Below are 72,089 nucleotides of genomic sequence, written 5' to 3'. Positions count from 1 at the left end.
TCTTGCTGCAGGTCATATAAGACCCTCTAAATCCCCTGTGGCTGTGGTTTTTTTTTTATAAATAAAAAGATGGGGGTCTTAAGGCCCCTTCACACATAGCGACGCTTGAGCGATTCCGACAACGATACGACCTGTCAGGGATCGCTCAAGCGTCGCTATGTGGTCGCTGGTGAGATGTCACACAGTGCGATCTCCCCAACGACGCAGCAGCGATGCGGCGAACTGTAGCGACCTGTAGCGACCTGTAGAACGATGCTATTTCATGATGATTCAATGGGACGTCCTGTCAGCGAGGTCGTTGGTAAGGTGTCAAACACAGCGATGTGTGCTACCCAGCGGGACCTCAACGATCAAAAAATGGCCCAGGCCATTCCGACACGACCAGCGATCTCACAGTAGGGGCCTGGTCGCTGCTACGTGTCACACATAGCGAGATCGCTACTGAGATCGCTGTTGCGTCACAAAACTTGTGACTCAGCAGCGATATCGCTAGCGATCTCGCTGTGTGTGACGGGGCCTTTAGGCCGTGTCTGGATTTCAGGGAGATTAATAAGATCACTGTGCTCAATCCTTACCCCTTGCCGCTAATTCCGGATTTGTTTAACCAATTAGTTGGAGCCAAGTGGTTCTCTAAGATCGATCTCCATGGGGCATATAATTTTCTGTGGGTTAAAGAAGGAGATGAATGGAAGACAGCCTTTAATACTCCGGAAGGTAATTTTGGGTGTCTAGTTATGCCTTTCGGCCTCACAAATGCTGCGGCGTTCTTTCAAAATTTCATTAATGACATCCTGGTGCCGTTGATTGGTAGGAGTGTGATTGTTTATTTGGATGATATTTTGATCTATTCGCCCGATCTGGAGTCACATTGGCAGAGAGTCCGTGAGGTTCTGCAGATTCTGAGAAAAAACACACTCTTTGCTATACTGGAGAAATGCGAGTTTGCAGTACAGAAAATTTGTTTTTGGGGTACTTTGTTTCCAGTGATGGCTTTGAGATGGACCCGGTGAAGGTTCAGGCGGTTTTGGAGTGGCCTAGACGTGAAAATTAAAGTTGATTCAGAGATTTTTGGGGTTTGCTGATTATTATAGAAAATTCATTAAGAATTTTTCTGTTATTGCAAAACACCTTACTGATCTTACTAAGAAGGGTTCCAATACTGTCCAATGGTCCCCTGAGGCTGTTGAGGCTTTTGAGTATCTCAAGGAGAGGTTTAGCTCTGCTCCTGTTTTGATCCAGACAGATGAGACTAAGCCCTTTCTGGTAGAGGTAGATGTCTCATCAGTAGGAGTGGGGGCTGCCAAGGAGGGAGAGGATGGAGTGCTTGCCTGTTAGGGCTAGCGGAATGCACCAAGTAAATATAGATGTTTTATTATCATTGATGCGTTCACAGTCCGGGGTCCACTGTGCAGGAGAACCTGCTGCTAGCAATGGCGGCACTATAAGGCGGTATGAACTATCTCTGTTATTTCACAGAGTAGCCGTGAAAGCAAAGCACTGCGCCCTGTTAGACTTCACAGAGGCACAGGCTAACTGCCCAACAGAGAGCAGTCAGTGGTCATGCATGCACACAAATCTACTCGCCGGAGGTGCCAGCATTCTAGGGGCTTATTTCAGCCAGGTCCCTGAATATATACAAACACACAATCTCCTCGCCGGAGGTGCCAGAATTCTAGGGGCTTATTTCAGCCGGGTTCCTGAACACAAACTTACATGGCCACACTGGCGCAAAGCGCATAACTTAGAAAGATACTAGCGCATGGCCATGCAGCCATGCAAGGGTTAAATAGTTGCAGCACGTACAGAACCTTCCTAGAAAGACAAATGAGAGGCTGCTACAGAGCCTGAGCACCTACAGGACCTTCCTGGAGGACCAATGGATTTAGCTGCAGTATCTGAACATGTGACCCTCGATCTCCACTGAGAGATCTTACTCTGGGCATGCTCAGAATGAGAAAAGCAGGACTTAGTCCTAGAAGTGTCTGCTCACCGCTGCCCAGCACTGGCTTCAATGGCAGAAGCAGGAAAAGCAGCAGTAACTCTCTGTACAGAGTGGGACCGAGCAAGATGCTGGGACCGACGTCTCCACCGAGCAGGCTCCACTGTGGCAGGTGAAGAATGGGAGGCCGCAGCGGAGATGGCCCGAGATTCCCCCTGTGCAGAGGCGGGAACTCGACCCCTAACATTACCCCCCCTCCTTGGGCCTCGCTACGCTCGAAGGCAGCAATGAGTTGTGGAGCCTGAATGTGCTCAGCAGGCTCCCAGGACCTGTCGTCAGGACCATAACCCTTCCAGTCCACCAAATAAAATTTTTTGCCACGTACCACCTTGCACCCCAGAATAGCGTTCACCTCGTAATCGTCCGTAGACAAACCCGAGGTCCCAGCAGATGACTCAGAAAACCGGGACATGTATACGGGCTTAAGGAGGGACACATGAAAGGTGTTGGTGATACCTAGGCGTGGAGGAAAGGCCAGATGGTAGACCACAGGATTAACCTGTTCGAGGACCCTGAAGGGAGCCAAGTAGCGAGGTGCAAACTTAGTAGACTCAACACACAGTCTGATGTTACAGGCGGAGGGCCACAGTAAGTCGCCAGGAGCAAAGGTCGGGGCAGGGCGACGATGTGCATTGGCGGAGGACCTCATTTTCTCCTTGGAGGCCCGGATGGCATCCTGAGTGTGGTCCCAAATGTCCCGTGCCTCCACTGCCCAGTCTGCCACCCTGGAGTCAGCAGAAGACACGGGCATAGGCACAGGAACCCGTGGATGCTGGCTGTAATTAAGGAGGAAAGGAGTCTGACCGATGGAGTCAGCTACAGTGTTGTTAAGCGCAAACTCTGCCCACGGTAACAAGGATGCCCAGTCATCCTGCCTGGCAGAAACAAAATGTTGTAAATATGTGACCAGGGTCTGATTGGCCCTCTCAACCAAACCATTCTTCTCGGGATGATAAGCCAAGAAGAGATTCAACTCAATACTGAGTAGACGACAAAGCTCTCTTCAGAATCGAGACGCAAACTGGGGACCCCGGTCACTGACAATCTTGTCCGGCATACCGTGTAGGCGAAAGATATAGTTGATGAACAACGCTGCCAGAGCCCGTGCAGAAGGTAGCCGTGGAAGAGACACCAAGTGAACCATTTTGGAAAAATGGTCGGTGATCACCCAGATAATGGTGCAGCTACGAGACTTGGGTAAGCCTACCACAAAGTCAATGCCGACCACCATCTCCCAGGGCCTGTCTGCCACCGGCATGGGGTAAAGCAACTGGCCATTGCCAAGGATACTTGTTCATGGCGCAAGAGGCACACGCCGGAACATAGCCTGCGACATCACGAGCCATATGCGGCCACCAGTATGTCCTCGCCAATAACTCAGATGTCCTTTTGGAACCAAAATGTCCACCCACCCTGGACAAGTGAGCCCAAGAGAGAACCTCCATTTGCAAACTGGATGGTACAAAAGTCTTGCCCAGAGGCTCAGACTCTAGCGAAACCGGGGCCACAGTTCTGAGGCTCTCAGTGGGGACAATAAACCGAGGCTCCTCTTCCTCCTCCTCAGATGATACAATGGAGCGAGAGAGAGCATTGGCATGAATGTTCTTGTCCCCAGAAAGAAAATGGAGGGTGAAATGAAAGTGGGAAAAGAACAAGGACTATCTGGCCTGGCGAGAATTTAACCGCTGGGCTGTCTGCAGATATACCAAATTCTTGTGATCTGTGAAGACTTGGAAGGGAAAATGAGCTCCCCCCAAGAGATGTCTCCACGCCGAGAAAGCCAACTTCATGGCTAGCAACTCCCTGTCCCCGATGGAATAATTCCTCTCTGCTGGTGAGAAGGTCTTAGAGAAGAAGAAGCAAGGATGCTTCCGACCTTGAGCATCCTTTTGGAAAAGGACTGCTCCAGCACCAACAGATGAGGCATCCACCTCCATTATAAATGGCTTATCTACATCGGGGCGATGTAGGATGGGAGGCTAGCGAAGTGTGACTTAATGGAGTTAAAGGCCTTGGAGACCTCCTCAGACCACAATTTGGGATTTGCTCCCTTCTTGGTGAGGGCAACCAAAAGAGCTACCAAAGTTGAGAAGTGTGGAAGGAACTGGCGATAGTAATTAATGAACCCCATAAAGTGCTTCACCGCTTTAAGAGAATGGGGTTCCTGCCAGCCCATCAAAGCCTGTAGTTTGGCAGGATCCATAGCCAATCCCTGGGCGGAGATGATATAGCCTAGGAAAGGAAAGGACTCCTGCTCGAACACACACTTCTCCAAATTGGCATAGAGGGAGTTTGCCCGTAGGAGGTCGAAGACTTTGCAAACATCTCTCCGGTGAGAGTCAATATCAGGAGAGTAGATGAGAATATCATCCAGACAGACTACGACCAAGGTGGAAAGCATATCCCGGAAGATGTCACTCACAAAGTCTTGGAAAACGGCTGGGGCATTACAGAGCCCGAAGGGCATCACCAGATATTCATAGTGCCCATCCCTGGTGTTAATAGCCATCTTCCCTTCGTCCTCCTCACGGATGTGAATCAGGTTGTAAGCACCCACAGATCTAATTTAGTAAATACCCTTGCTCCCTTAAGCCTATCAAAAAAGCTAAGATATCAGGGGCAAAGGAAACTTATTCTTAACGGTGATGGCGTTAAGACCCCTGTAATCTATGCATGGACGTAGTTCCACATTCTTCTTCTGCACAAAAAAGAACCCAGCCCCAGCAGGTGACACTGACTTCCTGATGAACCCTCTTGCCAGATTCTCTTGAATGTACTGAGACATTGCCTCCATCTCCGAGAGAGATAACAGATAGACTCAACCCCGGGGAGGCTCAGCACCAGGCAAGAGATCAAAAGGACAGTCATAGGGGCGGTGGGGCGGAAGTGTCTCTTCCGCCTTTTTGGAGAACATGTCCGCCTAGGACCAATATTGCTTGAGGAGAGAGGATAGATCTGCGGGTACCTCTGTAGTAGCAACCTGAATGCACTCCCTCTGACACCTACCCCCACAAGATTCACCCATCCCAGAATTCTGCCTGAGGACCACTCGATATGAGGAGAGTGGTACCGTAGCCAGGGTATCCCCAACAGGACCTCATCAATTCCCTCAGGAATGATGAGTAGAGATATAATCTGATGGGATGGCGACATGGACAGAGTAAAAGGGATGGTCTGGTGTGTTATCTGTGAGGGCAGTGTCGACCCATTCACCACTCGTACCATTACTGGTTGAGCTAGCATTACCAGGGGTATTGCGTGACATTGGGCGAAGGCAAAAGACATAAAATTGCCCTCCGCCCCAGAATTCACGCAGAGCTCTACCGAGTGGGTGGATGAGCCTATAGTAATTGCCCCCTTAAAGGACAATTTGGAGGCAAACGTCGCTGTGTCTAGTGTACCTCCGCCTACTACCACTAGACGCTGACATTTCCTCAACCGCTGGGGACATCTGGTGGCAAGATGTCCTGACCGCTGGCAAACATGACAGACCTTGAGTGCACTATCGGTCCAGGACTTAGATCCCGCTCGTGACTCTTCCATGGCCTCATGTGACTCAGGGACCAGGCCTAGAGATTCCAGAGGTTTGGCAAAGGTGGGAGCCAGCCGAAACCTCTGCCTACACTGGGGTTGCTCTAACCTCCGCTCGTTAAAACTGAGGTCACTACGAGTTAACTTAATTAACTCCTCCAGTGTAGCAGGAATCTCCCTAGTGGCGAGAGCATCCTTAACGTGATCAGCCAGCCCCCTCCAAAATATGGGGATAAGGGCTTTATCCGACCTCTCCAGCTCAGATGCTAGGGTACGGAAGTGGACGGCAAAATGGCTGACCAAGGACAAACCCTGAGTCAATGCCAGCAGTTGGAGCGCCGTGTCATGGGTGACTCAAGGTCCTATAAAGACCTGTTTCAGAGTGCTCAGGAACAGCGGAGCACTCTGCACCACATGATCACCACGCTCCCACAGCGGCGTAGCCCATTCCACCGCCCTGCCCAACAAGAGAGACACAATAAATCCCACCTTTGCCTGCTCTGTGGAAAACGTGCAGCCAGGAGCTCAAGGTAAATAGAGCACTGACTCACGAAACCCCTACAAGATTTACTATCTCCAAAACAATTTTCTGGCAGTGGGAGGCGAGATAATGTCGGAACAGGGGTGGCAGTGGAAAATGTTGCTGCCGCCATGCTAGCAGCCTGCACAGCAACTGCGGTAACATCCACAGCTGAAGTTGTGCTCTCGAGAGACGCCAACCTACCTTCCAGTTGCTGGATATACCGCAAGGACTGCTGTATGTCTGCCATTTACTAGCCAGACCCTGGCGCTAGTATTCTGTTAGGGCTAGTGGAACGCACCAAGTAAATATAGATGTTTTATTATCATTGATGCGTTCGCAGCCCGGGGTCCACTGTGCAGGAGAACCTGCTGCTAGCAATGGTGGCACTACATGGCGGTATGAACTAGCTCTGTTATTTCACAGAGTAGCCGTGAAAGCAAAGCACTGCGCCCTGTTAGACTTCACAGAGGCACAGTCTAACTGCCCAACAGAGAGCAGTCAGTGGTCATGCATGCACACAAAACTCCTCGCCGGAGGTGCCAGCATTCTAGGGGCTTATATCAGCCAGGTTTTGAATACATACAAACACACAATCTCCTCGCCGGAGGTGCCAGCATTCTAGGGGCTTATTTCAGCCGGGTCCCTGAACACAAACTTACATGACCACACTGGCGCAAAGCACATAACTTAGAAAGATACTACCGTATGGCCATGCGGCCATGCGAGCCTTAAATAGTTGCAGCACGTACAGGATCTTCCTAGAAGGACCAATGAGAGGCTGCTACAGAGCCTGAGCACCTACAAGACCTTCCTGGAGGACCAATGGATTTAGCTGCAGTATCTGAACATGTGACCCTCGATCTCCACTGAGAGATCTTACTCTGGGCATGCTCAGAACGAGAAAAGCAGGACTTAGTCCTAGAAGCGTCTGCTCGCCGCTGCCCAGCACTGGCTTCAATGGCAGAAGCAGGAAAAGCAGCAGTAACTCTTTGTACAGAGTCAGACTGAGCGAGACGCTGGTACTGATGCCTCCACTGAGCAGGCTCAACTGCGGCAGGAGAAGAATGGGAGACTGCAGCAGAGATGGCCTGAGATTCCCCCTGTGCAGAGGCGGGAACTAGACCCCTAACATGCCTGTGCTTTATTTTCTAAGAAATTTTCAGAGGCGGAGCTCAACTACAATGTTGGGAACTGAGAATTGCTGGCTACTAAGCTTGCATTTGAGCATTGGCGACATTTTTTGGAGGGTGCTAGACATCCCATAGAAGTCTTTACTGATCATAAGAACCTGATCTATCTGGATGCTGCTAAATGTTTTAATGCCCATCAAGCTAGGTGGGCATTGTTTTTTGCCCGGTTCCAATTCTCTATGATTTATATCCCTTGGATAAAAAATGTTAAAGCTGATGCTTTGTCTCGAAGTTTCTCCCCAGCAGTTATTACTGAACAGGAAGAATCTATTCTGCAGAGAGGGGTGGTGGTGGCTGCATTAGGTTCTGAGATGGAAAATAGCATTCTTAGAGCCCAGGATGCGGCACCAACTAACACCCCATATGCGAAATTATTTGTGCCTAAAGCCCTGAGGAGAGCTTTGTTTACGAAATGTCATGAGTCTTGTTTGGCGGATCATCCAGGGATTGCCGAAACAAGAAAGTCAATCGGTCGGAGTTTCTGGTGGCCGGGGTGTCTAAGAGAAATTGTCAAGTGGGTGCATCAGTGTATCATGTGTGCTAAGTCTAAGGCTTCTCAAGCTTCGGCAGCAGGGTTTCTTTGCCCATTAGAGGTCCCTAGTTCTCCATGTACACATCTTGCAATGGTTTTTCTGTTATCTGGGTTGTTGTGGACCGGTTTAGTAAGATGCGTCATCTGGTTCCGTTCAATAAATTACCCTGTGCTAAGACACTTGCCAGGACATATGTGAAAGAGATTGTCAGACTCCATGGTGTTCCCATGGACATTGTCTCCAACAGGGGACCACAGTTTGTGGCTCACTTTTGGCATGCCTTTTGTGACAGACTTAAGGTTCATTTGTCATTTTCACCAGTACTTTTATTCTTTCAGGGAACCCCTTCCCCTTATCTATAGGTCTTCGCTTGAGATTAACCTAGGATCGTCGATGGGTCTATTCGCAAGGAATGGGTCGCCCACTCCATCGTAGGGTTTCAGCTTAGTCATAGTGCAGGGTCAGTTTTCCCCTTTCTACCTTAGTCCTGTTTTGCAGATCTGTAACAGATACCCTACAATGGAGTGGGCGACCCATTCCTTGCGAATAGACCCACCGACGATCCTATGTTAATCTCAAGCGCAGACCTATAGATAGGGGGAAGGAGGTCCCTAAAAGATCTAAGGACTGGGTACAAAAACGGGTCACCTCCTAGTCCTAATAGAAAACGTAGAGATGGCTGCAGAAACCAAAAAAACCAGAAACTAAGGATAGCAGAACTGGGGGTCCCAGAACTGCACAATATCAAACACAGAAAGCTATCAAACCACCTAGCCAGAACTCTAGCAGATTAACACTGGGACTGGAAGGCAGGTGCTGGGTTATGAAGGGTGATACAATAACCTGACCTAAGACAACCCAGCACCAGGGGAAAAAGGCCAGCAGCCTGAAAACCACAACAAGATGGTGGATGGTAAAAAAAAACCAGATTCTAACATCTACAATTTTATCCCTGGTGTCCATAGACAGCTCTTTGGTCTTGGCCATGGTGGAGAGGTTGAAGTGTGATTGATCGAGTGTGTGGACAGGTGTCTTTTATACAGGTTAGGCTACGTTCACATTAGCGTTGTGCGGGGCAGCGTCGGCGATGCAACGCACAACGCATGCAAAAACGCATGCACAACGCAGCTTTTTGTGACGCAAGTGTTCATTTTTGCATGATTTTTGGCACAGAAAAAAATGCATCATGCAGCGTCCTCTGCGCCCTGACAGCTGCGCCAAAAACGCAAGACAACGCATGTCCATGCGCCCCCATGTTAAATATAGGGGCGCATGACGCATGCGTCACCGCGGCTGCGCCCAACGCTGCCCCGCACAATGCTAATGTGAACGTAGCCTAAGGAGTTCTAACAGGTATAATTAACACAGGTGATGAATGGAGTGCAGAGTACAAGGGCTTCTTAAAGAAAAAACTAACAGGTCTGTGAGAGACAGAATTCTTGCTGGTTGATACTTGATCATACTTATTTCATGCAATAAAATGATATTTAATTATTTAAAAATCATACATGTGATTTTCTGTTTTTAGATTCTGTCTCTTACAACCGAAGTGTAGCTATGATAAAAAATTACAGACCTCTCCATATTTTGAAGGTGGGGAAACTTGCAAAATTGACAGTGTTAACTTATTTTCCCCACTGTATTTGTAATTTAAGCAGCTCTGGGGACATTTTATCTTTTTTGATGTGCATCCCTATGGTCAGACATTGCTCCAAGCCACCACAATCATGTAGCAAAAGGCACCAGACAATTGTGGCAAAACCACATATTAGTGTAAGCAATTTAATTGTGGTTTTGTTGTCTGTTGCAGTGCACAGGATAGGAGGTGAGGACAAGAGGGAATTAATTTATGGAGCAATTGACACTGCTGTGTTTATATGCATTGGCACTTAATGAAACAAAACACTCATTTCTATATAGCCTTGGCACCTACTTTGCAATGTATTTAGAATTAGTCCCACTGGCTTTGTTTTAAGAAGTTCTAGAGAATCTCTGTAGCTGAAAGGGGCTGTATAGAGCTATACTATAACACCCAATATATTTTAATACAATATTTTTGTACTTTTTTTTCATACTAACCGTACTTGTTAGAATAGTGGCTTTTAATTCCCTCCCCAATCCTATTATCTCACAAAAGGTCTAATAAACTAGCAATAAAATGACTATGACCATGGTACTAATATAAAACACCAGTTTATTAGAAAATAAATCTATTAAAAACAGCATAAATCTACTACAAGGAGGGTACTGGACCAAACACATGAGGGACAATAAATGCCATAGGCTAAACCCTAAACCGTGGGCCCATGTAACATCAAGATATTATATCATTATTGATAAAGCACATCACATATATGCATAACAACCCAAATAAATGGTAAATATGAGTGGGAACCGTTTGTGTAAAAAGTACTTTTCAATACCTATACTCTTTGTGAGGTAGACTAATGCTTATCCTCCAATGTAATATATGGTTCCAAACACATAAAGACATATAGATGCAAAAGTATGGATGAGCTACCTGTAGTTCGGCCACACGGGTGAATGCCTCGGCGTCCCTCTGCCCCGACGCGCGTTTCGCACTGCTTCTTCGGGAGGCGTCCCCAATCCTAGTCAGGACTGACAAATAGAATGGAATCACCCGTTTTTGGCAGGCTTTGCATAAGATTGCCATTTTTTAGCCTGCAAACTTCAGATTTAAAAGAATTCAAATTTTGGGGTATTTGGTTTGTGCAAATCTATGAAAATGGTGGAAAGCTGGAAAATTAGCAGCCATTTAGCTGGATTTCAAGGCCTGTGAGGGGGTTAAAAGCCAATAAACTATTACACTCCCCTCTCCTTGGCCTTCCCAATACCTGCCTTGCCCCTTCAAGTATTATCACACTCATCTGATCTCTCCCAAGCATCATATCGACAACAATGTGGGGCCTTGTTAGTGGTTGTATTGGAAGACCAGGTCAAAACAGGGAATAGGTCAAATTGGAGAGATAGGAAGACCAAGCTGGGAGATTCTCAGATAGGACAGGCATGAGGAGAGCCAAAAGGTACCGTCACACTAGACGATATCGCTAGCGATCCGTGACGTTGCAGCGTCCTCGCTAGCGATATCGTCCAGTGTGACAGGCAGCAGCGATCAGGCCCCTGCTGTGCTGTCGCTGGTCGGGGAAGAAAGTCCAGAACTTTATTTGGTCGCTGGACTCCCCGTAGACATCGCTGAATCGGCGTGTGTGACACCGATTCAGCGATGTCTTCACTGGTAACCAGGGTAAACATCGGGTAACTAAGCGCAGGGCCGCGCTTAGTAACCCGATGTTTACCCTGGTTACCATCCTAAAAGTAAAAAAAAACAAACAGTACATACTTACCTACAGCCGTCTGTCCTCGGCGCTGTGCTCTGCACTCCTCCTGTACTGGCTGTGAGCGTCGGTCAGCCGGAAAGCAGAGCGGTGACGTCACCGCTCTGCTTTCCGGCCGCTGTGCTCACACAGACAGTACAGGAGGAGTGCAGAGCACAGCGCTGGAGGACAGACGGCTGTAGGTAAGTATGTAGTGTTTGTTTTTTTTTTACTTTTAGGATGGTAACCAGGGTAAACATCGGGTTACTAAGCGCGGCCCTGCGCTTAGTTACCCGATGTTTACCCTGGTTACCGGCATCGTTGGTCGCTGGAGAGCTGTCTGTGTGACAGCTCTCCAGCGACCAAACAGCGACGCTGCAGCGATCCGGATCGTTGTCGGTATCGCTGCAGCGTCGCTAAGTGTGACGGTACCTTAAGAGAGGTGAGTTTAATAGTTTATTGATTTTTTAACCCATTCAAGGCAGCTTTAATTCACACGCTGCCTGAATTCAACGAACCTACAAGAATCAACTTGACTTTTTATTCTGAGAAGCCTATCAAATAATCACATACAGACAATATTTTTTATGAACACATTGGAAAACTGTAGATCATTACATTATAAGTGATACATGTCTACACTCCATAGTTCTGATATGAAGACATCAGATACATTCTGTAAAATTATGATGATTACACTTAATCTATAAAATTTCTTCAGCTTCAAAAAAATCACGGACGTCTTAAATAAAGAGTGCCCTATTTTTTTCGGAATGTCTTGGGATTTCTGGACGGTTGGCAACCTTGTCGAGAGCCAAATTTCAGCAGATTCGATCAATAATATCCCCAATTCTTCTATAGCCAAAGTTTTATGGTAAAGCCTGTATAAGTTAGTATAGACTGATAATACGGTATTGTATATAAACGTTTTGTCACATTCTTGAAACATGCGACACCAATGATCTCATACCTATATGAAGTTGTTAATCCTGCACTGAGGTCATGATGCTGGAAATTACTTTACGCAAGTAAGAAAAAAATACATATGTTATCATATCAGCATGGGTTTATGAGAAATCGCTCCTGTCAAACCAATCTAATCAGTTTTTATGAAGAGGTAAGCTATAGGCTGGACCACGGTGAGTCATTGGACGTGGTATATCTCGATTTTTCCAAAGCGTTTGATACCGTGCCGCACAAGAGGTTGGTACACAAAATGAGAATGCTTGGTCTGGGGGAAAATGTGTGTAAATGGGTTAGTAACTGGCTTAGTGATAGAAAGCAGAGGGTGGTTATAAATGGTATAGTCTCTAACTGGGTCGCTGTGACCAGTGGGGTACCGCAGGGGTCAGTATTGGGACCTGTTCTCTTCAACATATTCATTAATGATCTGGTAGAAGGTTTACACAGTAAAATATCGATATTTGCAGATGATACAAAACTATGTAAAGCAGTTAATACAAGAGAAGATAGTATTCTGCTACAGATGGATCTGGATAAGTTGGAAACTTGGGCTGAAAGGTGGCAGATGAGGTTTAACAATGATAAATGTAAGGTTATACACATGGGAAGAAGGAATCAATATCACCATTACACACTGAATGGGAAACCACTGGGTAAATCTGACAGGGAGAAGGACTTGGGGATCCTAGTTAATGATAAACTTACCTGGAGCAGCCAGTGCCAGGCAGCAGCTGCCAAGGCAAACAGGATCATGGGGTGCATTAAAAGAGGTCTGGATACACATGATGAGAGCATTATACTGCCTCTGTACAAATCCCTAGTTAGACCGCACATGGAGTACTGTGTCCAGTTTTGGGCACCGGTGCTCATGAAGGATATAATGGAACTAGAGAGAGTACAAAGGAGGGCAACAAAATTAATAAAGGGGATGGGAGAACTACAATACCCAGATAGATTAGCGAAATTAGGATTATTTAGTCTAGAAAAAAGACGACTGAGGGGCGATCTAATAACCATGTATAAGTATATAAGGGGACAATACAAATATCTCGCTGAGGATCTGTTTATACCAAGGAAGGTGACGGGCACAAGGGGGCATTCTTTGCGTCTGGAGGAGAGAAGGTTTTTCCACCAACATAGAAGAGGATTCTTTACTGTTAGGGCAGTGAGAATCTGGAATTGCTTGCCTGAGGAGGTGGTGATGGCGAACTCAGTCGAGGGGTTCAAGAGAGGCCTGGATGTCTTCCTGGAGCAGAACAATATTGTATCATACAATTATTAGGTTCTGTAGAAGGACGTAGATCTGGGGATTTATTATGATGGAATATAGGCTGAACTGGATGGACAAATGTCTTTTTTCGGCCTTACTAACTATGTTACTATGTTATTATCTCATCAGTAGAAATTCCTACAAATCAAAATATTTGGGAGAATCCGTGGAAAAGATCATTTTAACGCATCCACTCTTTTTTAGTGTCAATTCTAGGTATACGACTGTCACTATATGATACTGTTTAATCACAACACATCTACGCTATGTAAATTGTGGATGCCTAAGGCTGAATCTGTCTATGCCATATCTAAACATACCATAGTATTTTTTTCTATCAGCAACAATAAATCCATTTATGTTAATGGCCAAAGTAAAAAAAAAAAAAAAAGACCAGGGAATGTCTTTCAAAATGTTGTTTACTGCTTCGATTTCACTTGTGGAATAAGGTCTGAGACCGTTTCTGCCACCATGCCACTGCAGACAGAAGAGCTAATAGGGATCACAGGGGAGCTGAGATTCGGGGTAATAGCAGAGCCTGATGTTTCATGAGTGCTCAGTCCTTTTGTTCGTTACTGAGAAGTCTCTCGTGTGTATTGTTCTGCATGTGTTGCTATCTGTAGCCTTCTCTATAAAAAGCATATAAGCCCTAATTGATATTGGCATTTGTTCTATATGCATTAGTTTTCTGACTAAATCACCATGTTAGAGGTTTGTTTTTTTCTCCTTTCTTCCTCCTTTTCTGCTTTACTGACCACAGTACATAGCCGTGCATCAGGTTCTTGGATATCTCCTCACACAGTTGTGTCATAGCCTCGCATTGGCTTCTGTAATATGGGTTTATTTTACAAACTTAGACATTCATATTATTATTTTTTTTTTTTTTGCATTTCAACCAAATAAAAACCATTTGTCTCCAGCTCTCCGGCCAGCACCATGTCATTTTATTTCAGATTCATGCTTTCTTATTCGTGAATACCGCAACGCTTTGTAAAACAGTCCTCCTGGGAATTTTTTTTTTTCATGAGATTTTCTAATAATTTACAGAATATAAGCCATAAAAATGCTTTTGTTCGCTCTCCATTTCTTTCTGGTTAGGAAAGTAAATCTGAGGTTTTATCATTTGTTTACATGTGACCTTTATTGGGGGAAGGAGAAGAAAAAAAAAATATTCTAGTAAAGCGTTCTTTGCATGCATTTTCATCTGTAGCAAGTATACAGCAGCCCCCTCTTTTTTTTCGTAAAAAGTCCTGTTTAAACCATATCTTACTTTAATTCGCTCTGGCAAGAGAAACACCCAAGTTCAATCTGTAGACCTCCATTCAACATAATTTAGCTCAAACTTTTCTAAGAAAAAAGGTTTTCTGGTTTTCATTTTCACTTCATATTCCCAAATAAAAGATCCTTTGTTGTCTACCATTTGATTGGACTTAATGAAAAACACTCCATTTTGACTTAACAGTATTTCCCTTTGAATTTATTATATATAAGGACACTGTCAAAACCGTGCATTTAATCTCTTTTTTTTTTAAGACTTAAACCAATATTACTATCATATGGTCCATTGAGGTGCTGTTAAAAAAAAAAAAGAGGCATTGGAGGGATGTCAAAAAATAAAACGAAAAGTGAAAGTCTAGTCTCATTTTAATATGAAACTAAATACGACAACTAATGTGCGGATTGGGTACGGTACTTGACTTTAAATACTAACATGTGACGGGGTGCCAACAGCTGAATTGTGCCGTATTGACTAAATGAGGTTCACTGATTTCTATTGAAGCTAATATCTTCTTTAAACAATTGCGTGTAAATTGTGCGTAGAAAGTCATTGGAAGCGATTCCTCAGGATGGTTACCTGCTGGAGGAAGGAGGACAATCAATAGAGGGAAATAGAGATGAACAGGAGGCTTGGTAACTGCAGAGCTGTTAGTGCGGATACAAGTAATGATGTCAATATTTGGGAATAGCACAGCACTGGGATAATAGACAAAAGGAAAGTGCATATGTTAGAAAGTGTTCAAACAGGGACCGAATTAATGCGTAAGTGGCAGATGTTGCCCCGGGCTGCAAAAGACATTATATATTCCAGGTATTGTTACGTTCCAAATGAATCATCTGCATAGGCTGCTGTTCTATAAAATGCAATTCTAAAAGGTGCTAGGACATTTTACTGTTGCTTGCCTATAGGAAAATCATGGTTTATATATTGCATTTTGTTCAGGCGGTGGGAGAAGAGAGATTAGGAGACAGAACATTTGTCAAATTATATGCATAATCCTGTAGAAAACCGAATAATTCAATCTCGTACATTCATCTACGGCCGAAATTTCAGGTTTGTGTAACAAGGTCCTCATATTATGAGACAAATAAGGCTTTATGTATCTTCTATGAGATAAGCTGTTAAAACATTAATAAGCAACACGTATACAAAATGGCAATAAAATGGAGCACCGATGCCCATTATTATCTGCTTTGTAAATCGACTCAATGTTAATTGTACTAGACGCGTTTCAGTCCCACATTTTCATCTATTGCTTTTAAAAAAAAATAAAATAAAATACAATTCTTCTGTCTTTTTTTGGTAATTTAATACAGCAACCGGTTTCTCTTTTTTTCTGCCAGACAATGCAGTTTTGTTCTTCAGTGCTGGTCTTTCAATTGATGTATTATGACATAGTCTGTCAACATGAACAGATATGTGAAAAGGTGACAGAGACGCACAACCCGAATAGGCCTCATCTTGAATTCTAAGCATGCGCCTATGTAAGATAGCAAGTATGTACATATTTACCAAGGCTTTTTTTTTTGTTATTATGAGGATGATTCTCATTTCGTCTTAAGAAAAACAGGTGCAAACTCTCAAGGTTGTCAAGCCAGCTCTGGAAGGCATTTATACACACGTCAGGTTAATGCAATTATCTTTATATATCTGTATATATTTTTAAGATTTACATTCTGGAATGATATGCATAAAGAAACTTGCTCAACTACTGACCTTGCTCTTTCTTTTTTTTTGCTTAAAGCCAGCACTTCCATTTTCCTTACTGATATTTTTATTATTGTTTCGGTTTGGCAGCTGTGTTATGAATAAAATGAGATTATAATGATAGCTGGAGAGGTCAGGAACCATCGTTTTAAATCAATGTAATTCTTGGATATGAAGACATATAGGTTCTATTCCCATATTTGATTGTGTTCTTTCCTCAATCTATGCTCATGCTGTTGTAGAAAATTAAACAGCTTTATGGCCTTAAAAATGCACCAAGATGCCGTTTACGTAAGGCAAGTCCCGACAAATATTTCAATTTTGGAGCTGCAACATTTTGTAGAGCCCCTTTATGTGTATATGATTATGGAATATTCTTTCTCTTTTTTTCCTCACTGTGATGAAATAAGTCTTTTTTTTCCCTTCTTAAATAAAACGAGCATTTTTGGTTTAGGGACAGAATAAAAAAAAAATTGAAAGATACTTCAAATAATTTCCTAATCTTGAGCCACTTTCAGCATTTGTCACACATATAGACCAAGAAATTGCCTCCATCTCATTCCAGCTCTGTGTTGAATTAAAAACCTCTGCTGCAAAGAAGTGCATGGTGTTGGGAAAGAATAAATTTACTTCTTTCTTTAGTAATGCACATACATTTCCATACATTTCACATCCTGAGGGAACCTGCAAATGCATTCAATAAACAGAAAACTATAAACTACAGTTCCTGATGAAAAAAAAAAAAATCAAGTGGCACAATAGTTACCATTTACTTTAGGTGAAGAGGTAACTGGATTAATATTATTTATTTTTGCAAGCAAGGCTGAAGTTATGGTAACCAATATAATAATATACAGTAAAACAGATAAAAAATGCAAGAAATTAATTATAATTATAGTATTATTCAATAAAATTCATAAAATACACAGCTGTGTGATAGATGAATGGCTCTTATCTCATCTCACCACTGAATTAGGCATACATACAAGAAAGACTCCAAAGGCATACTCTCAACATACTGGATCCATTGGCTCTATTGACCCAAAATATGCCAAAAGTCTAATTTTAGCAAAAGTCAGTGAGATATTTGTCAGCTCGGAATATTTCACTTACACCACTTAAAGAAGGCTCAAACGCAATGTGAACATTGTTAAATTTCTTTAAAATAAGTATGCAAATACCTCCAATAGGATTTTACATCCTCATATATCACCATTTCGTAACCATCAGATACCAACTGGATCAAACTGTGGGTACAATAAATCCATGATTTCATGTATGGTAATATGATCAGAGTCGGCTTCCAAGTTGATGTGGGCCCTTGGGTTGCAGGTTCCCTCTAGATAAGGGAACTGAGGTAAAATAATCACATTTCCAAACAATGCAAAGCAAGGAGGGATAGCTAACACTAGAGAAGACAGAGAAAGGATTCAGAAGGATCTAAATAAGCTTGAACAATGGGCAGTGACTAATAGCATGGTATTTAACAGCGAGAAAGATTCTATATTTGGTGAAGAAAAATGAAAATGACATCCACAGAATGGGAGGAATAGAACTAATCAACAGCATGTGTGAAAAAGACTTGAATATACTAAGATCACAGACTGCACATAAGTCAACAGTGTGATGCAGCAGCAAGAAATGCAAACAAAGTTCTGGGATGTATTAAGAGAAGCATTAAGTACAGATTATGTAAAGTAATTATCTCCCTCTACTCTGCCTTGGTAGGACCTCATTTGGAACACTGTGTCCAGTTCTGGGCACCACATTTAAAAAATGATATGAACAAACTGCAGCAAGTTCAGAGAAGAGCTACCAGGATGGTGAGCGGCTAAAAACTATGTACTACAAGGAACAGTAAAAGGATCTGGGAATGTTTAGCTTGCAAAAAAGAAGGCTAAGAGGAGACATAATAGCTTTCTAACCAATATCTAAAGGGCTGTCCCAGTGTAGAAGGATCATCATTATTCCCATTTGCGCAAGGAAACATGCAATGGAATGAAATTAAAAGTGAGAAGATATAGATTAGATATTAGAAAAAACATTTATACAGTGAGGGTGATCAATGAGTGGAACAGGCTGCAGGCTGAGTTGGTGACTTCTCCTTCATTGGAAGTCTTCAAACTGAAGCTGGAAAGACATCTGTCTGAGATGAGGTCCCTTCTAGTTCTAACAATTTAAGATTCTATGACTCTTCACTTTCAATTTATCCTTCTCACCTTCCAAGAGCTGTAAAATTTTTATTTTAATAAATGTAGATGTATGATGGTCTGTTTTTGTGCAATATGACCTGTAGTTTTTAATGGTACCATTTAGAGGGGGGGGTCATACAATTTTTTGATCTCTTGTTGTTCCACTCGTTTGGAGTCAAAGTGGCAAGAAAGCAGCAATTCTCTCACTTTGATTTTCTTTTGTTTTTTGCGTTTACAATATGTGATGTTACGATATTATTTATTCACACAGTTAAATATGCAGTGATGCCAAATACGTAGAGTGATTTCTTTTATATATACTGTATTTTTTTAAATATCTTTTTCATGGTTGTTCTTCAAATTGTATTAGTCCCTTTAGTGAACTTGAACCTACGTATGCTTATATAATGCACTGCAATATTGTGATATTTGCAGTGAGTTATAAAATTACTATTGTCTTATGGCTTTATAAAATTGCACAAACATGGCAGACATGGGTGCTTTTAGTAGGAACCTGGATGCCATGCCAAAGCCACAGGCACCCCATTTTTTACCTCTCACAACTGACAGCATCACCTAACTAAAGGCTTAAACTACTTTGATCAGGGCCATTATACAAAGGTGACACCTGTACAACAGCCAGCACCTGCTCTGTATAGAGCAGACCCTGAATATGGTGTGCAGTAATTAATGCGCTAATGCCCAGTAGCACACATAATACTATGAATTATCAGGTTTAGAAACTTAAAAAGTACCAGTCAACAATCAGGAGCTGCTCTTTTTATTTAATAAAAACAGTGGGCAGCAACAGACTGGAGATTTTTCTAAATATAAGTTTCTTAGAAAAATGTGGCGAACTCTAACAAAATGTCCCCAGAAATGGTTTGACATTGTAGCAAATGTAGGCTTCAAACTTTTGCATTGTGGGATCCCAGCTTCTAGACCGAGATCCCACAACCCTCTGTAATGACCCCCACAGTGAAAGCATGAGATCCTGTGCATTATCGCAAGATCTCGCTCTGTGAGCTAACTCTGCACTGACATACTGTTTACAAAGCAGTGACCAAAGGATAAGTTTCTTAGAATGGTGACTTTTTGATCACCGCTTATTTAATGATGTTGCAGCACTCTGTTAGTACAAAGAGTGCGATCTCAATATAAGTCCATATTCACACTTTTAGTATTTGGGCAATATTTTACATCAGTATTTTTAAGCTAAAACCAGTGAAGAAATCAGAGACAAAGTATAAGAGAAATACATGCACCACTTCTGCATTTTTCACCTACTCCTGATTTTGGCTTACAAATACTTATGTAAAATACTGATCAAATACTGAACAAGTGAACATGGCATAACATGCAAGATCTCGTGCTTTCACTTTCGTGCATGATTATGCTCTTGTCTCAGTGTGAACCAGCAGGCATGAACAGCTGTCGCATCACTGATGTGACCGCTATCCAAATCATCCGGATCTTCATGGGGCACATATATATTATCTTCACGTAAGACAGGTAAGTGATATGGTTGTTTATTTTTTTTGTTCTTTTACAGGGGACATGTGCATCGGTGGATTAGTAGTAAAAGTATAACTGTGTATAACTGTGTTTTTTTAATTTTTATTTGAAATAAAGGAGTCTGTGTCATTATTTAAATAAAATATATTTTTTTACAATCTAAATATGGGGTTAGTAATGGGGGTCTTATAGACATCGCTCCATTACTATCCTCTTTGTTTAATGTCAGTGGCCATAAAGCAGCTAACATTAACCCCACAAATATTAACCCATGTTAAGAATATTGGAGATATAATTTCATGCCAATCATTTATATCCTGTTTGGCCTGGGATTATAAAATCCTCTTTCCTTTGTCTAGTAGGGACTCAGCAGGAAGTCCAGTATTCTCCAAGCCTCAAGGATAAAGCTGGCACCTAGCTCAACAGGGTGGTCAGGCCTCCAAAGGCAGTGAATGGCAGATCTCACACCTTGAGCCAGCTCAGAGAAGGATAAAGGCTTGCTTGAAATATAGAATCATGCTGAAGCTGCCAAAGAACATTCTAAAAACATAATTCCATAAGCCATACATTGTGTATATTTCCAAGATCTCCAGGACATGGTGAACGCCTTCCAGGGTCTTGATCCGTTCTAGCACCACAGGGTGGTTCATAGAATGAACCAAATAGGAAAGAAAAAGATGTGTTAATCTCAATGCATAGCAAGGGCCCAGCTGGATCTGATGGCGCCAAAACCGTCTCCCTAGGACAGTTCATTAAGGACTTATGACCTATCATAGGTTTTGTAATTTTTAGCTGCTAGAGGCAAGGGGAGGGGATTTAAATTCAGCTCAGAGGGCATGAGGGGAGTGACCAAAAGGGGATAAAGGCTAGTGTAAGGCCATGTGGTCTCTCTCTTTGTTATGCTTGCGATTCACTTTGAAAGTGGGGATCACAACGAGTAACAAGCTGTGAAGGACCTGAGAACCAGCTGGCAGCCCATGCTCCCTGTGGCCCAGCACACACAAGGTTGAACATCAACTCGGTAATTGACATGATCAATCTGCATATATCTGACCACTGTATATGTATAATATATATAGTGTATTTCTAGTGTGCCGTTAAGGCGATTAAATATATAATTTAACACTGGGCTGTTCTTTTACCTTGATCCACGAATCCACATGTTCATTTCTTGGTTCGACTTTCCATGTTACTGGGGCTGGTTTCTGGCCTGATATAATCCCGTTAATGAACCAGGCTTCTATCTAACGAGGAACTGGTGGAAGTGGTACTGGGGTGACCAGGTACTGTTGCTAGTGAAAGAGACCTCTCACTCTGTCAGGGTTGTGAGCGAGTGTGGTGCCATGTCAGTTACTGCATTGGCCACAACTTTTCACTCTCCGTGTCTCCCTGGGCCTGTGTGGACACGGGGCATCTGTGTAAAACTGTACCAAGCTGACCTTAAGCGTCACCAGGGGGGTGGAACATCACACTGGTAAAAGTGGGAAGACCACATTACGTGATCCGTCTGACCTAATAGTGATGTCAGGAGGGGTGGCGAGGTGCAGGTTCATCACATGTGGTGGCAGCAGTGCATGATCTCTCAGTTAGCATCCTTCACATCCCACTTGCTACCACACATGGGCAAGTGGGAAGAGCTGGGCAAAGAGACAAAATTGGCACATCTAATATATGTGCCTTTTCTGGTTGATTGGTTGTCAAAAATGGGTGGACCTCATGCTGTTTTTTCAATAAATAATTAAAAAAATGGAATGGGACCCCTCTATTCTTGATTACCAGCCAAGATAAATCTGACAGCCAAGGGTTGTAACCAATAGCTGTTGATTTTGCCTGCATTGGTTATCACAAATAGAAGAGGTTCCATGTTATTTTTAAAAATGTATTTATTTATACCACAGGTGCTGGCTGATGAATGCTCCTATCAGTAATGCCTGCTTTGGCTGTTATTAGCAACAGCATGAGTACGCTGATGAGAGTAATCCTCTATTATGAGTTGATGCCTGTGACCAGGAATAACTTTTTACCTCCAGTCACAGCTGTTGGCTCACGCTGTAATCTGACAAAGTGGGAATAGTAGCTCCCTGATCGGTGGTAATGATCTTACCACAAATCAGAGCCTGTTTTTGCAGAGCTGTCACGCAGATGACTTTGTGGCAAACAATGGATCTTCGGAACCCCCCATTCATCTGAAAGGGATTTGGATTTGGGTACTGTTCTGGTTCCCTGAACCAAACTTTCTGCAGATGTTTGTCCGAATCCGCCAGACCCGAACATCCACGGGTTCGCCCATCACTACTCCTAAGTCCTAACATATAAAAAGTCCAACAATATGATCAGCACCTGACTGCCATATTACAGGATTCATGCAGTCTGAATGCAAAGTTTGGATTAGTGACAATCCAAATTTTGGAGGAAATTTGTTACAAATTTGATATGTTAAGAAGAATTTTTTAAATCTCTATAGGTAAATATTTTGTACTGCTCTATTAAGTTTACTAGTAAGAGTGTCTAGAAGAGATGAGTGGGTCTTTTGAAATTTGAATTTGCTGACTTCAACTTCCCAAAAAATTTGATTTGCAGCAAGTAAATTTGCACCAATCACAATACTGGAAAGCTTGTAACTGCTTGGAAAATAAACATAATGAAAGAGAGGAGAGAGAACCTTGCTGACCATAAGAGATTACACTATACAGGAGAAAGAAAGAGAAGACCATGTTAACAATAAGAACTTACACTCTACAGGAGAGGGAAAGAGACTTACCCAGTGATTCTGGAGATGGAAATTACTCTGCTGTACAAACTGTGCTCCACTGGGAGCCACTGATCTGTGATGGCTTGAGTACAATCACCCCTATACAAGGAATGATATTCCTTAACATATCATAACTGCAGGTCATTAGGACCAGGCCCACAAACGCAAAATTACATTAGCCTGCTGTCTGATGATTCAACTCTGTGGGAAATTGTACAGGGCAAGTTTTTTCTTCACTTGAAAACCCAGATTTCAGGACATTCATCTCAAACTCGATCATCCACAGACTGATCCACTCATCTCTTGTGACTAGTAATATTCATTAGTGACGTATAAAAATTAATGGTGTTTTCCATCAATTTACATAAACTGTCCCTTTACATGCTGTGATGACATTTTTAATCCAAGCTGCCATCACTGCAGTGGACAAGAATTGACAACAGCTATCAGATGATGTGACATCACTATGGAAGACGGTTTGAAAAGGATGGACTTGTTCATGTACAAAGGGATACTACAGGCAAGAATTCCTTCACTTTTATGTAGAGATATTTCCTTGTTTGAAGCTATTTGTAGACTTTGAGACTTCAATATATACCAAAGAACAGTAAGAGGTTTGGAGATTTGAGAGGAAAAATAAGCTTTTACTTTATAAAAGCTGCCGATCAGAAATATTAAAAAAGTAATTGGTGGTTATTTGGCCTGTGGTAGAGGTCTGGCCTGAAGAAATTAATTTGCTCACAGAGTTGAGTAACTCCTATATCAGTTACTGGATAAATTCTAAAACCATTTATCCATTCAGTGAACATAATCTCTACATTTATATGCCAGACCTCAACCAGTCACTGGTATGTCTGGTTGATATCTCAGAAAACTTCTCTAAATTCTATTGTTTCCATAAGTGGGGACCAAGATGTAAATTTTGCTATCAGTGCGCATTCATGTACACCATGCCGCTAAAAAAGTCTCCACCCAAGATCATTTTCCATAGGTTCTCATAGGTTATACAATATCTACAGAGTCTTTGTCGCATTATAATATTTGAAGAAATGTTCAATGGATTTCACAAAAATCCAGATTATGCTAAACCCTAATTTAGAAATATACAGAAGTAAAGTACTCTGGATAAGCTACCTGACAAGTAAAAGCAATGTGCAAGATTTATGAAATTTTAAGGTAAAGCGGGCCAGCTCAGATTTTCTATATTTGTTTAGAAGAACTGTGAGTTGAAAAATCCCTGATTTACAGTGACACAGATCTAGATGAAAATATACTTTGCAAATTGCCTAGAGGAGCCATCCTTTATTAAGTGTTTGATGGGTATAGAAATGTACATATCTATTCCAACAGATGAGGAATACTGATGTTGAATTTACAAATATGATCTTCACATTTATTTGATTTGCTTACATTTTAGCATCTGATTTTGTCATTCAAAATGCACATTTTGCTCGACTTTTAGAGTGACAGTGAGAGAGGTGTTAGATAAAAATGTAAATGTGGATATCTTTAGCGTGGCATCATTAAAATCTGAGACGTTCTCCAGGAAAGATTTGTCTTGGCAAATATCACTCTTCGATATAAAGCAATGCTCTAAAATATTTCTGATTGAAATGAGTGTATTCATTGCTCGTTCTTATAAAAATATATTGCTTTATCCCAATGTTACAATACACGGCACTCGCAAAGATGTTTATCATGTTTTAAAGCTTCAAAAAAGGCAAAATGTTACTAATCCATGGAAAAAACAAGCACCACATAGTACTGGCTTGCTAAATCCCATTAAATGTTGGATTGGTACAAGGGTCTTGATACAATGATGTAGTTGTTTTGGCTGAACAAACCTTAAACATGGTCCGGTGATGGACACTCAGTTACAAGGTACTTGGACCATTTGTACAGAACAGGATGTACATGAAATATTCATGTTATATATGAATGAGCACACACCAAGAGCATGCATTTTTCATAAGTAGAAAGATTAAAGTGACTCTCTACCTAGTGAGAAACACCTTACCAGTTATCATCATATAAAGATGAATAGTTTGGACCGATGCACAGATCACCTTGGGAGCCTATTTCATATATTAAAATACATATTGCAGTACCTAGAGAAAAAAATGTGTAACCATGATCTTCTGGAGAAATAATTTTTATCAAAACTACGGTATATGAGAAAATTAAAATATGCCACATAGTGTTGTATGCCATCACGATAAATTAATGATGAGTAGCTTAAAGTGGTCCAGTGTTTGGGGGTTTCATTTTGTATAAAGGAATGCTGGGTAAAAATATACATGATATATTTGATACAATACGTTATATTCATGCTGAAAGAAATGCAAGATTGTGGGACCCCCGTTGGATACCATATCGGATCGTTTGAGCACCACATGGTTTGTTCACACAGTGAAGACTTGTCAATGTGTCAATGTGTCATTGCCGGGAGAATGGACTTCATGCAATTATTTTCTCCATTTTTTGCCAAAAATTAACTGAATACCAGAACAGTTTGAAGCTCATATACAATACTGTGAGTGTGCAAGTCATAAATCTATTACTAAAACTGGATTGGAAACCGTTGTGGAATCAGAAAAAAACCTTCCCCCCCAAAAAAGAAAAAAAATGTTTTCCAAATGACTTCCCTAGTTTGGCAATAAATAAAAAGCATTTTGGTTACGAGCATTATGGACACTTTTTAGAACCAATCTAATTTAAAAAAATGTATACAAAAGATACATAGAAGATGTACCTTTAAGACAATCCTGTGTACTGATTAGGTTTTGCCCTATAATAAACAAACACATTTTTGGAGATATTTTTACATTATGACAGGTAAATAGCAGATTTAGAATAGGTTTGGAGCGGATGACTGATTTATGAACCACAGATTAGGCCTAGGCTAGGAAAGAGGCAGCTATGTGTCATGACACAGCTATTGGGTGACCTGAGACCAGGGGCTACTTCCCTGTCCCTAACACTAAGGGGCGCCCTGGCTTTTCCTGTTCACCGGGATACTTCAGGTGGTGAAGATGCTAGGGCCTCTATCCTTGCCTTTTCTTCTGTTAGCCCTCCGTCTGTTCTCTTCTCCCACTCACGAAAGCGGAGGCACTACTGTGCACTGTAGTACACCAATCAGATAAGCAAGGCAACACAGACAAGGGTTAACAGAAAACTCCAGGCATAGAAAATATTCACTCACATAAAACAGAGGAATGCACCGGGGTGTGAAGGTAGGGGAATAAACCAAAACAGAGAAGGATAAGGAATTACCAAGAATACAAACCAAGAAACACTAATAACTTCTTCAACTCTCCTCCTATGAACTCCTCTCCCTCTGTTAGCCATCTCAAAAGATTACTATCAGAGCCAGGATTATAAAGGGAAAAGGAGTGGCTAACCGAGCACAGCTGTGAGCACAGGGATTTCCAACATGGCCGATTCACCCCTGTTCTGCTAGAAGCAATAAACACATTTAAAATGAAGACGGGCTTCTTCTCAGCTTCATAATGGTAACCCATCATACTATGATTAAGAGCATTCAACGCTTGAATCACTTGGCCAAGTGTTTCACATTTTTAACCATTTTTTAAGAGCATGTCAATAAAATAATGTTTTTATAGAAAAAATATTGTTTCTGCAGGAGCTGGATATTTTCTCTATTCTGTGCTAGGAAACAGACTAGACTTCATTTTGAAGAGTTATTAATTTTAGTTATTTAATCTGTGAGCTATTTAAAAATATGTTAGGTTTAAGGGATAAAATCTCTTCTTAAAGCAAACCTGTCTTCAAGATTTTGCTTAGTAAACTATAGGCATTGTCAAATTCTCACTGTTACTCTGATTAAAATGGGTTGAAAATATCAGTCTTGTGGCTGTTGTTTAAGCTTTGTTTGCAGTTTTCAGTTAATACGATTTTGGTGCTTCGGGGCACACCTGTGGGGGTGTCTTTTTTTGGTGCTTTGGCTCATTATTATTCTTTGGGCTTAAATGACAGGTCACTGAACCTTAAATAACCAGCCTCCTATTCTAAATACTGCCCTTGTGCAGTTAATATTGTGATATTTAAAAAAAGATAGATGCTACTGCACATGCACCGTCACTATTTTGCTGGTACCCAATTTTTTTGGGTTTAACAAAATGGCCCCGGTGGCAGTGCATGCAAAGTAGCACTTATCAGCAAGCAATGCTCTCAATTCGCTCAAGCCCAATGGGTAGGGCTTGCACAGGTTAAGTGCATCACTTGCAGATAGATGCTACTGCACATGCACTGCCAGCATTATTTTGTTGTGGCAAAAAAAATTGGCTCCAGCAAAATGGCGGCAACACATGTACAGTAGCATGTATCAGTAAGCGATAGATGCTACTGCGCAGGCACCACACCATTTTTCTGTAGTTAATTTTTTTTTTGCAAAAACCACAATATTAACTGGACAAGCACAGTATTAAAAATAGGAGGCAAGTCACTGAAGGGTCAGTGACCTGTCATTTAAGCCCACAAGGTTGACAATGAGCCAAAACACCAAAAAAAGACCCATACATGGGCCTGCACATGAGAATTTAATTAACTGAAAACTGCAAAGATTAAAACAACAACGACAATAAGGATTTCTTCAATTCTGATATCATTTTAATCAATGTAATAGCGCCAACCTGACAATGCTTATAGTTTACCTAGCAAAATTCTGATGACAAGTTCTCTTCAAGGAGAGCAGTACATTGTCATATGGAGACTTACAGATCATGCAATGTCCCCTTGGGAAATGAAATATACAACTATACTTTTCAATGAAGCCAATTTCAGCTTCTTATATAGTTTTGCCATATGACTAATGATTTAAAACCAAACCAGAATCTACTCCAAAAGAAAAAGTCCACAAGTTGCAGATGGCTGTTTTAAGAATCTTGTTTTTGGTCAGAGCCCTGTGGGAGACTGGCTGATTAAGTGTAAGATGGTCAAAGCACAAATACATAGCACAGAGGTGAAGACAGAGACGTGGTCAGCCTATCCGAGGATGGGGCGGGCAGCACAGGTTCAAAATATGAAGCTGGGGTCAGAAGCGGAGAGATCAGACTAAACAAGTAAACCAGCCGGGTTAGTAACAAGAGAGTCAAAACAATATTGAAAGGGAACTAGTGATGAACTTAAGCTAGGACCTAATCGCAGGCATGCTGTGGAAAGAGGATCTACCTAATATATCCACTGCTAGCAGGAAATAGGCCTGGGAAGCAAAACGCTGCAGAATACAATGGTTTTAAATTCCTGCAGAATTTTGAACAGACTGACCGAAAAACCTGTCAAGAATGGCACAGATATTCTCACCAGTCTCGCAAGATCTCTCCTCAGGACCAAAGACCTTCCAATCAACCAAATAGAAGGTCTACCCCCGAACCCTCTCACAATCCAGAATGTCCTTTACATCTAACACATCCGCCATCTTGGCAAACAGCTCCACCATGACCCAGATATTGTTGTAACCCACAGAAAGGGGCAGATCCATGATGAAATTCATGGCTATGTGTTGCCAGTGGGCAGAAGGAACCAACAGAGACTGAAAGAGATCAGCAGGCTTGTTGGATGACATTGTTGCTGGTCAACCTGACCGTGGTTTTGTTTTTACACAGCCCCTGATTTTCCATTTGTTAATCACAGTTTGAACGCCGATGACTGGCATTACCAATTCCTTAGATATCTTTTTGTATCCCTTTTCTGTTTTATACAGTTCAACTACCTTTTCTCATAGATCCATTGACAATTCTTTTGCTTTCCCAATGACTCATAATCCAGAAATGTCAGTTGCTGGGCGAAAGATGCTAAAACTGACCTGCCAATATAATTCACCAGGTCATTATGAGTTCATAGACACCAAACACCGATACTCATAGACTCTTAATTTTTCATAATAAAGAGAACGGTATTAAATGGCCACATCACATGGGTAATATACATATGTGTGCACAACTGTGTGCTGGCCGGACTAAAATGTTCCTAGTCGTAACACAAACATGCAAAGGGGAATTGTGGAAACCACAAAGAAAACGACAGCAAAAACGGAATATAATAAATATCAAATAAACCTTTATTAATGTACATAACATACAAAAGAAGATAAAATACGGACCAATACACGGGACCAAGTGCAAGATGGCGAAACACACGGGGAAACAGCTACCCGTGTAAAAAGACGTACGGCTAAGGGGCTGGCTATAAAGGACAATGGTACATGAAAAAAGTACTGCCTATCATGGATATTACCCGTGATAGGCAGTACTTTTTTCATGTACCATTGTTTCCCCGTGTGTTTCGCCATCTTGCACTTGGTCCCGTATATTGGTCCGTATTTTACCTTCTTTTGTATGTTATGTACATTAATAAAGGTTTATTTGATATTTATTATATTCCGTTTTTGCTGTAGTTTTCTTTGTGGTTTCCACAATTCCCCTTTGCATCTTAATTTTTCATGTTGTGAGACAAGCGGTGGACTCCGCGTCTGCAGCACCACAGCAGGGCTGCGCCCATATCCGAGTATTCTAACCAGTGCCTTCCCTTAAAGGGCAATTAGCACTATAGTCTGTTAAACAGAGCTAACACTTACTTCACCAGCAATCACTTTACGTGACTGATGAAGGTCATGTGTTTATGACCGAAACGTTTGCTTTTACTGCACCTCTGCTTGGAATAATAAAATATCACCTATATAAAGGAGTGCCAGGTTTTTCTTATATGTATCACTACGGTTTTAGAACCTACCTGAGCACCTTCATATAGAGCTGTGCACACGTTTTTTGTTGATACGGAGACTGCGGACAGACAGTCACTGGTGTTCTGTAGTACAGGGGGAGTAAGGTCAGGGGATGACTTGTATAGTTGTGTGTCGTCAGCATAAAGATGGTACTGAAAGCCAAATCTGCTGATGGTCTGTCCAATTGGGGCCAATTAGAGAGAGAAGAGAAGGGGGCCAAGGACTGATCCCTGAGGTACCCCGACAGTGAGAGGAAAAGGAAGCGAAGTGCAGCCAGAGAAGAGAACACTGAAGGAGCGGTCAGAAAGATAAGAGAACCAGGAGAGAGCAGTGTCCTTAATGCCTAGTGACTGGTGCCTAGAGAGTAGGAGAGGGTGGTCAACAGTGTTGAAAGCTGCAGAAAGATCGAGAAGAATGAGCAGAGAGTGGTCACCATTTTGTTTTCAGAAGGTCATTGGTCACTTTGATGAGTGCAGTTTCTGTCGAGTGTAGGGGCAGAAGACAGACGGTAAATGGTCTAGGAGGGAGTGAATGGAGAGGTAAAGGGTATGGCGGGAGTAGACTAGGCGCTCCAAGAGTTTAGAGATGAAGGGGAGGTTGGAGACCGGTCTGAAGTTATTTGTGCAGGATGGGTAGAAAGCGGGTTTCTTTAGTAACAGAGTAATGATAGAGTGTTTGAAGGAGGATGGGAAAATGCCTGAGGAGAGTGAGAGATTAAAGATTGTAGTTAGGTGAGTAGTGACGACTGGAGAGAGAGACTGGAGGAGATGAGAGGGAATGAGGTCGGTAGTGCATGTAGTCGGATGAGAAGAAGAGAGGAGCCTGGAGACTTCTTCTTCTGTGATGGGATCAAATGTGGAGAGTGAGCCAGGGCTGTTTTACTCTGTATTTGGAGGTTTTGATGGTGAGGGGAGCTACTTGGTCCAGGGTGCTTCTAAGAGTGTCATTATAGTGATGTACCGCCAGATCAGGACAGGAAAAAGAGGAGATTGGGGACAGTGATGAGTGTAAGGAGTCTGAAAGTGTATGAGGGTTAATGGCTTGTAGATTTCTGACTGAATGGTAGGTAGGAGTGTGCTGGGGTTGGGGAGGATTTGTGAGCGTGAAAGAGAGAATGAAACCTCAAAAGGTGGACTATCATAAAATACCGGACAAGGATTATTCAAATAAAATTGCCTTTATTAAATAAACAGTCACAAACAGTAGGACTAAATATCTAAAAGAGACATGTGCACGTATCTAGACCATACATCGGTTAATATGTGAGAAAAATAAATATATAATCCTATATGACGAAGGAATTATTTCCGTGCATTGGGGTGTGTGCGTCATCTGGGACCTTGCGGACATTAAAGATATATTGCCCCTAATTCTCTTCCCCTATTTGTACACTTTAAGCTTTCTATAGTTTTGATGGTTCTATTGGTTCAGACACTGCTGCACTTGAATAGTCACCACAGTGGAGTATTCTCTCTCCATATATATATATTTTTTAATTATTGTCTATTTAGACAATTTTTACGCATATTTTTTATTGCTGTAGTTGTGATTCACTTGTAGATGCTTAGTTCATTAATCGTACACTTTTTATATATTTATACTTTTTATTTATCGTTTTTAGTTCTCTTCTTTTTCTTTTTAGCCTCTCGATGTACAAAACTGATAGAGACATACCTCAAGCGACTTGCAGCTGTAATCGCAGCAAAAGTTGGCGCAACAAAGTATTTAAGTTAAAGGGGCCGATTAATATTGCACGCCCCACTTTTCAGTTTTTGAATTTCCACAAAAAATTTAACTAACCAATAAATTTCGTTCAACTTCACAATTGTGTTCCACTTGTTGATTATTCACCAAAAATTTACATTTGGTATCTTTATGTTTGAAGCATGATATGTGGGAAAAGGTTGAAAAGTTCCAGGGAGCCGAATACTTTCGCAAGGCACTGTATGATAGTCCACCTTTTGGAGTTTTTTTTAGTTCTCCTCCTTTTGAGTGGTTAGGTTACCACTCCCAATCACTGAGCATCTGGGGCAATCACTATATTGGTGTATTTCATTTAACTATATTTTTTAAATTACATTTTATATGATGTGGGCCTATAGGTGTCTTTGTTGAATTTATCATTCCAACAGATTTATAAAAGCGACAGCTTCTCTTAAAAGGGTTAAGGCTTAATACGTTGTTACTGTAATTTCATGACAATTAATGGAAAACATACATGATCGTTTATTCTGTGTAGATATATTTTATTCATGTCCTTCTCAAAGTCTTTTACCAGATGAAAATGTACACAAAATAATTGCATTCTGACATAATCAACAGCTGAAGGGGAGATATTTTGGTAACACTCTGCGTCTCCTCTACTTGGTCAGGATCTTTTGACGGGCAAGGACGTAGCATGTTCCGATGTACTACTCATTTAGGAGTATCTTCTCCCTCAGGTTGGACCTCATAGACAGGGCCTCCTGAACTGATTATCATTTTACACAATACAGAGTTTTCTCCCATCGGTACTCCTACTTACTCTGTGGGTGTTTGTCCCATAATAACACAGGGTCTCCAGCTTGAAGAGCTGTCCCTCACAGAGGAGCCACTTCTGAGTTCTCAATCTCCTAAAACCCGGTCTGTACAAGTCAATGTAGCATTTGCAGACGAAGCGGATGTTCTCGGACCCAGGTGGACACCCCCGTCCACGGGTAGTCCTTTTCTGGATTCAATCCAAGCTCAGTTATCTCTCATCCTGGTCAACCAAATAGCAGGGTGTATAGTGTGTGTCCTGTGGTGTGATGTACTCGGTTGTTGTACACCCAAACTAGTTCAGCCACAAACTCAGGCCAGCGAACTTTTCTATCTTCCTCCAGTGTTCTCAACATCTGAATCACAGTACAATTGAACCGTTCACAGGTTTAATTTCCTTGGGGGTGATATGGTGTCGGCCGTGATTTCTTTATGTAATATATGCATTGTAACTCTTCCATCACTCGTCCCTGAAAACGGGCACCTTGATCAGAGTGTATTCTTTTTGGGCAGCCGTACACTTAGATAAAATTTCTGCAGATGGCTTGTGCCGCTGATTCAACAGTCTGATCCCGGATCGGAGTCATCACAGCAAATTTGGTAAAGTGGTCGGTCATCATTAGACAATGCTCATATCCAAGGTGGGCCAGGCCTATGGTCAAATAATCTATCATCAACACTTCCAAGGGAGCCGAAGTCACGATGGTCTGCATGGGAGCTTTCTGTTCCATGGGCTTAGCTAATTCACAACTTCTACACTGTTGACAGACTTCCTCTACTGCAGATTTCAGTCAAGAGTGATACACTAGCTTCTGTAGCCACTGCAATGTCTTTTCTGGACCAAAGTGAGCTCTTCTTTCGTGCGCCTCCATGGCCACCTTGTAAAGCAGCATCTCAGGGAGTACCACTTGCCCGATAACTTCCAGTTCTCAGTGCAACTGGATCTTCCGCTACAAGAGTCCATCTTTCAACTGGAGCCTTCTCCACTGTGGAAGGATCTGCAGAGTCCCAGGGGACAGCGTGTCTCTTTTTCTTTGATTTGGTAGTTGTTGTAGAGCCACCCACTGTCTCATTCGAGCGATTTCTCTATCTTCCTGCTGAAGTCTACCCACTCGTCATGGGACCGCCCTAGGATACTGTTATGGCTGGCAATCAGGCAACACAGCGTGCAGTAATCAGCGCACATACACAGATCTGGCAATAACAAAAAACAATAGGACGAGCTCTGAGACGTGGAATCTCTGTAGACTGCAGTACCTGATCTATCCTCACACAACTATAAGCAGCAGTGGATTGCGCCTATCACTACCTATGCAACTCGGCACTGCCTGAGGAGCTGACTAGCCTGAAGATAGAAATACAAGCCTGACTTACCTCAGAGAAATACCCCAAAGGAATAGGCAGCCCCCCACATATAATGACTGTTAGCAAGATGAAAAGACAAACATAGGAATGAAATAGATTCAGCAAAGTGAGGCCCGATATTCTAGACAGAGCGAGGATAGCAAAGAGAACTATGCAGTCTACAAAAAACCCTAAAACGAAAACCACGCAAAGGGGCAAAAAGACCCACCGTGCCGAACTAACAGCACGGCGGTGCACCCCTTTGCTTCTCAGAGCTTCCAGCAAAAGTTAATAGCAAGCTGGACAGAAAAAACAGAAAACAAACTAGAAGCACTTATCTAGCAGAGCAGCAGGCCCAAGGAAAGATGCAGTAGCTCAGATCCAACACTGGAACATTGACAAGGAGCAAGGAAGACAGACTCAGGTGGAGCTAAATAGCAAGGCAGCCAACGAGCTCACCAAAACACCTGAGGGAGGAAGCCCAGAGACTGCAATACCACTTGTGACCACCGAAGTGAACTCAGCCACAGAATTCACAACAGTACCCCCCCCTTGAGGAGGGCTCACCGAACCCTCACCAGAACCCCCAGGCCGACCAGGATGAGCCACATGAAAGGCACGAACAAGATCTGGGGCATGGACATCAGAGGCAAAAACCCAGGAATTATCTTCCTGAGCATAACCCTTCCATTTGACCAGATACTGGAGTTTCCGTCTAGAGACACGAGAATCCAAAATCTTCTCCACAATATACTCCAATTCCCCCTCCACCAAAACAGGGGCAGGAGGCTCCACAGATGGAACCATAGGTGCCACGTATCTCCTCAACAACGACCTATGGAATACATTATGTATGGAAAAGGAGTCTGGGAGGGTCAGACGAAAAGACACCGGATTGAGAATCTCAGAAATCCTATACGGACCAATAAAACGAGGTTTAAATTTAGGAGAGGAAACCTTCATAGGAATATGACGAGAAGATAACCAAACCAGATCCCCAACACGAAGTCGGGGACCCACACGGCATCTGCGATTAGCGAAAAGTTGAGCCTTCTCCTGGGACAAGGTCAAATTGTCCACTACCTGAGTCCAGATCTGCTGCAACCTGTCCACCACAGAATCCACACCAGGACAGTCCGAAGACTCAACCTGTCCTGAAGAGAACGAGGATGGAACCCAGAATTGCAGAAAAATGGAGAGACCAAGGTAGCCGAGCTGGCCCGATTATTAAGGGCGAACTCAGCCAACGGCAAAAATGACACCCAATCATCCTGGTCAGCAGAAACAAAACATCTCAGATATGTTTCCAAGGTCTGATTGGTTCGTTCGGTCGGGCCATTAGTCTGAGGATGGAAGGCCGAGGAGAAAGATAGGTCAATGCCCATCCTACCACAAAAGGCTCGCCAGAACCTCGAGACAAACTGGGAACCTCTGTCAGAAACAATATTCTCAGGAATGCCATGTAAACGAACCACATGCTGGAAGAACAAAGGCACCAAATCAGAGGAGGAAGGCAATTTAACCAAGGGCACCAGATGGACCATTTTAGAAAAGCGATCACAGACCACCCAAATGACCGACATTTTTTGAGAAACGGGAAGGTCAGAAATGAAATCCATCGAAATATGTGTCCAAGGCCTCTTCGGGACCGGCAAGGGCAAAAGCAACCCACTGGCACGTGAACAACAGGGCTTAGCCCTAGCACAAATTCCACAGGACTGCACAAAAGCACGCACATCCCGTGACAGAGATGGCCACCAGAAGGATCTAGCAACCAACTCCCTGGTACCAAAGATTCCTGGATGACCGGCCAGCACCGAACAATGAAGTTCAGAGATAACTTTACTAGTCCACCTATCAGGGACGAACAGTTTCTCGGCCGGACAACGATCAGGTTTATTAGCCTGAAATTTCTGCAACACTCTCCGCAAATCAGTGGAGATGGCAGACACAATGACTCCTTCCTTGAGGATACTAGCCGGCTCAGATAACCCCGGAGAGTCGGGCACAAAACTCCTAGACAGAGCATCCGCATTCACATTTTTAGAGCCCGGAAGGTATGAAATCACAAAATCAAAACGAGCAAAAAATAACGACCAACGGGCCTGTCTAGGATTCAAGCGCTTGGCAGACTCAAGATAAGTAAGGTTCTTATGATCAGTCAAAACCACCACGCGATGCTTAGCACCCTCAAGCCAATGACGCCACTCCTCGAATGCCCACTTCATGGCCAGCAACTCTCGGTTGCCCACATCATAATTACGCTCAGCAGCAGAAAATTTCCTGGAAAAGAAAGCACATGGTTTGAACACTGAGCAACCAGAACCTCTCTGTGACAAAACCGCCCCTGCAGCAATCTCAGAAGCATCAACCTCGACCTGGAACGGAAGAGAAACATCAGGTTGACACAACACAGGGGCACAGCAAAAACGACGCTTCAACTCCTGAAAAGCTTCCACGGCAGCAGAAGACCAATTAACCAAATCAGCACCCTTCTTGGTCAAATCGGTCAATGGTCTGGCAATGCTAGAAAAATTACAGATGAAGCGACGATAAAAATTAGCAAAGCCCAGGAATTTCTGCAGACTTTTTAGAGATGTCGGCTGAGTCCAATCCTGGATGGCCTGAACCTTAACCGGATCCATCTCGATAGTAGAAGGGGAAAAGATGAACCCCAAAAATGAAACTTTCTGCACACCGAAGAGACACTTTGATCCCTTCACGAACAAGGAATTAGCACGCAGTACCTGGAAAACCATTCTGACTTGCTTCACATGAGACTCCCAATCATCTGAGAAGATCAAAATGTCATCCAAGTAAACAATCAAGAATTTATCCAGATACTCACGGAAAATGTCATGCATAAAAGACTGAAAAACAGATGGAGCATTGGCAAGTCCGAACGGCATCACCAGATACTCAAAATGACCCTCGGGCGTATTAAATGCCGTTTTCCATTCATCTCCCTGCCTGATTCTCACCAGATTATACGCACCACGAAGATCAATCTTAGTAAACCAACTAGCCCCCTTAATCCGAGCGAACAAGTCAGAAATCAATGGCAAGGGATACTGAAACTTAACAGTGATCTTATTAAGAAGGCGGTAATCAATACACGGTCTTAGCGAACCATCCTTCTTGGCTACAAAAAAAAACCCTGCTCCCAATGGTGACGACGATGGGCGAATATGTCCCTTCTCCAGGGATTCCTTCACATAACTGCGCATAGCGGTGTGTTCAGGTACGGACAAATTAAATAAACGACCCTTAGGGAATTTACTACCAGGAATCAAATCGATAGCACAATCACAATTCCTATGCGGAGGTAGGGCATCAGACTTGGACTCTTCAAATACATCCTGAAAGTCCGACAAGAACTCTGGGATGTCAGAAGGAATGGATGACGAAATAGACAAAAATGGAACATCACCATGTACTCCCTGACAACCCCAGCTGGTTACCGACATAGAGTTCCAATCCAATACTGGATTATGGGTTTGTAGCCATGGCAACCCCAACACGACCACATCATGCAAATTATGCAGTACCAGAAAGCGAATAACTTCCTGATGTGCAGGAGCCATGCACATGGTCAGCTGGGCCCAGTACTGAGGCTTATTCTTGGCCAAAGGTGTAGCATCAATTCCTCTCAACGGAATAGGACACCGCAAAGGCTCCAAGAAAAATCCACAACGTTTAGCATAATCCAAATCCATCAGATTCAGGGCAGCGCCTGAATCCACAAACGCCATGACAGAATACGATGACAAAGAGCACATTAAGGTAATGGACAAAAGGAATTTGGACTGTACAGTACCAATAACGGCAGAGCTATCGAACCGCCTAGTGCGTTTAGGACAATTAGAAATAGCATGAGTAGAATCACCACAATAGAAACACAGTCTGTTCAGACGTCTGTGTTCTTGCCGTTCTACTTTAGTCATAGTCCTGTCGCACTGCATAGGCTCAGGTTTACTCTCAGACAATACCGCCAGATGGTGCACAGATTTACGCTCGCGCAAGCGACGACCGATCTGAATGGCCAAGGACATAGACTCATTCAAACCAGCAGGCATAGGAAATCCCACCATTACATCCTTAAGAGCTTCAGAGAGACCCTTTCTGAACAAAGCCGCTAGTGCAGATTCATTCCACAGAGTGAGTACTGACCACTTCCTAAATTTCTGACAATATACTTCTACATCATCCTGACCCTGGCATAAAGCCAGCAGATTTTTCTCAGCCTGATCCACTGAATTAGGCTCATCGTAAAGCAATCCCAGCGCCTGGAAAAATGCATCAACATTACTCAATGCAGAATCTCCTGGTGCAAGAGAAAACGCCCAGTCCTGTGGGTCGCCGCGCAAAAAAGAAATAATAATCAAAACCTGTTGAATAGGATTACCAGAAGAATGAGGTTTCAAGGCCAAAAATAGCTTACAATTATTTCTGAAGCTCAGGAACTTAGTTCTGTCACCAAAAAACAAATCAGGAATCGGAATTCTTGGTTCTAGCATCGATTTCTGATCAATAGTATCTTGAATCTTTTGTACATTTACAACGAGATTATCCATTGAGGAGCACAGAGCCTGAATATCCATGTCCACAGCTGTGTCCTGAAGCACTCTAATGTCTAGGGGAAAAAAAAGACTGAAGACAGAGCTAAGAAAAAAAAATGATGTCAGGATTTCTTTTTTCCCTCTATTGGGAATCATTGGGTGGCTCCTTGTACTGTTATGGCTGGCAATCAGGCAACACAGCGTGCAGTAATCAGCGCACATACAGAGATCTGGCAATAACAAAAAACAATAGGACGAGCTCTGAGACGTGGAATCTCTGTAGACTGCAGTACCTGATCTATCCTCACACAACTATAAGCAGCAGTGGATTGCGCCTATCACTACCTATGCAACTCGGCACTGCCTGAGGAGCTGACTAGCCTGAAGATAGAAATACAAGCCTGACTTACCTCAGAGAAATACCCCAAAGGAATAGGCAGCCCCCCACATATAATGACTGTTAGCAAGATGAAAAGACAAACATAGGAATGAAATAGATTCAGCAAAGTGAGGCCCGATATTCTAGACAGAGCGAGGATAGCAAAGAGAACTATGCAGTCTACAAAAAACCCTAAAACGAAAACCACGCAAAGGGGCAAAAAGACCCACCGTGCCGAACTAACAGCACGGCGGTGCACCCCTTTGCTTCTCAGAGCTTCCAGCAAAAGTTAATAGCAAGCTGGACAGAAAAAACAGAAAACAAACTAGAAGCACTTATCTAGCAGAGCAGCAGGCCCAAGGAAAGATACAGTAGCTCAGATCCAACACTGGAACATTGACAAGGAGCAAGGAAGACAGACTCAGGTGGAGCTAAATAGCAAGGCAGCCAACGAGCTCACCAAAACACCTGAGGGAGGAAGCCCAGAGACTGCAATACCACTTGTGACCACCGAAGTGAACTCAGCCACAGAATTCACAACAGGATACCCTCCCTGGATTCAGCATGGATCAACTCTTGCATAGCCACCAACGTCCTGGCGGAATCACGGAACACAGGAATCTCTTCAGCCTCCAGTTCTTCATTCCAATTGGGTCCAGGTCACTCATATGTCACTCTGGATAAGGCGTCTGCATGGGTGTTCTCAGCTCCTCTCCGGTAGATGATTTTATATCAATATTTAGCCATTCAAGCCACCCAACGCTGCTCCGGGGCCCACAGCTTCGTGTTCTCCAGGTGGGCTAAAGGGTTGTTGTCGGTGCGCACCAAGACTTCGGAACCTGACAGGTATTCGGCAAACTTCTCAGTCATGGCCCACACCAACACCAGTAGCTCTAACTTGAAGGAACTGTAATTGTCCGGATTTCGTTCGGAATCTTGGAGAGACCGACTTGCGTGAGCAATCACCCGCTCCTTTCCACTTTGTATCTGCGACAAGACAGCTTTGATTTCATGCAGGCTCCCATCGATGTGGAGAATGAAAGGTTGGAGAAATCCACATAAGCCAGCAGAGGAGCTTCAGTAAGTGCCATTTTTAGACCTCGAAATGCTTCTTCCTAGCGGTCTCCCCACTGAATAGTCCTGTTCTTTGCGCCAGACGTTACACCTTTCAGCAGATCAAGCAGTGGGTTTACAATGCTAGTGAAGTCCTTCACAAATCGCCGATAATACCCAGAGAGTCCCAGAAAAGCTCAAACATCCTTTAAGGTCTTCGAGGTGGGTCAATCTTGTACTGCTGTGATTTTCTTATGGGACAGCCGCACTCCTTCAGCAGAGATGACATGTCCCAGGTAGTCGATCTGGGTGCACAGAAGATGACACTTCCGAGGCTTCACTTTCAGGCTGTGTTTCTGTAGATGACTCAACACCTGCTCCAGCCTTTGCAGATGTTCTTCGAAAGTGGCTGCGTAAATGATGATATCATCTAGGTAGATGAGAGTGACCTCAAAGTTTAAGTTGCCCAGACTCCTTTCCGTTAATCTCTAAAAAGTCCCGGAGCGTTAGCGAGGCTGAACGGCATCCTGTTGAATTCAAACAACCCCTTAGGCAGTATGAAGGTGGCCTTTGCTCAGTCATGCTTGTACATGGGTACTTGCCTGTATCCAGTGGCTAAATCCAACAAAGAAAAGTGCTTTGCATTTCCCAGCGCAGACAATGACTCTTCAATCTTTGGTAGGGGATAGGAGTCTTGTACGGTGCAGACATTCAATTTCTGATAGTCTATGCAGAAACGCAAGGTTCCATCTTTTTTTCGTACCAGAACAACAGGAGCAGCCCACGGGCTTTGGCTCTCCCAGATAACGCCACTCTGTAGCATTTGTGTCAACATCCCCTTCACCTCCTGATACATTTGCAGTGGGATCTGTCGATATAATTCTCTAATGGGTGCGGTGTTCCAAATTGGGATCTTGTGGGCAATTGCTGTGGTGCACCTGAAATCGTTGTCGTGGTGGGCAAATACGTCCCGATACTGCCCCTGCAGGACCTCCACCTGTTGTACCTGTTGCGGCTTGAGCTCCATTAGTTCAGCCTGCATTTGTTCTAGGATTCGATGTCCCTCTGGCAAATTTTGGGGTTCTGGTTCAGAGGACACATCTATGGCCACTGTCCAGTGGTCTCCCTGTTTCACTGTCAGCTGGATGGCCTTTCGGCATGACCAAAATTTGCGTTACATCACTCTTGGGTGGGAGCATCAGACTATCCTCCCCGAGATTGACACTTCGCACTGGCACATTATCCGTCATGAACAGTGGCTAAAGTCTGTGCCACAAGGAACCCTGGAGGTAGCTGCTCCATAAAAGCTGGCTAAATCTGAACTTCAACTCCTTCCAGAGGGGAACAGGCTCGGATGGGCAGGGTTAACATGGTTTGACCGGGTGGTTAAACAAGATTGGTTGCGGCTGGAACGATAACTTTTCCCTAAGTTTTCCCACCAGTCGAGGTTTCTTGTGCCTGAGCCACCCGGATCAACTGCTGGAAAACTTTTCTTTGGGGGGGCGAGGGCACCACTGTCTCAGGAACACATCTGCTGATTCATGGATAATGAGGTTTCTGAGTTCCTTCAGAACATTCATCCCCAGAGTCACAGTGGAGCCATTGCCGGGGTTTCCTGCGGTCAACACAACTCCCTTCCGACCCACATCTTTGCCACACACAGTGATTTGCATCCAAACCAACCCTGCGACCAGGATGGATAACTGATTGGCAGCTGTCAACTTTTTTACTGGGCCCCATTCAGGCTGCATCGCCTCAGACAAATGACGTCTGAAGTATGTCTCTGGCATCGTGGTTACTTGAAAGTCGGTGTCAACCAAACTGCATACGGCCCGGCCAACCATTTCAGCCCAAACCAGAGGACTCATAGAAACTAGACCTGTGGGACATCTGATTCTCCTTCTTGACTGATCAGACTCTGGGCGACGTCCCCCAGCCATGGAGCCTCCTAGTTTAATGGACAGAATTGAAGGGGTCACCCCGTCGTGCACATCCTTGGGCCAAATGTCCAACATCACCCTGAGGGGGGTTAGTTGGTGCTGAAGGTTTCTTTTGTGCGTGAGACAATTCCTCATTTAAGTCCTGGATCTCTTTCCACAGTTCTTCCACCTAACTTGATTAAGTAGCCATTGACAGGGATACCTCCCCACTCCGGACCTTCACCTCTGGGACCATGACCACCTGCTCTTGCTCAAGGGCGCTTCACCCCCAGCCTGTATGAAGTTAGGCTTGGTTTTACCCGTAAACGCTCCTCCAACGCAGGGGTCATGGGATGCATCTTCATCATACCCCTGACCAGTTCCATCCAGTCCCATAGCAGAGTAATGCTTCCAGTAAATTTTGGGAGGTTACTCTGCATCGCCCCAGGGATATACTAGCCCTTGGAATGCCCTCAACTGCTTGGTCTGTCCCCTCTGTGCTGTTGGACTGCATCCTGCTGACTGTGCCAAGTGTGAACAGGTTGCGGGATGCAGTAACGGACAGGAATCAGAGGAAGGGTTAACGTATTTACTAACAGGTGTATACTCTATGCAGGGAGGAAAGTGGGGGAAAATAGGGAAATTAAAGGACAATGGACAGTTTGGGAAAAATGCAAGAAACCACAATAACATCGGTGCTCAAGGTATGATTTATCCGGTCCTGACGACATCCAGCATGCAATGTCCACAGGATAGGGAATGGCACCAACAACAGTTAGCGTGTGGTGCGTCTAGTGTAGTCATGATGATGTTGACGAGCAGAGTCCTGGTGGATAAGATTAGTCTCCAGTGTTTTCTGCGGGCTCTTTTTTTTCTGGGATACGGCAAAGGGAGCGTAGCACACTTCTCAGTGTTGTGAGAGCCGAACACGGCTCAACAGACATAAACTGGGAGGTTAGGGGACAGTTCACGGTATTGCGCCCGGAGTGTTTGACACCTTGCTTTGTAGGAACCAACGGGCACTCAGCATGCCTCTGGTCACAGTCTCTGTGAGTACGAGCTGGAACGCTGCGGTCTTGCACTGCTGCGGTGCTCAAGTGATGGAGCACTGCCTTCTCCTTGCTGCGTGCTATCTGTTCCCGCCAAGTCTGACTGCTTCCACGTGCACTCAGGCTTTTTTAGCGTAGCCACACCCCCTGCAGACCAGTGCAAAGGTCAGTCCGGTTCCCTAAGCTTTCCCCTGAACAACAGAGGAGACAGCCCCGACGGTTCCGGACCCGGTTCCAAGAGAGGTACCCCCGGTTCTTCTTCTTACAATGTCATCAGTGCCACTGACTTCCTACTGTAGACATCAAGAGAAACACCTTAAGAAGAGTAAAAATGGCTACAATGGGAAAATAACCTCCTGATACCTTGCATTCATTTACATAATAATAATTTTTTTCCCTATGTCCTCAATGACAAAAAGCTTATGATATCAACAAACGGCTCTGTTCAGTCTCAAATTTGCTTTTTACCACCTTTTTTACTCACATCACAATTGGATACGGTTAGTTGTAACCTGTATTTCCTTCTTTTTGAACATCTGCAAGAGCAGAGAAGAAGGCAAAGTTTTTGGAGTACAAAATTCAAGAATAAGGATTTAGTCTCAAAGGTCCTGTTAATATAAAATAGGGTTTGGGGGCTAAAATGTGGCCTGGGATAGCAACCAATCCCTCAATAAAGTCACCTATAATCACAAGCTAGTACAGCACTAGCTGAATTCACTGGAAATGGGTTCTTCAGTGTCCATTGTGAAAATCGAAGAAAAAGGGAAAACTGTAAAAATGAAGTCAACAGTTATGACTAGAGATGAGTGAATTTGCCCAACACAATGCATGCATGGAGAGCCCAACCAACAAACAGGCTCTCCATGCATGTATTATGATAGTGAAACATCCGCAATATATGCAGCTGTGGCGCCAGACAGCTGTTCAGCAGAAGTGATCCAGGTATCCGGGTTCCCTCTGCAGCTTATTTGGTACGTGCTATAGCTTGCCGAATAAGGAGGGAGCCAAATACGAGGGGCGATCCAAAAGTAATGATAATCGGTACATTGCACACAGAAATTAAAATAAAATGTTTTCTTCTCTCTTAGGTACCCACTAGTCTAGGAAAAAAAATCACTTAAATAGACCACGATTCCCGGGAGCTACATTCATTTGAATATGAACTGCCGAGGAGTGAACATCAAAATGGAAAAAAACGAGCTCAGAGCTGTCATCAAATACCTCTGCTTGAAAAAAATGACTACAAAAGACATACACAGCGACTTGGTGGAAACATTGGGGGACTCTTCTCCTCCATATTCCACAGTTGCACACTGGGGCCAAGGGATTTAAGCTTGGAAGAACATCGATGGAAGATGAACATCGTGAAGGACGCCCATCCACGTCCCTCAAAGAAGAAAACATGAAAAAAGTTGAAGAAGTTGTATTGGCAGATCGAAGAGTGACTATCAGGCATGTAGCTGAGGTCACAGGGATCTCATATGGCAGTATTCAAAGAATCCTTGCAAAAGAATTGCATACGAGAAAGGTCTCCGCGCGCTGGGTGCCAAAAATCTTAACTGACGAGCAAAAGAAGAAACGAGTTCACATTTCAATAGCAAATCTCGAAAAGTTCCAAGCAGACAAGGAACATTTTTTGCCACGTTTTTTGACCATGGATGACACCTGGATCCACCACTTTGATCACGAAACTAAACAACAATCGATGACATGGAAACGAGCCGACGAACCGACGCCGAAGAAATTCAAAATGTCAAGCTCAGCAGGGAAGGTTATGGCATCCGTTTTTTGGGACGCTGAAGGAATTATTATGGTGGACTATTTGGAGAAGGGAGCCACTATTACGGGCTCCTACTACGCAGAACAAATAAGAAGATTGCGGGAGGCTATCAAGGAGAAAAGGCGCGGCAAACTGCGGGCTGGAGTGCTGTTTCACCAAGATAACGCGCCGGCTCACAAAGCTGCAGTTGCCATGGCTACCATTCAAGTAGCGGGCTTTGAACTGGTGGAACACCCCCCCTATTCGTCAGGTCTAGTCCCCAATGATTTCTTTCTCTTTCCTCGGCTCAAGGAACACCTCCGGGGCAAGAAATTTGACGACAATAGCGACGTGATAACCGCTGTTGGGGATTTTTTTGAGGGCCAAGATCAAGAATTTTCTTCGCAGAGAATTCTAAGTTTAGAAAAGAGATGGACTAAATGTATAGACTTGTTAGGAGACTATGTAGAAAAATTTTTTTTTGACTATATTCATTGTGTTTAGTATTGATTATCATTACTTTTGGATCGCCCCTCGTATATTCGCTCTTCTCTAGTTATGACAAAGAGGTGTTCTAAATAGGATCCCTCTCTAGTAGGTAAAAACAAATGCCGGTGCAGCTTACATTAAATGGTTATTCTCACAATCAATCTTCAGGAACACACCTCTCCCCAGTCTCCCAGCTTCCTTCCTGCCAGGAGGATAGGGCAATCCCGATTATGATTAGTTTGGACCAGCAACATGGCTAAGATTCTAATTCAATCTATGCGCCATCCCGTGCTGCAAGCAGAGGGTGCTATGCTTATTGCATTAGATGAGCACAGGGGCACTGAAGTTGGCTGGATCCAGCGATTCGGCCAGCTTTAGCTATAAAACAGAGATTGCAAGCACTGCGCTCTTTGCCTAGGAAAACAACAAAGACCGTACCTTGGGCCTTGGCAACAAGTAGTGTACAAAAGAATTAAAAATTCCTTTGAGGAAAAATTATTTATAACAAGAAGCATATTAAAAAGTTGCTTGTTTTTTCAAACACTTTGCAATTTTACCCATTAATAATGAGGACAAAAACCTGTTAAAGGGATTATACAGGACTGCATTATTTTTGTGTACGGGGCTAAGAAGTAATAGTTCAGCAGCGGGACGATCTCTACCTGCTCAGTCAGTGTTTCTCTCCATCATTTCGCATCTCATCAACAGAGCAACTTTGGCGATGGGTCATCACTAGAGTTGAGCGACCTTGACCTTTTTAGAGTCGAGCCGGGTTTCGCGAAACCCGACTATCTCAAAAGTCGGGTCGAGTGAAATCCGCCGATTATGACGTAAAGTCGGGATCGACCGAAACACGAAACCCAATGCAAGTCAATGGGGCAGCATAGTCGGCAGTGAGTGGGGGCCAGGAAAACACCTAGAGTGCCCATTTTAATGTCAAAACCATCCATTCTTCTTAATGAAGCTTGTCAAGCATAATTTACCTTATAATAATTGGAAGGCATTTGAAATTGGGGGTCATTTGGCTAAAGTTGTGGTGGGTAGGGCTGGTTCAAGTAATTAGTGGGCCCAGGAAATCTGGACCACGTCACGGCAGTGGAGCAGGGAGAGGTAAGTATTTCAACTTTGCAAGTGCTGTGAACCTGAGCAAGCAGGGGGGGGCCCACTCGTTGGCATTGGCACTGGCACAGGGCCCCTCAAAGTACAGCGGTGTGTTTGCACGGCGGGGGCGCCTCCCACCGGCAGCAACACTTTTGCGTACTATGAGAGGCCCTGTGCCAGTGACGTCGCCAACTAGTATTCCTCCCCCCCACCTGATGAAGGAACCTGCACTTTCATCTGCACCTTCCTCTTTGTCCCCGTGTAAGGTGGTATGGTATGCGGGAAGAGCAACCTGACTTTCAGCAGGGTCACAATGTTGTTGTGTAGCGTGCAAGGGGAATGTTGCGTTATGGGTCAATGTACCAGCAGACTCATCTGTCACTGGCTGGGCAATGGGCAGGATGAGGAGGAAACACAGATATAGGCCCAAAGAATAAAGTTGGCTAAATGCAGTTCAAAATTGGTAACACAGGAATAACCAGGGGGCATTGCAGTGGAGGACAACTGGAATGATAGGCTGACACAGAGAGTAGGCCCAAATCAGTAAGTAGTCGAAATGCAGTTCAAAATTGGCAACCGTAGTAAACAGGCGGCACAGCTTTGTTCAGTGGAGGAGAACAGCAAGGAGTGGCAGACACCGATAGTAGGCCCCAACCCAACTAGTAGGCAAAATGCAGTCTAACATTAACAACTACTTAACGAGCGCCTGAAAACGGAATTTCAGGACAGGAAACCAGGAGAACAGCAAGGAGTGGCAGACACCGATAGTAGGCCCCAAACCAACTAGTACGCCAAATGCAGTTGTTCCGTTTAACCACAATTTAATGAGAGCCTGAAGATAGAAGTTCAGGAAAGGCAACCTGGAGAACACCTTGGAGTGGAACACACCATCTCTCTACACCCCATACCCAATTTGTAGGCCTAATGCAGTGTAGTTTCCAAGAACTACTAAACGAGAGCCGGAAGATCGAAGCTCAGGAAAGGCAACCTGGAGAACACCTTGGAGTGGAACACACCATCTCTCTACACCCCATACCCAATTTGTAGGCCTAATGCAGTGTAGTTTCCAACAACTACTAAACGAGAGCATGAAGATCGAAGCATTGGCGAGGAAACCTGGGGAACACCTTGGAGTGGAACACACCATCTCTCTACACCCCATACCCAATTTGTAGGCCTAATGCAGTGTAGTTTCCAAGAACTACTAAACGAGAGCCGGAAGATCGAAGCTCAGGAAAGGCAACCTGGAAAACACCTTGGAGTGGAACACACCATCTCTCTACACCCCATACCCAATTTGTAGGCCTAATGCAGCGTAGTTTCCAACAACTACTAAACGAGAGCATGATGATCGAAGCATTGGCGAGGAAACCTGGGGAACACCTTGGAGTGGAACACACCATCTCTCTACAGTGGAACACACCATCTCTCTACACCCCATACCCAATTTGTAGGCCTAATGCAGCGTAGTTTCCAACAACTACTAAACGAGAGCCGGAAGATCGAAGCTCAGGAAAGGCAACCTGGGGAACTCCTTGGAGTGGAACACACCATCTCTCTACACCCCATACCCAATTTGTAGGCCCAATGCAGCGTAGTTTCCAACAACTACTAAACGAGAGCCGGAAGATCGAAGCTCAGGAAAGGCAACCTGGGGAACACCTTGGAGTGTAACAAACCCTCTCTCTACACCACGGAAGGGCTGATTCTTAGGAAGGAAGGCTGTCGGAAAGAAGCAGGGCGCGTCCGAGGGTGATTATATTCTTATTAGGTATATACTCACCCTCGGACGCGCCCTGCTTCTTTATTTGTAATGAATGTTTATTTGCAATGTGGTTTTGACTTACTCTATTTTTTTGGTAAATAATGATTTTATTATTTTCATTGTTTTGCATCTTCTTGGCAATAATATAAAGAAGACGCGACAGGACAACACTCGGTGGATGCCATATCTGTGTTTAAAATTGAAAAAACCTTTCAGTTAACTACTTGCAGGAGAAAGTTATTGTAGCTGGTGGCCATTTTTAGTACTGTACCAGATTTTTGTTGTATGTGTTTGTTTTTAATGTTAAAATGTCCGCATTTGATATCTCTCCAGAATTTTCTTTTTTATAAGCAAAATACTTATTTTTATATTTTCTGATGTTGGTTCCAGGGGTACACGGGCAGCAGTGGTGTGGTCAGTGGAGGCCTAGTGGAAGGAGTGACCGCAGACAGGCATCGAAGGCCTAAAATAATAACACATGGCTGTAGGCAATTCTTAATTGGTTACAGGGGTACACGGGCAGCAGTGCCCTGGTCAGTGTAGTAGTAGTTGAAAGAATGGACCGCAGACAGGCATCGAAGGCCTAAAATAAAAAAATTGGGCTGGCTGTAGGCAATTTTAAATTGGTTCCAGGGGTACACGGGCAGCAGTGGTGTGGTCAGTGGAGGCCTAGTGGAAGGAGTGACCGCAGACAGGCATCGAAGGCCTAAAATAATAACACATGGCTGTAGGCAATTTTAAATTGGTTCCAGGGGTACACGGGCAGCAGTGGTGTGGTCAGTGGAGGCCTAGTGGAAGGAGTGACCGCAGACAGGCATCGAAGGCCTAAAATAATAACACATGGCTGTAGGCAATTGTAAATTGGTTACAGGGGTACACGGGCAGCAGTGGTGTGGTCAGTGGAGGCCTAGTGGAAGGAGTGACCGCAGACAGGCATCGAAGGCCTAAAATAATAACACATGGCTGTAGGCAATTTTAAATTGGTTCCAGGGGTACACGGGCAGCAGTGGTGTGGTCAGTGGAGGCCTAGTGGAAGGAGTGACCACAGACAGGCATCGAAGGCCTAACATAACAAAAATGTCAATACAATGGTATTGTCAGTGGCAGGCATTGAAGGATGTCAGCGCATAGACTAAACATTGGTGGAGCTGTGAGATAATTTTGCAAGTGGTAGAGCACTGTTTGAGCTGGGGTGGGGGGAAACTGTCTTGTGGCCGGCGGTACAGGCCCAGGGCCCCTCATATTACAACGGTGTGTCTGACGTTGGGTGCGCACCACCACCGCCAGAGACACTTTATTGTACTAGGAGGGACCCAGTGGCAGTGCCGTCGACCAAAAGCGGGCTCACCCACCTCTTCAGACAAACTGCACTCTCACGGGTGCTGTCGCCAAGTGTCGATACCACGGCCCCGTGTGGGGAGTTTGGCCATTTAGTGAGGTGTAAACATGTCGTATGCTGGACAATCAGGTGCAGAAAATTACGAGATTGGAAAAGGCATTCAGAATAGTCCACAGGCAAGACCTTTTCATAGGAAAGCTAGGTGTCAGCCGGGCAAGGTGGGGCAAAAGATTTCGAAATCCAGTTGTGGTTCATTTTAATGAAGGTTAGATCATCTACATTTTGGGTAGCCAGACGAGTCCTTTTTTCTGTTAGTATTGAACCTGCAGCACTGAATACTCTTTCTGATAGGACACTAGCTGCCGGGCAAGCAAGCTCCTGCAATGCATATTCTGCCAATTCTGGCCAGGTGTCTAATTTTGATGCCCAGTAATCAAATGGGAATGACGGTTGAGGGAGAACATCGATAAGGGATGAAAAATAGTTTGTAACCATACTGGACAAATGTTGTCTCCTGTCACTTTGAATTGATGCTGCAGTACCTGTCCTGTCTGCGGTCATAGCAAAATCACTCCACAACCTGGTCAGAAAACCCCTCTGGCCAATGCCACTTCTGATTTCTGCCCCTCTAACTCCTCTGGTCTGCTGGCCCCTGCAGCTCGTGTGAGAACGATCACGGGCGCTGTGTGCAGGGAATGCCAGAAGCAAACGGTCAACAAGAGTTGATTGTTTGGTTGCTAATATTAGTTCCAAGTTCTCATGTGGCATTATATTTTGCAATTTGCCTTTATAGCAAGGATCAAGGAGGCAGGCCAACCAGTAATCGTCATCATTCATCATTTTAGTTTTGCGTGTGTCCCTTTTGAGGATACGTAAGGCATAATCCGCCATGTGGGCCAAAGTTCCAGTTCTCAAATCTGCGGTTGTGCTTGGTTGAGGGGCAGTTTCAGGCAAATCCACGTCACTTGTGTCCCTCAAAAAACCAGAACCCGGCCTTGCCGCGCCACCAATTTCCAGTGGCCCCGGAAAAGCTTCCTCATTAAAAATATAATCATCCCCATCATCCTCCTCGTCCTCCTCCTCCTCTTCGCCCGCTACCTCGTCCTGTACACTGCCCTGGCCAGACAATGGCTGACTGTCATCAAGGCTTTCCTCTTCCTCAGCTGCAGACGCCTGATCCTTTATGTGCGTCAAACTTTGCATCAGCAGACGCATTAGGGGGATGCTCATGCTTATTATGGCGTTGTCTGCACTAACCAGCCGTGTGCATTCCTCAAAACACTGAAGGACTTGACACATGTCTTGAATCTTCGACCACTGCACACCTGACAACTCCATGTCTGCCATCCTACTGCCTGCCCGTGTATGTGTATCCTCCCACAAAAACATAACAGCCCGCCTCTGTTCACACAGTCTCTGAAGCATGTGCAGTGTTGAGTTCCACCTTGTTGCAACGTCTATGATTAGGCGATGCTGGGGAAGGTTCAAAGAACGCTGATAGGTCTGCATACGGCTGGAGTGTACGGGCGAACGGCGGATATGTGAGCAAAGTCCACGCACTTTGAGGAGCAGGTCGGATAACCCCGGATAACTTTTCAGGAAGCACTGCACCACCAGGTTTAAGGTGTGAGCCAGGCAAGGAATGTGTTTCAGTTGGGAAAGGGAGATGGCAGCCATGAAATTCCTTCCGTTATCACTCACTACCTTGCCTGCCTCAAGATCTACAGTGCCCAGCCACGACTGCGTTTCTTTCTGCAAGAACTCGGACAGAACTTCCGCGGTGTGTCTGTTGTCGCCCAAACACTTCATAGCCAATACAGCCTGCTGACGTTTGCCAGTAGCTGCCCCATAATGGGAGACCTGGTGTGCAACAGTGGCAGCTGCGGATGGAGTGGTTGTGCGACTGCGGTCTGTGGACGAGCTCTCGCTTCTGCAGGAGGACGAAGAGGAGGAGGAGGGGGTGCGAACGGCTACAGCCAATTGTTTCCTAGACCGTGGGCTAGGCAGAACTGTCCCAAACTTGCTGTCCCCTGTGGACCCTGCATCCACCACATTTACCCAGTGTGCCGTGATGGACACGTAACGTCGCTGGCCATGCCTACTGGTCCATGCATCTGTTGTCAGGTGCACCTTTGTGCTCACAGATTGCCTGAGTGCATGGACGATGCGCTCTTTAACATGCTGGTGGAGGGCTGGGATGGCTTTTCTGGAAAAAAAGTGTCGACTGGGTAGCTCGTAGCGTGGTACAGCGTAGTCCATCAGGGCTTTGAAAGCTTCGCTTTCAACTAACCGGTAGGGCATCATCTCTAACGAGATTAGTCTAGCTATGTGTGCGTTTAAACCCTGTGTACGTGGATGCGAGGCTAAGTACTTCCTTTTTCTAACCATAGTCTCATGTAGGGTGAGCTGGACTGGAGAGCTGGAGATCGTGGAACTAGCGGGGGTGCCGGTGGACATGGCAGACTGAGAGACGGTGGGAGATGGTATTGTTGCCACCGGTGCCCTAGATGCAGTGTTTCCTACTACGAAACTGGTGATTCCCTGACCCTGACGGCTTTGGCCTGGCAAAGAAACCTGCACAGTTACTGCAGGTGGTGCGGAAAATGGTGGCCCTACACTGCCGGAAGGGATGTTGCGTTGCTGACTAGCTTCATTGGCCGAGGGTGCTACAACCTTAAGGGACGTTTGGTAGTTAGTCCAGGCTTGCAAATGCATGGTGGTTAAATGTCTATGCATGCAACTTGTATTGAGACTTTTCAGATTCTGTCCTCTGCTTAAGGTAGTTGAACATTTTTGACAGATGACTTTGCGCTGATCAATTGGATGTTGTTTAAAAAAATGCCAGACTGCACTCTTTCTAGCATCGGATACCTTTTCAGGCATTGCAGACTGAGCTTTAACCGGATGGCCACGCTGTCCTCCAACAGGTTTTAGCTTTGCCACGCGTTTTGGGCAAGATACGGGCCCGGCAGATGGAACCTGTTGCGATGTTGATGCCTGCTGCGGCCCCTCCTCCTCCGCTTCAGAACTGCTGCCGCCTGCACCCTGTTCCCCCAATGGCTGCCAATCGGGGTCAAGAACTGGGTCATCTATTACCTCTTCTTGTAGCTCATGTGCAACTTCGTCTGTGTCACCGTGTCGGTCGGTGGTATAGCGTTCGTGATGGGGCAACATAGTCTCATCAGGGTCTGATTCTTGATCAGCACCCTGCGAGTGCAATGTTGTGGTCTGAGTCAAAGGACCAGCATAGTAGTCTGGCTGTGGCTGTGCATCAGTGCACTCCATGTCAGATTCAACTTGTAATGGGCATGGACTGTTAACTGCTTCACTTTCTAAGCCAGGGACGGTATGTGTAAAGAGCTCCATGGAGTAACCCGTTGTGTCGCCTGCTGCATTCTTCTCTGTTGTTGTTTTTGCTGAAGAGGACAAGGAAGCGACTTGTCCCTGACCGTGAACATCCACTAACGACGCGCTGCTTTGACATTTACCAGTTTCACGAGAGGAGGCAAAAGAGCTAGAGGCTGAGTCAGCAAGATAAGCCAAAACTTGCTCTTGCTGCTCCGGCTTTAAAAGCGGTTTTCCTACTCCCAGAAAAGGGAGCGTTCGAGGCCTTGTGTAGCCAGACGACGAACCTGACTCCACAGCTCCAGACTTAGGTGCAATATTTTTTTTCCCACGACCAGCTGATGCTCCACCACTACCACTACTCTCATTACCAGCTGACAATGAACGCCCCCGGCCACGACCTCTTCCACCATACTTCCTCATTGTTTTAAAAACGTAAACAAACTAACGGTATTTGTTGCTGTCACACAAATTACACGGTGAGCTATAACTTCAGTATGATTTAGCTACCCCTTTACAGGTGAGTGAGACCACAACGAAAATCAGGCACAATGTTACACACTCTGTTGTTGGTGGCAACAAATGAGAGAGATGCCACACACGCAGGACTGTCACTGAAGCACAAATGTAAATATTAATCTCCCACTGATTTGATTTTTTTTTTTTTTTTCAGGGAGACTTTAGGAAAAAAAAAATAGAATAAAATGATTTTTTCAGGAAGAATTTAGAAACCAAAGAAAATAAAATGATTTTTTCAGGGAGAATTTAGAAAACAAATAAAACAAAAAAAGGCTTTCTATGGCCCACTGAGTGAGAGATGACGCACACAGGAGTCAGGAGTGGCACACAAGCCCAGAGGCCAATATTTATCTCCCACTGATTGATGTAGTGATTTTTTCAGGTAGATTTTGGAACCCAAATCAAGCTAAAAAAAATAATAGGCTTTCTATGGCCCACAATTGGAGAGAGAGAGAGAGAGAGATGGCACACCCAGGAGTCAAGACTGGCACACAAGCAGAAAGGGCAATATTAATCTCCCACTGATTTGTTTTTTGTTTTTTTGTTTTTTCAGGGAGACTTTAGGAAAAAAAAAATAGAATAAAATGATTTTTTCAGGAAGAATTTAGAAACCAAATAAAATAAAATGATTTTTTCAGGGAGAATTTAGAAAACAAATAAAACAAAAAAAGGCTTTCTATGGCCCACTGAGTGAGAGATGACGCACACAGGAGTCAGGAGTGGCACACAAGCCCAGAGGCCAATATTTATCTCCCACTGATTGATGTAGTGATTTTTTCAGGTAGATTTTGGAACCCAAATCAAGCTAAAAAAATAATAGGCTTTCTATGGCCCACAATTGGAGAGAGAGAGAGAGAGAGATGGCACACCCAGGAGTCAAGACTGGCACACAAGCAGAAAGGGCAATATTAATCTCCCACTGATTTGTTTTTTTTTTTGTTTTTTTTCAGGGAGACTTTAGGAAAAAAAAAATAGAATAAAATGATTTTTTCAGGAAGAATTTAGAAACCAAATAAAATAAAATGATTTTTTCAGGGAGAATTTAGAAAACAAATAAAACAAAAAAAGGCTTTCTATGGCCCACTGAGTGAGAGATGACGCACACAGGAGTCAGGAGTGGCACACAAGCCCAGAGGCCAATATTTATCTCCCACTGATTGATGTAGTGATTTTTTCAGGTAGATTTTGGAACCCAAATCAAGCTAAAAAAATGATAGGCTTTCTATGGCCCACAATTGGAGAGAGAGAGAGAGATGGCACACCCAGGAGTCAAGACTGGCACACAAGCAGAAAGGGCAATATTAATCTCCCACTGATTTGTTTTTTTTTTTTTTTTTTCAGGGAGACTTTAGGAAAAAAAAATAGAATAAAATGATTTTTTCAGGAAGAATTTAGAAACCAAATAAAATAAAATGATTTTTTCAGGGAGAATTTAGAAAACAAATAAAACAAAAAAAGGCTTTCTATGGCCCACTGAGTGAGAGATGACGCACACAGGAGTCAGGAGTGGCACACAAGCCCAGAGGCCAATATTTATCTCCCACTGATTGATGTAGTGATTTTTTCAGGTAGATTTTGGAACCCAAATCAAGCTAAAAAAATAATAGGCTTTCTATGGCCCACAATTGGAGAGAGAGAGATGGCACACCCAGGAGTCAAGACTGGCACACAAGCAGAAAGGGCAATATTAATCTCCCACTGATTTGTTTTTTTTTTGTTTTTTTTTCAGGGAGACTTTAGGAAAAAAAAAAATAGAATAAAATGATTTTTTCAGGAAGAATTTAGAAACCAAAGAAAATAAAATGATTTTTTCAGGGAGAATTTAGAAAACAAATAAAACAAAAAAAGGCTTTCTATGGCCCACTGAGTGAGAGATGACGCACACAGGAGTCAGGAGTGGCACACAAGCCCAGAGGCCAATATTTATCTCCCACTTTTTTTTTTTTGTTCCAGGGAAAATTTATAAACCCAATAAAAAAAATAATAAATAGGCTTTCTATGGCCCACTATCTGAGAGACAGAGAGAGATGGCACGCTTAGGACTGGCACACAAGCCCAAAGGCCAATATTAATCTCCCTTTTTTTTTGTAAGGGAGAATTTATAAAACCAAAAAAAAATAAATAAATAGGCTTTCTATGGCCCACTATTTGTGAGAGAGATGGCACGCTCAGGACTGGCACACAAGCCCAGAGGCCAATATTAATCTCCCACTTTTTTTTTTTTCTTCCAGGGAAAATTTATAAACCCAATAAAAAAAAAAAAAATAAATAGGCTTTCTATGGCCCACTATCTGAGAGAGAGAGATGGCACGCTTAGGACTGGCACACAAGCCCAAAGGCCAATATTAATCTCCCACTGATTGATTTATTGATTTTTTCAGGTAGAATTTAGAACCCAAATAAAGCAAAAAAAAAAATAAAAATGGGCTTTCTATGGCCCACTGAGTGAGTGATGATGCACACAGGAGTCAGGAGTGGCACACAAGCCCTGAGGCCAATATTTTTCTCCCACTGATTGATGTAGTGATTTTTTCAGGTAGATTTTAGAACCAAAATCAAGCAAAAAAATAAATAGGCTTTCTATGGCCCACTGAGTGAGAGATGGCACACACAGGAGTCAGGAGTGGCACACAAGTCCTGAGGCCAATATTTTTCTCCCACTGATTGATGTAGTGATTTTTTCAGGTAGATTTTATAACCCAAATCAAGCAAAAAAATAAATAGGCTTTCTATGGCCCACTGAGTGAGAGATGACACAGACAGGGATGGCACTCTAGCAGAAATGTCAATCTTAATCTCCCACAAAAAAAAAAAAAAAAAAAAAAACAACAGGGAGTGTCCTTCAATTACTATCTCCCTGCAGTAATCTCAGCCAGGTATGGCAGGCAGCAATAAGGAGTGGACTGATGCACAAATTAAATAAAAAGTGTGTACAAACCAAAAAGATAGCTGTGCAGAAAGGAAGGAACAAGAGGATTTGTGCTTTGAAAAAAGCAGTTGGTTTGCACAGCGGCGTACACACAGCAATGCAGCTATCAGGGAGCCTTCTAGGGCAGCCCAATGAGCTACAGCGCTGAGGGGGAAAAAAAAAAAAAAATGTAGCTTCCACTGTCCCTGCACACCGAAGGTGGTGTTGGGCAGTGGAAATCGCTACAGCACAAGCGGTTTGGTGGTTAATGGACCCTGCCTAACGCTATCCCTGCTTCTGACGAAGTGGCAGCAACCTCTCCCTAAGCTCAGATCAGCAGCAGTAACATGGCGGTCGGCGGGAACTCCCCTTTATAGCCCCTGTGACGCCGCAGACAGCAAGCCAATCACTGCAATGCCCTTCTCTAAGATGGTGGGGACCAGGACCTATGTCATCACGCTGCCCACACTCTGCGTTTACCTTCATTGGCTGAGAAATGGCGCTTTTCGCGTCATTGAAACGCGACTTTGGCGCGAAAGTCGCGTACCGCATGGCCGACCCCGCACAGGGGTCGGATCGGGTTTCATGAAACCCGACTTTGCCAAAAGTCGGCGACTTTTGAAAATGAACGACCCGTTTCGCTCAACCCTAGTCATCACTGTAAATGTTATGCTGATTGCCTGCTGACTTCTTCGGGTAGATGACTTTCAATCAGCATTACATTGGCAATGATGCTTCGTCGACAGAGTGAGAGAAAAGTGTAAAGGAACATGCTGTTCTGGTGATGTGACATGAGTGGAAGCAGTGGAATCACCTGCAGGAGATATCTGTGACCACTGTGAAGTAACAAGGATTGGTGAGGGGTAGTTCTGAACCCCATTAGCAAAAATTAAAAAAAAGTCATGAACAATCTTGTTATTTATATTGTAGATCGTCTTCATGCTTATGTGACTGTACAAAAGAAAGATAATATTGCACTTGTTGCTATAAATCAACCAAAGGAATTATTAAATGAGAAAGAACTTATATTCTTTCAGGATAATTATGGGTAAGTTGTTTTTTACAACTTAAGTGACTTTCTTATGCAATTTAACTACAACTCCCAATGTCCTCTAATGCTTTTTTTGTCCACTCATCTGGAATCTGAACAGTATTCAACTTACGGTATAAGCTATGACTTAAGTTGTAATTCAGATAATGGTTGTACATTGCCTATAAGCTTAAAAACTAAAAGGTTCTATCCAAAGTGCATTCTTAGAGTAATTTTCAGAAAACTACATTCTAATGACTCCATTTTATTGAAACTTTTTTTTCTAAAAACGGCCAATTTTAAAGTCATTTTGACGGTAAAATGTCACAATGCATTTGTCCCTTCCTGCCATGTGAAATTTATATTTTTCAGCAAAGGTAGACATTTACACAGATAGAAAATACAGAGCAGAAACAATAACAAACAAATCATCTGAGCTGAAAAATATTTAATTCTTGAAAGCTTTCAAAAGGGACAGATGTGTCTTATAAAACAACAGAACTTGAAAAAAAATACATGCTGTATATACCCCATCATAGAATAAGCCACTCGGAATCCAATGTTCATCACTGCTCAACAAATAGACAACATGTTGTCACTGAATCTGTCGTCTGTTGAAAATATCACTATTTTTACAAATACATTGTAATCTTATGTAAGTATTATTTCAATATACTGCACAATGTGACAACCGCAACAGTGCAAAGAAACATAAAATATAGATTTCAAATTAAAAAAAAAAACAATAAAGGGATTTAAAATATTGGTGCATATACATTTATATTAAACAGACTTTTATCTAAAAGAGGATGGACGTAACAATACATCTTCTTTGGGAAGATGTTGCCCCAAATGGACATAGCAGTACATCATGGCGATTATGTGAACACAGAAGCTGTGCCAGGCAAAAAAAATCATCTAGGAAGCTTGGGGTAAGTAGCAGCCAATACCCACGTTTTCGATTCCCCACCACTTCCGTTCCCTTTGGGTCTTTACTTTACTTTATAGTGGTGATGTAACAAGAAAGGGACATCCAACTTACTGCAGCCAATAGAACGGGTAATAGCCTCCAAACTTCTGTCCCTTACCTCATCCTTTAGACTTACTCAGTGGTCCTTCTCAGCCACCCACACGGATGGGCATACACTAGACCTGGTATTCACCCATCTCTGCTCTCTATCTAACTTCACCACCTCCCCTCTCCCTCTATCCGACCACCATCTGCTCACCTTCTCATCCCTGTCCTCCTCACCAATCATCCATATCCAGCAACATGCGCACCCACGCAGAAACCTTGCACACCTAGACACCCACACACTCTCTGACTCCATCCTACCACTGGCATCCATATCCTCACTTCACGACACAGACAGTGCCGCTGCTTTCTACAATGCCACTCTCGCATCAGCTATTGACACGGTTGCCCCTCTCGTCCATGGCAGAGCGCGACGTATCAATACACAACCTTGGCATAATAACACCACCAAAAAGCTAAGGCAAGTGTCCAGGGTTGCGGAGCGGCGTTGGAAGAAAACACACTCGCAAGACGACTTCACTGTATTCAAACAAGCAACACTCGCTTTTAAATCTGCACTCACCTCTGCTAAACAGGCCTACTTCACAACCCTCGTATCTTCCCTATCCCACAACTCCAAACAGTTATTCAAAACATTTAACTCCCTCCTCCGGCCCCCACTGCCCCCTCCAACCTCCCTCATCTCTGCTGAGGACTTTGCCACACACTTTAAAAATAAGATCGACCAGACAAGGCAAGTCTTTATTGTTCAACCACCACAACCCCTTTGTATACCAGACCAATGCCCAAACCCCATAACCTCCCTATCCAACATCACTGAAGGGGGACTTAATTGTCTCCTCTCCAAATCCCACCTCACCACCTGTGCGCTTGACCCCATCCCATCCCACCTCCTCCCCAACCTCACCACCACACTTATCCCATCCCTAACCCACCTCTTCAACCTATCACTAACTTCTGGCACCTTCCCCTCTGCGTTCAAACATGCCACAATCACGCCTATCCTTAAAAAGCCAACCCTCGATCCAACTGCCATGTCCAGCTATCGCCCAATATCGCTGCTCCCATTTGCTTCCAAACTCCTGGAGCAGCACGTCCATGCTGAACTCTCCTCCCACCTCTCATCTAACTTGTTGTACGACAATCTACAATCTGGTTTCCGCCCCCATCACTCAACTGAGACTGCCCTGACCAAAATCATTAACCACCTACTTACCGCCAAAGCTACTGGACAATACTCTGTACTCCTCCTTCTAGACCTGTCCTCTGCTTTCGACACAGTTGACCACTGCCTCCTACTGCAGATGCTCTCCTCCTTTGGCATCAAAGACCTCGCCCTATCCTGGATCGCCTCGTACCTTTCCAGCCGCACATTCAGTGTCTCCCACTCCCATACTACCTCCTCATCCCACCCTCTCTCTGTTGGAGTCCTGTTGTGAAAGGCAATTCAGAATCACAATGGACATGGAGGTCAGAACACATACAGTGATCTGACAATAACCCAAAATAATAGAACGAGCTCTGAGACGTGGGAACTCTGCAGACAGCAATCCCTAATCCTATCAAACCACACTAAAGGTAGCCGTGGAGCGCTCCTGACCAGAACCTAGGCGCCTCGTCACAGCCTGAGAAACTAGCTAGTCCTGAAGATAGAAAAATAAGCCTACCTTGCCTCAGAGAAATTCCCCAAAGGAAAAGGCAGCCCCCCACATATAATGACTGTGAGTAAGATGAGAACACAAACATAGAGATGAAACAGATTTAGCAAAGTGAGGCCCGACTAGCTGAACAGAACGAGGATAGGGAAGATAACTTTGCGGTCAGCACAAAAACCTATAAATAACCACGCAGAGGGGACAAAAAGACCCTCCGCACCGACTAACGGTACGGAGGTGGTCCCTCTGCGTCTCAGAGCTTCCAGCAGGCAAGAAAAACCAATAAAGCAAGCTGGACTGAAAAATAGCAACAAAATAACATAAGCAAAACTTAGCTTTGCAGAGCAGCAGGCCACAGGAATGATCCAGAGAAAAAAACAAGTCCTACACTGGAACATTGACAGGAAGCATGGATCAAAGCATCAGGTGGAGTTAAGTAGAGAAGAAGCTAACGAGCTCACCAGATCACCTGAGGGAGGAAACTCAGAAGCTGCAGTACCACTTTCCTCCACAAACGGAAGATCCCAGAGAGAATCAGCCGAAGTACCACTTGTGATAAGTCAAGTTCTTATGATCAGTCAATACCACCACGCGATGCTTAGCTCCTTCAAGCCAATGACGCCACTCCTCGAATGCCCACTTCATGGCCAGCAACTCTCGGGTGCCCACATCATAATTTCGCTCAGCAGGCGAAAACTTCCTGGAAAAGAAAGCGCATGGTTTCATCACTGAGCAACCAGAACCTCTCTGTGACAAAACAGCCCCTGCTCCAATCTCAGAAGCATCAACCTCGACCTGGAACGGAAGAGAAACATCTGGTTGACACAACACAGGGGCAGAAGAAAAACGACGCTTCAACTCTTGAAAAGCTTCCACAGCAGCAGAAGACCAATTGACCACATCAGCACCCTTCTTGGTCAAATCGGTCAATGGTTTAGCAATACTAGAAAAATTGCAGATGAAGCGAAGATAAAAATTAGCAAAGCCCAGGAACTTTTGCAGACTTTTCAGAGATGTCAGCTGAGTCCAATCATGGATGGCTTGGACCTTAACAGGATCCATCTCGATAGTAGAAGGGGAAAAGATGAACCCCAAAAATGAAACCTTCTGCACACCAAAGAGACACTTTGATCTCTTCACAAACAAAGAATTAGCACGCAGGACCTGAAAAACCGTTCTGACCTGCTTCACATGAGACTCCCAATCATCCGAGAAGATCAAAATGTCATCCAAGTACACAATCAGGAATTTATCCAGGTACTCTCGGAAGATGTCATGCATAAAGGACTGAAACACTGATGGAGCATTGGCAAGTCCGAACGGCATCACGAGATACTCAAAATGACCCTCGGGCGTATTAAATGCAGTTTTCCATTCATCGCCTTGCTTAATTCGCACCAGATTATACGCACCACGAAGATCTATCTTTGTGAACCAACTAGCCCCCTTAATCCGAGCAAACAGATCAGATAACAATGGCAAGGGGTACTGAAATTTAACCGTGATCCTATTAAGAAGGCAGTAATCTATACAAGGTCTCAGCGAACCATCCTTCTTGGCTACAAAAAAGAACCCTGCTCCTAATGGCGACGATGATGGGCGAATATGCCCCTTCTCCAGGGATTTCTTCACATAACTGCGCATAGCGGTGTGCTCAGGCACGGACAAATTAAACAATCGACCTTTTGGGAATTTACTACCAGGAATCAAATTGATAGCACAATCACAATCCCTATGCGGAGGTAGGGTATTGGACTTGGGCTCATCAAATACATCCCGGTAATCAGACAAGAACTCTGGGACCTCAGAAGGGGTGGATGACGAAATTGACAGAAATGGAACATCACCATGTACCCCCTGACAACCCCAGCTGGACACCGACATGGATTTCCAATCTAATACTGGATTATGGGCTTGTAGCCATGGCAACCCCCCACATATAATGACTGTGAGTAAGATGAAAACACAAACATAGAGATGAAACAGATTTAGCAAAGTGAGGCCCGACTAGCTGAACAGAACGAGGATAGGGAAGATAACTTTGCGGTCAGCACAAAAACCTATAAATAACCACGCAGAGGGGACAAAAAGACCCTCCGCACCGACTAACGGTACGGAGGTGGTCCCTCTGCGTCTCAGAGCTTCCAGCAGGCGAGAAAAACCAATAAAGCAAGCTGGACTGAAAAATAGCAACAAAATAACATAAGCAAAACTTAGCTTTGCAGAGCAGCAGGCCACAGGAATGATCCAGAGAAAAAAACAAGTCCTACACTGGAACATTGACAGGAAGCATGGATCAAAGCATCAGGTGGAGTTAAGTAGAGAAGAAGCTAGCGAGCTCACCAGATCACCTGAGGGAGGAAACTCAGAAGCTGCAGTACCACTTTCCTCCACAAACGGAAGATCCCAGAGAGAATCAGCCGAAGTACCACTTGTGACCACAGGAGTGAACTCTGCCACAGAATTCACAACAGAGTCCCCCAAGGCTCTGTTCTAGGACGCCTACTCTTCTCAATCTATACACTTGGCTTGGGACAACTCGTAAAGTCCCATGGATTCCAGTACCACCTCTATGCTGATGACACTCAGATCTACCTCTCTGGCCCAGACGTCACCGCTCTGCTGTCCAGAATCCCAGAGTGCCTATCAGCCATATCCTCCTTCTTCTCCTCTCGCTTCCTCAAACTCAATGTGAACAAATCTGAACTCATCATCTTTCCTCCATCCCACAAATCTTCCTTACCTGACCTATCTATCGCAGTCAATGACATCATGCTTTCCCCTGTACCCGAAGTCCGCTGCCTCGGAGTAACCTTCGACTCTGCCCTGTCCTTCAAACCACACATCCAAGCTCTTTCCACCTCCTGTCGCCTCCAGCTCAAAAATATCTCCAGGATCCGTCCTTTCCTCAACCCCAAATCTACTAAAGTGCTTGTGCACGCCCTCATCATTTCCCGCCTTGACTACTGCAACATCCTTTTCTGTGGCCTCCCTGCTAACACCCTTGCACCTCTCCAGTCCATCCTTAACTCTGCTGCCCGACTAATCCATCTCTCTCCTCGCTACTCCTCCGCTTCCCCCCTCTGCAAATCTCTTCACTGGCTCCCATTCCCTCAGCGTATCCAGTTCAAATTGCTAATACTGACCTACAAAGCCATCCACAACCTGTCTCCTCCATATATCTCTGAACTAATCTCTCGATATCTTCCCTCACGTGATCTCCGGTCCTCCCAAGACCTCCTTCTCTCCTCCACACTTATTCGCTCCTCATCCAATCGCCTCCAAGACTTCTCCCGAATATCCCCCATCCTCTGGAACTCTCTGCCCCAACACGTCCGACTATCAACCACAGTCGGATCCTTCAGACGGAACCTGAAAACTCATCTCTTCAGGAAAGCCTACAGCCTGCACTGACACCACTGCTGCCTCATCACTATCGAAGCTACCGCCTCACCAACACCGGAGCTACCGCCTCACCAACACCGGATCTACCGCCTCACCAACACCGGAGCTCCTGCAACCCTCAACCTACTGTCTCCTTCCCCATAATCCTGTAGAATGTAAGCCCGCAAGGGCAGGGTCCTCGCCCCTCTGTTTCAGTCCGTCATTGTTAGTTTGTTTACTGTATGTGATATTTGTAACTTGTATGTAACCCCTTCTCATGTACAGCACCATGGAATCAATGGTGCTATATAAATAAATAATAATAATAATAATAATAATAATAACTCCTGTTGACTTAAAGGATTGTAACAAGTGTATATTTTATCCCCTATAGGCAATAGCATAATAATTTCTGGAGATTCAACTCCTGGGACTTCCCCACTTATTCCAAAAATGGGGCTCTGCAGAGCCCTGCTCCATTTGTCTATGGAACTGTGGGAAATTGATGATCTCTGGCAGGTTCAAGAAAATGAATGGAGTGGAGGTAAGCATGTTGACCTTCAATTCATTCAAATGGGGCTCTAACACTGTTCTTGAAATTGGTTGATGTCTGAACCCAAGCAATAATATGATATACAGTAAGAAAACTGCAAAAGTTGGAAATAAAAATGTGAAAATTGCATAAAGACTGCATTAAAGTAAATTGCAGATGTGAATTTTTATGCTAGATTTGAGATTTTTCCAATTTGCTAAGCTATGTCTCTTTAGGTTATGTTCCTACTGAATCCACTTGCTGTGGACCTCCGGTAGCGGAAGTGGTATGGACAGCTACAGACATAATTCTGATAAAGGTACAGATAAGCTATGCAAAGGGTGAAACTCGCACCAATATCCACAGCATAAATTGACATGATGTGACTCTTACATCTGCAGCTCCTGTAAGTCTATGCCACAGATATGTTTTGCAGCATGTGCATGAGATTTCCCAAAATCTCGTGTACTTAGCTGGGACTGTAAAGTGCAGTAGATTTTGTGAGAGTGAATATGTAGATGAAGATTTGCTGTTTTTATTAAGGTCATAGATATAGGTGGACACAGCCAGTGTCTCAGGGGATAAGTCCGGCGGTATTGCCTCCTGTGGTTTAGAGCCTGCGTGTCCTGGTCAGTGGAGGACGCGGTATCCACCGCAAGTCAATGCGCACTGACTATATGACCTTAAAGAAAACCCATAATCTTTCGGGTCCACTAACTTCTGTTCACGATCAAATATTGTGACTGATGAAGGTCCGGCTATAGGACCGAAACTTTTCTTCTGTTATTTACCGTGGACACCATTAAATCACTTTATCTGATTAAGTTAAGTCTGAGTGCCGAGTTTTTTGCTATTATTCACAGTAAACGTATGTCAATGCGATTGTTCAGGCACAGGAGTGGTGCCCATGTGATAGCAGCTGGGTCCTCGGCGTAAGTTGCTGTTGAGCGCCCACTGTCACAAGCAGCATTAATGACCATACAGCCCCATGTAATTTAACCTCCTAAATGCTGCAGTTGATATCGATCACAACATTTAGGAGGGTGAAATTTAGACCAGCAGCCCCGACACCATCGGTAGGGCCCAATCATTGCCATGACAACCTGAGGTCATCATGATGATATCTAGGTTACCCATCTACAGAAATAATGTTAGACCATGCTCATGCTTGTAGCACTGACAAGTATAAAATATAATGCATTGCAGTGCTGGTGCTTTGCAATGCATTATACCAGCGATCAGTGCCACGAAAGTTTAAGTTCCATAGAGGGACTAAGTAAAAAAGTAAAACAAAAAAGGTTTTGAAAAAATTGCAAAAATATATTTAAAAAAAAAAAATCACCCCCCCAAAAAATGCAATAAATACAGTTGTGCTCAAAAGTAGAGTTGAGCGATGTTAGGGCTAGTGGAACGCACCGAGTAAATATAGATGTTTTTATTGTTATTGGTGCATTCACAGCCCGGGGTCCACCATGCAGGAGAACCTGCTGCTAGCAAACAGCGGCACTATATGGCGGTATGGACTAACTCATTTAATTCACCGAGTAGCCGTGAAAGCAAAGCACTGTGCCCTGTTAGACTCCACAGAGGCACAGGCTAACTGCCCAAACAGAGAGCAGTCAGTGGTCACGCATGCACACAAAACTCCTCGCCGGAGGTGCAGCATTCTAAAGGTTTATTTCAGCCAGGTCCCTGAATACATACAAACACAATCTCCTCGCCGGAGGTGCCAGCATTCTAGGGGCTTATATCAGCCGGGACCCTGAACACACTCTTACGTGACCACACTGGCGCAAAGCACATAACATAGAACAATACTAGCGCATGGCCGTGCGGCCATGCGAGCCTTAAATAGTTGCAGCACGTACAGGACCTTCCTAAAAGGACCAATGAGATGCTGCCCCAGAGTTTGAGCACCTACAGGACCTTCCTGAAAGGACCAATGGCCATAGGTGCAGAAACTGATCATGTGACCCTCGATCTCCACTGAGAGATCTTACTCTGGGCATGCTCAGAACGAGAAAAGCAGGACTTAGTCCCAGAAGCGTCCGATCACCGCTGCCCAGCACTGACTCCAATGGCAAAAGCAGGAAAAGCAGCAGTAACTCTTTGTACAGAGTCAGACTGAGCGAGATGCTGGGACCGACGTCTCCGCTGAGCAGGCTCCAATGCGGCAGGAGAAGAATGGGAGACCGCAGCGGAGATGGCCCGAGATTCCCCCTGTGCAGAGGCGGGAACTTGACCCCTAACAAGCGACTTTGACTTTTTTAGGATCGAGTTGGGTTTCGCAAAACCTGACTTTGTCAAAAGTCAGGTCGGGTGAAATCTGCCGATTATTTAAAAAAGTCGGGGGCCGAGCGAAACACAAAACCCATTGCAAGTCAATGGGGAATCAAAGTCGGCAGTGAGTGGAGGACAGGAAAACACCTACAGTGCCCATTTTAATGCCAAAAACATCAATTCTTATTTCTTAAGCTTGACAATCTTAATTTACTTTATAATATTAGTTAGGTATTGAAAACAGGGGGTCATTTTTTCTAAAATTGTGGGGGGAGTAGGGCTGGCTCAAGATTTTTGTGGGTCCAGGAAACACAGAATACGTCACGGCGGTGGAGTAGGGAGAGGTAAGTATTTCAACTTTGCAAGTGCTGTGATCCTGAGCAAGCAGGGGGGCCCACTCATTGGCACTTGGCACTGGCACAGGGCCCCTCATAGTACGGTGGTGTGCTTAATGGCAGGTGGCGCCTCCCACTGCCAGAGACACTTTTGCGTACTATGAGGGGCCCTGTGCCAGTGACGTCGCCAATGAGTATGCCCCCCCACCTGATGAAGGAACCTGCACTTTCATCTGCACCTTCCTCTTTGTCCCCGTGTAAGGTGGTATAGTATGCAGGAAGGGGAACTTAACTTTCAGCAGGGTCAGATTCAGGCTGTGTAGAGTGCAAGGGGAATGTAGTGGTCTGGGTCAATGTACCAGCAGACTCATCTAGCAGTGGCTGAGCAATGGGCAGGATGAAGAGAAAACAGATATATGTCCAAATAATAAAGTAGGCAAAATGCAGTTCAAAATTGGTAACAGGACTAAACAGGCAGCATTGCTTTGTTCAGTGGAGGACAACTGTAATGAGTGACGCAGACAGAGTTAGTAGGCCCAAATACAAAAGTAGGCTAAATGCAGTTCAAAATTGGTAACAGGACTAAACAGGCGGCATTGCTTTGTTCAGTGGAGGACAACTGTAATGAGTGGCGCATACACGGTTAGTAGGCCCAAATACCAAAGTAGGCTAAAAGCAGTTCAAAATTGGTAACAGGACTAAACAGGCAGCATAGCTAGGTACTGGAGTAGCAGACAGTGGTAGTAGGCGCAAAGTATTAACTGGTCTAAATGGAGGCCTGGGCCCCTGTATATTTTAACTAACATCTATCATTTCAACAAATTTGTATTGGCAGTGCCATTGAATGATTTAACAGCACAGACTGCACAGTGGTGGAGCAGGGAGAGGTAAGTATTGCAAGTGGTAGAGCACTGTTCGATCTGGGGGGAACACTCTCTCGTGGGCGGCGGTACTGGCACAGGGCCCCTCATATTATGACGGTGTGTCTGACGTTGGTTGTGCACCACCACGTCAGAGACACTTCATTGTACTATGAGGGACCCTGTGCCAGTGCCGTCACCCAAGAGTGGGCGCACCCACCTGTCCAGGCAAACGGCACTCTCACGGGTGCTTGCGCCAGGTGGTGACCACGGCCCTGTGGGGGGAGTCAGCCCATTTAGGGAGGTATAAAAATGGCCTATGGTGGACATTCAGCAGCTGCAAATGGCGGAATTGGAGAAGTCAGTAAGAGGAGGCCAAAAGCAAGACATTTTTCAGGCCAGCTACGTGTCAGCAGGAGAAGGTGGGGCAAAATAATTCGAAATCCATGATTGGTTCATTTTAATGAAGGTTAGATCATCAACATTCTGGGTAGCCAGACATGTCCTTTTTTCGGTCAGTATTGAACCAGCAGCACTGAAGTCTTTTTCTGATAGCACACTAGAAGCAGGGCAAGCGAGCTCCTGTAATGCATATTCTGCCAATTCAGGCCAGGTGTCTATTTTAGATGCCCAGTAATCAAAGGGGAATGACCTGTGAGGGAGAACATCGATAAGAGAGGAAAAGTAGTTCATAACCATACTGGACAAATGCTGTCTCCTGTCACTTTGAATCGATGCAGCAGTACCTGTCGTGTCAGCGGTCTGTAGTACAATTTCAATCTCCCTACAATGATCTTAGGAAAAGTATGGCAGCAATAAAAAGGACTGCTGCACACAAAAGTGTCGACAAATAAATAAGATAACTGTGCAGAAAGGAGCAACAGAATTTTTGCTTTTAAAAAAGCAGTTGGTTTGCACAACGGCGTGCAAACAGCAACACAGCTATCAGGGAGCCTTATAGGGCAGCCTAATAAGCTACAGAGCTGATGCACAAATATATAAACTCCACTGTCCCTGCAAACAAATGGTGGTGTTGGGCAGTGGAAATCGCTACAGCACAAGCAGTTTCGGGGCTTAATATTCCCTCCCTAACTACTGTATATCCCTTCTTCTGATTAAGCTGCGGCAACCTCTCCCTATGCTACGATCTTCAGAAGATGGCAGTCGGCGTGCACGTCCCTTTATAGCCCCTGTGACGCCGCAGAAAGTAAGCCAATCATTGTCTGAAAAATGGCGCTGAATGCGTCATACGAAACGCGACTTTGTCGCGAAGATCGCCGACCTCATGGCCGATCCCACAATAGGATCGGGTCGGGTTTCATGAGACCCGACTTTGCCGAAAGTTGGCGATTTTTGAATTTGTCCGATCCCAACCCTATTCAGAAGCCATGTAGCCACCTCACTGAGATCCCCACTGCTGAGACGGCTGTCAGTCAGTGCTGAGGCATTGTTTCTGCCGTTGCTCACAATGAACTGAGTGTTGACTGTACCCACGCCGACACGGCCCTATAACTAAAAGCCAAAGGCTGCGGGGGGGAAAAGAATATAGTTCATTTCCTCCTGGCAGCTGAGCTTTCAGTGCAGTGTGTGCACAGCTTCTGAACGCTATGAACCTGCAAATTAAGCACATATCCACAGGATAAGAGCTTTTTTTTTAAATGACAAGTTCCCTTTAAGCACAGAGATGTGAAAGAGGCCTTATGTTTCAGAGTGCCTACAGCATGTCTCTTTATTACCATGTTATAAAAGCTCTGCCATCTTACATCTCCTCACCATCCAAACCCACTTTGATTCTCAGAGACCTATTACTCACGGGGCTGAAAGAAACATGGACATTTCTTACACTGATATCAGTATTTATGACTTGGCTGGCAGAGGTCAGGATTCACACACTGCTCTGCAGATGACACTTTGTTAGATGTCTGTGGCAGATCAGTGCCTGCATGGGAAGGTGTCCGTCAGGCTGCTTTGCACTAGTATGATGTCTAGGAGTGCACTGGATAGAGGAATGCTGGATTAGTGCACAGCTCTGGAGAAAGGCAGGAAGTGGCAGGATGTGGAGCCCTGAGCAGGGCCCTGTCTGTGCGTGGTAGGCGCTGTCTGTATCTGCAGCTGCCACATGCTACAGGGGCTGTGACTCTGTGATTGACAGGGAGAGGGGTTACACCAATGCAGCTAGAAAATAGATTTTAAAAAGTGCAAATTCCAATTGTTTGCCGTCCTTCATTACTGAATGCACCACAACACAGCTCATTATTATTCTAATGAGTTTCTGTTTAGATCTCCACAAATTTGTTGTGGCAATACATCCTGGTCTGTAAATAATGCCATGATTTTCATGCATTTTTACATACTACAGTATTTTTGTGGCATTTTTTATAATATACACATAGTCACTTACGTTTTTTCCCTCTACCTTTTATGGCAGGACCAATCAGCGACAGGCACAGCGACGATGATGTCATAAAGGACGTAGACATCCCGCGTCTCTGATTGGTCGAGGCCGCCAGGCCTTGACCAATCAGCGACAGGCACAGTATCGACGTAGATGTCATAATGGTTGCCATGGCGACGATGATGTCATAAAATTTGCCTCGACCAATCAGCGATGGGCACAGCGACGATGATGTCATAAAGGACCTAGAAATCCCCCGTTTCTGATTCAGCTACGGGCACAGTATCGACGTAGATGTCATAATGGTTGCCATGGCGACAATGATGTCATAAAGGTTGCCTCAACCAATCAGCGACGGGCACAGTCTGCCGCGAATTCTGGAATCATCATTGTCCATATACTACGGGGACATGTATATTCTAGAATACCCGATGCGTTAGAATCGGGCCACAATCTAGTACAGTTATAAAAAATAATAGAGAAAGGAGCATCAGCTGACACTCCCACCATTACTCTCACTCCATGTCTGACATCTTAGTGCAGTGGGCATGACGACATCATTTCCTTGTGCCTACTGTGTGAGCAATGGAGAGGATCAGAAGATGAGCTGCAGAGACCGGAGTAATGCGGGAATGAGGAAATCTGAATTTTTTTTATGGGGGGCCCATTATACTGTAAGGAGCACCATGTTGTTCCATAATGCTATATGGAGCACTATGTAGATCTATTATATTGTATGGAGCACTATGTGAGGCCATTTTACTGTATGGAACACTATGTGGGACCATAATACTGTAAGGAATACTATGTGAGGCCATTATACTGTATGGAGGACTATTTGGGGTCATTATAATGTATGGAGGACTATGCTAGGCCCATTGTACTCTATGCAGGGCTATGTGGGGATCACAGTTGGGGAAACATACTGTGATGGTATCACCATAATTTGCCATGGGGAGTTGAGGGGCTGCAGTAGGGACAAGATTTTGTGGATGTGGAAGTTATTATGGAGGAATTCACTGTGGGGATGTCTTATTTTTTGGCACCATACTTTATTATCTGCATTATTCAAGGTTTGTATAATTTGCTATTACTAATTTATATTAGCCCATTGGGCTATGTAGGCTTAACTGCTCTTACATAACATTATATTTTTACAATATGCTAAGATCTATTACTTAAAACGTACTTTGTCCATGGGAAAAGGATCATCATTATATCTGATGATCAATAATAACTTCAATTGTAGACATTTTTTAATAAATATCAAGGGTGGTCGCTGACTTAGTACAAGCTTTCAATTTGACCCTTTGAGTTTGAAATCCCTGTTTTAAATAATGTGAAGCAGAGACCAGGGCCGGTTTGCTTTGGGACTGAACTGAGTTTGGGTTCTTCTGCAGCCCCTCTTCTAAACAGATGTTTGAGTGGAGTATGTGGTGTGGTGGAGTGTGTACTGTACCTTTTCTTCACTTTTGCTTTGGGAGCCCTCGCTACCTCCCCATCCATAGGACTAGATCCAGCTACAAACAAGACAAAAGACCTTGGGTCTGGGCTAGCAGGTCTGACTTTACTGTGGAATTCATTTACATATGACTGCACCATACAGATTAAGACAAAGTCTCATTTTTCTCATTTTAGTGATATTCCCTTGGTTTTGTGCTCCATAGTCGTTGTCCCCGTCCTGTCCTGAGACACACCATCTTCACCCCACTCTGCAACGTGGCTGACATTTTCCTCATCAGGGAGACAGAGGTCCCAGCATTGAGATGTGGCCAAAAATGTGACCTCATTCTTCTAGAAGACTTGCACTGACTAAACTCATTATTCTCTGCTGCAACTGCATTACACTGGAACCTACTAAATCTGCTATGTTCAACCCGGCTCTTTAGTCCACCCAGAACATGTACTTGACTGAGTCCTGGACTCTGAATAGACTGCCTGTAATCCAGAAAACATTTTCTGTAAAACCTCATTTAACCACTCTCAAACTGTGGACTAATCCCAATTCTTTTATCTTTTTCCTGGTGAAAAGCAAACTGTATCCCTATCTACTGTATAGTAACCCTAGTGAACAGACCTTCTGCATTCCAAGGTTTGACCACAGGCATAGCCTGTAGGAGAACCGAAGACACAACACTGGCCACAGGGATAAAATACAAAAATACTTTTTAACACACCACACAAATAACATAAATACATAAATCTACCTAACAATCCCCTTTTTGCCATGGCGTCTTCTTCATCCCAGCCTCCCCCTACACATGCGACCCAAGGGAATAAGTGGGTGTGTGCCATTCAACGTGTATTTATTTTCAGTACACCGTAACGGTGTAATTCTAAACAACAACTTGTCCCGCAAAACACAAGCCCTCATATTACTATGTCAGCTGAAAAGTAAAAAAGTTCTGGCCCTTGGAAGAAAAAGAAGAAAATAATGAAAACTTTAAAAAAATCGGCAGTGTTGTGAAGGGCGCAAAATGTTAGAAAACCATTCATTTAATGATGACATCAGTAGTGGATTGTGCTTTATTTCAGATAAAAGTCCCATTGATTCTGTAAGGATTGCTACTTAACAATTAATCTACATTATTTGGAGCATAAAAATGCTCTTAGAGACTGACGATTCCTTTTGATCTGCATGTTATTTTTCCAGTCCTTAAACTTAATCTCTCTGAGCAAGTTGCACATCATTTATGCAATAGTAGAGATTACTTAGAAATGCACGTTTTCCTGATTCATAACACCTGTTTTTCTTTTGTGTGGAAAAGGTGACCTCCAGGGGTGTCTAAGGAATCTGAAAAAGAGTCCAGAGCATCGATTGAACTGCCTGAAGGCATATAGCAGAAGATTTTTAAACATTAGTGGATAATTCTTTGAAGTGCTGTGTTTTGTGAGCATTAACATTGCCTATATTTCATTCTCACCAAGTCACCTATAGATTCCGCTAGCTGCAAATTCTGAAGATCTATTTTATATGACATAGTGGAAACAGAACAAGGTTTAAAG

Source organism: Ranitomeya imitator, chromosome 6 (assembly GCF_032444005.1).
Source record: "Ranitomeya imitator isolate aRanImi1 chromosome 6, aRanImi1.pri, whole genome shotgun sequence".
NCBI lineage: Eukaryota > Metazoa > Chordata > Amphibia > Anura > Dendrobatidae > Ranitomeya > Ranitomeya imitator.
Note: the sequence above shows the minus strand (reverse complement) of the source record.